The 72,089-nt window shown below is 37.6% G+C and overlaps 1 protein-coding gene across 1 annotated transcript; it reads left to right on the top strand.

Moving 5' to 3' along the window:
- Window positions 1-36,460: 36,460 nt before the first annotated feature.
- LOC131154337 (non-functional pseudokinase ZED1-like) lies at window positions 36,461-39,238 on the top strand. The gene is made up of 2 exons (XM_058107038.1): window positions 36,461-36,851; window positions 38,058-39,238. Exons 1-2 carry the CDS (start codon window positions 36,826-36,828, stop codon window positions 39,115-39,117), a joined length of 1,086 nt encoding a protein of 361 aa, XP_057963021.1. The 5' UTR covers window positions 36,461-36,825; the 3' UTR covers window positions 39,118-39,238.
- The last annotated feature ends 32,851 nt before the right edge of the window (window positions 39,239-72,089 follow it).

Below are 72,089 nucleotides of genomic sequence, written 5' to 3'. Positions count from 1 at the left end.
AAATGTTTATTAGGAATTTATGGGCTTAGGAAATGTTAAAATAGTATTTTATTTAGATTTGATTTAATGGAACTAGGATTTGTGATTCAGGGTTCAGGTACGCACCGTAGACATCGTTTTGCGGTCCCTGTTGGTGTAATTCAAGAAACCAAGTAAGGGGAAATATATATTAAACTAGAATTTTATGAGTTAAATAGATAAAAAAAAAATGGATAATTTATGTATACGTATATGTTTTCTTATGGGTTTAAAATGCTAACCATTTAAATTATGATTTCTAAGCCTAGGGCTGTTTTATTAGTTATGTATATGTGAAAATGTACTGATGAAAGTGAAAGACTTTTCAGGATAATTATGTAAGAAATTAAAGGTATATTTTCAGTATATGAATGTTAAATGTAGGTTGGCTTATTTTACAGGAAATGTATGAATTTTACTGCTAAATATAATTCTGTGTGGAATTATGTAATAAGTATGAGATGCATGCTATACAGGAAATCTGCTGAAATGAAAATGTTATATGAAATATGCTGCATGTGAGTATTAATGCAACCATGGAAACAAAAATAGTTGAAAGATGCTGGGACTAATATAAAAATAGCTTAAAGATGCTGAGGACTAACACAAAAACAACGAAAACATGCTGGGTAGCAGACTAGTGCATTTCTATGTAGACTAACACAAAAACCGTTAAAAGATGCTGGGACTAACACAAAAACAGCTAAAAGATGCTGGGTATGTTATGAAATGAAATGAAAATGAGAATGAAAGGGAAATGAATGAAATAGAAATGAATTGTGAAATGTGAACAATGTGAAATGGGAAAGAGGCACGTAAAGTGAAATGTTATAAAATGTCAAAGCTGAGAACATTAACAGATGAGAATTATAGAATCATGATAGACAAAATAATGTATTATGGTAGTATCATTATTTATGCTTGTAGAACATGTAACGCTTGGGCAGGACAAACTTTTCGCCTGAGGGCTTGCTGAGAAAGGCGAGTACCCTGGTTAGTATCAAGTGTAGCAGTTGGCTGCATAACGTAATAGGGTAGAGGGAAATTACTTGTATATGTGGGTAGATTTCCCTATTCTCAGGAGCCTTCGCTGGTAAACCTTTGGATGAACTATGTAAGTACGAGATTACTTCTTCACCTGAGGTCTTACTGAGTAAGGTGAGTGCCCTAGTATGCTTCAGTTGTGACCTTCGAGTTGCCTAAAGTATCAAAAAAGAGAGGTGCTACTTGTATGAGCGGGTAATCACCCCTATCCTTAGATTTTTCTCGTGGGTAAAATATCTTGCATATTATCGATTAGGTTCTGAAAATGATTTCATAAATTATGTTAAAGATCTACAAATGTTGAATATTATGTTGATTACAATCTCATGTTTGCCAAACATTGATTTAATATATTGTTTCTTTCCTTATTGAGATGTGTCTCACTCGAATACAAATTTATCTTTTTTAGGACCTCCACATGATCTAGTTTAGAGAGCTCAGGGCTGTTATAGTATTTTTGAGTTAGAAAGAAAGGGTATAAGCTTGATGATATTTTTTATCTGTATTAAGTTTTTATGTTTTATGTTTTAAGTTTTCTGAGTTATGGATGATTGTGAATACTGGATGTTGGAGATATGTATATATATATATATATATATATATATATATATATATATATATATATATATGTGGATACAGGTGGATGAATGGTTTATTTTGGAATGTAGATAGATGTAGAAAACTCTGGTATTAAATTATTGGAGGATTATATTTATGTTTTTTACTACGTAAATGATAATAGAATGTTAGGTATCAGGTAAATGAATGGATTACGTGGCACCGGGGTCCCACTAGGCGTGTTTGGGGTGCCACGAAGCACAAATTATTTAGGTATAACGCACCGGGGTAGGTTTTTGGGTTCAGGATGTTACATTTTGGTATCAGAGCATTAGGTTTTGGGTTCTGCAGACTCTAAAATGGATTAATAGCAAAGTATAGGATTGAGTTGCGATAAGGATAGGGATGGGTAGATTAAGAAACCGTTAGGAATTATGAGTTGTATTTTGTAAGCTTGAGAGCAGAAATCCTTTGATGGTCTTCTATGTTTTTTTGAAGAAGTGGCTAGCTTTAGAAAATCATGATAAATCCATCGATGCTGATGTTTCCGAGCAGAGAAATTAGAACTTGAGATTTGAACTCGAAGGTTAGGTTGGTTGATTTGTCGAGAAAAAAAAAATATTTGAATGAGAATAATTTAGGTGATGTGATTTAATGGTTTGTGGTCATGTTGGGTGTTTGATATTTAAATTGGAGTATATGGAAATGTGTGGTATGAGGCTAGTTAGTTGATTTTAGAGGTTATGGTATCGAGAGAACAGCAAGTACCACTATGAAGGGTGGGTCCAGCACGAGTGTACTCGTTGCTTCAGGCTGATGTAGATACTGCTAGAGGCGCAAGTACGAGATTATATATTTAAGATAATGATGGTTTAATTTAATTAGGGATGATTGAGTAGTTTATATAATGATCTTAATGTTTATGATGATGTTAGTTAATTGTGGAAAACGTAGGAATTCATTTGATAGATATTGGGATATTGTAGATGCATTGAGTTATGAATTCCTAAAATGTGGAAATGAATGGTTAATAGAAATTTCGATGACGAAATTTTCATAAGGAGAGGAGAATGTAAAGACCTGGAAAAAGAATTTATTAATCTTATTAACTAATTAATTATTATTATTAAATTGAATTAATGAAATAAATAATAGGACGAAATAAATACCCACATTACTTTATCCTATATATATATGTATGTATAATATTAATATAATGTTATAATGGTTAACGTAAGATAGTAAAGTAATAATATTAATATAATATAATTAAATATAAGTGAAATGCAATAAATGCATGAATGACATTTAAAATATTATTATAATATATATATATATATATATATATATATATATGTAAGTTTATTATATTGTATATATAGGTTAAAGTAGATATATTATGTATATAATGGTTAAAGTAAGATACATGCAATCTTGCCCACTATCTTACTCTAACCATTACTATAAAATTCAATTTTGAATCTTATCTACTAGATTCTCGGAGAGCTCACGCTCCCCTGCACCATTTTCATTTTCTCTCTCCACAGCCACCTCTCTTTCTTTAAAATTTCTCGATGAATATCCAATCAATCGAAAAATGGAAGGTATCGTTGGATTCCTATCTCCGTCACCGACATTTCTACCAGAGTGGATTTGTCGTGAGAGCAACATAGGCACCACTCTTGGGGAAAGGTAAACCCTCACTTTTTACTCAATTTCTCCTTAGATCTTCAGCTAAGTCGACGATCAAGCACCACCACGGAGTCCTAGTCTCGATCGTTGTCATTTTGACCAGAGTAAATTTTCAATTTGAGTATCCTAGGCACCACTCCAAAGTGAGAGTGTTATTTGGGGAATTATGTAAATTGGTTATATTTGGAAGTTTAAATGTTTATTGGGAATTTATAGGCATAGGAAATGTTAAAATAGTATTTTATGTAGGGTTGATTTAATGGAATTAGGATTTATAATTCAGGGTTCGGGTGAACACCGCAGGTATCGTTTTGGCGTCCCTATTGGCGTAATTCAAGAAATTAGGTAAGGGGGAATATATATTAAAACATAATTTTATGAATTAAATAGATAAAAAATGGATAATTGATGTATATGTTTATGTTTTCTTACGGGTTTAAAATGCCAACCATTTAAATTATGATTTCTGAGCTTAGGGTTGTTTTATTAGTTATGTATATATGAAAATGGACTGATGAAAGTGAAAAGCTTTTCAGGATAATTATGTAACAAATTAAAGGTATATTTTCAGTATATGAATGTTAAATGTAGGTTGACTTATTTTATAGGAAATGTATGAATCTTATTACTAAATAGAATTTTGTGTGGAATTATGTTATAAGTATGAGATGCATGTTATATAAGAAATGCGCTGAAAAGAAAATGTTATATGAAATATGCTGTATGTGAGTGTTAATGCAACCATGGAAACAAAAATAGCTGAAGGATGCTGGGACTAAAACAAAAACAGCTAAAAGAGGTTGGGACTAACACAAAAACAGCCGAAAGATGTTAGGTAGCAGACTAGCGCATTTCTATGTGGACTAATACAAAACAGCTCAAAGATATTATGAAATGAAATTAAAATGAGAATGAAATTGAAATGAAATGTGAAATGTGAACGATGGGAAAGAGGCACATAAAGTGAAATGTTATGAAATGTCAAAGCCGAGAACATGAACAGATGAGAATTGCAGACTAATGACAGACAAAATAATGTATTACGGTAGTATCACTATTTATGCTTGTAGAACATGTTACATTTGGGCGGGGCAAACTCTTCGCCCAAGAGCTTGCTGAGAATGACAAGTGCCCTGGTTAGTATCGAGTGTAGCAGTAGGCTGCATAACGTACTAAGGCAGAGGGAAATTACATGTATGGGTGGATAGATTTCCCTATTCTCAGGAGCCTTTGTTGGTAAACCTTTGGATGAACTGTGTGAGTGCAAGATTACTTCTTCATCGGAGTGCTTACTGAGTAAGATGAGTGCCTTGGTATGTTGACCTTCAGGTTGCCTAAAGTATCAAAGTAGAGAGGTGCTACCTGTATAAGCAGGTAATCACCCCTATCTTTAGGTTTTTCTCGTGAGTAAAATAGCTTGCATGTGATTGATTAGGTTCAGAAATGATTTCAGAAATTAAGTTAAAGATCTGCAAATGTTGAATATTATATTGATTATAATCTCATGTTGGCCACACGCTGATTTAATATATTGTTTCTTCCCTTACTGATATGTGTCTCACCCGAATACAAATTTATCTTTTTTAATACCTCCATATGATCGAGCTTAGAGATCTTGGGGCTGTTATAGTATTTTTGAGTTAGAAAGAAAGGGTTTGAGCTTGATGATATTTTTGAACTTTATTAAGTTTTTATGTTTTATATTTTAAGTTTTTTGAATTATGGATGGTTGTGAATACTGGATGTTGCTAATATGTATATATATATACGGATACAGGTGAATGAATGGTTTATTTTGGAATGTAGATAGATGTAGAAAACTCTGGTATTATATTGTTGGAGGATTATATTTATGTTTTCCACTGCGTAAATGATAATACAATGTCAGGTATCAAGTAAATGAATGGATTACGTGGTACCCGGGTCCCACTAGGCAGGTTCGGGGCACCATGAAAGATGAATTATTCAGGTATAACACTTTGAACCGGGTGAAGCGGGCCTTTCGTGCTACAGAGTTATTCACAGAGTTATTCACAAAGTTATGGCTATATAGTATTTTACAGAATTATAGCTTATACGTTTATACAGAATTATGATGTACAATTTGCACAGTACTATGATGTTCAGATTATAGAACCATGAATAAATAGTATTTTTATAGAATTATGAATATACAGTGATTTACATAGCCATGATTATATAGTTGTAATGACCCGAAATTTAAATAATTAGAAAATATGATAAATGAAATGGATTAATGGATAATGAAGGCAAAAAGGAAAGAAATTAGAAGGAAAAGCAGGCCTCATCGACGAGTGTCCTTCTAGGCTCGTTGACAAAGTCTGCTTCTTGTCTACGAAGAAATCCCGAGAGAGAATTTTGGAAACCCTGAATTTCATCGACGAAGGTATCTTCTCATCAACGAAGACTCTACAGTGCCTCATCGACGAATCGACGTGTCTCGTCGATGAAGCCCTGCCTCTAAATAGGTTGTTGTTCATTTTCAACGTGAAATCTCATGAACTCTCTCTCCTCTCTCTCTCTCTCTCTCTCTCTCTCTAAAATGATCCCCCAACCTTCTCTATTCTATTTCGAGCCAATTTTGACCCGGTTTGACGATCTGGAATTGCAAGGAGGTTCGTGGGATCATTCTCTTCAAGGTGTAGGAGCTGATCGTTGGGTTGTAAGGTTTGGGAAACATCCCAAAATCAGGGTAAGTTAGTTATTTTGGGATTGTCTTAAGGAATGTTGTTATTTGGAGCCTAGGAAGTAGTAAGTAAGTATTTTTCTTAAGATTTAAGTTAATTGGAATTTATTTTAATTGAGTTAGGATTTTTTGGATTCAGGGCCCAGGTGAACGCTACAGGTATCAGTTTGGGGATCCTACCAGCGTAGTTTAAAAGTCAGGTAAAGGGGAAGTTTATATATTAAATCAGGTTTTTCATGAATTAAAATGAATTATGTGTTATTTATGTATATATGTTTATATGTGGGTTTAAAATGCCAGCCATGAAATTTATGTTTTCTGAGCCTATGGATGTTTATATGGCTATGTATATATGAAAGTAAATGAATGAAAGTGAAAAGTATTTTATGAGAAATTAAGTAAGAAATGAAAACATATTTTCAGCATATAAATATTAATTATGGGTTGGCTTATTTTGTAAGTAATGTATATGAATTTTACTGCTAAAACTGTGTGGCATGAGATTCTGTGTGAATATATGTTAGATATACGAGATGCAGGTTAAGTAAGTAAAGCTTTATGAATAAAATATGATATGGACAATGTTGCTTGTGTATGTTAAATGCAACCATGTAAATGTAAGACAGCTGAAAAACAACCATGTTAGCAGATTCTAGTGCATTTATATGTAGAAACTAACTGTAGCAGATTCTAGCGCATTTCTATGTGGAAACTAACAAATGATGGCTAAAGACCAGTTGTAGTACGAAGTAATGAAATGAAATCTTATGCAATGAAATAACAATGGAATGATAATGTAATGAAATGAAATGTGAAACGCGAATGATACAAATGGGAAAGAGTCACTTAAAGTGAAACGAAATGTAAAGTTAAGTTATGAACATGAATGAATGTGTATGAACGTATAATGACAGAAAGGAATGATGTATTATGATATTAGAAGTATGTATGTACATAAAACATGTTATGATTGGGTAAGGCGAACTCTTCGCCTGAAGGCTTGCTGAGAAAGGCAAGTGCACTAGTAGCTTCAGATGTGGCAGTAGCTACATAACGTACTAGGGCAGAGGGAGCCTACTTGTATGGGCGGGTAGAACCTTAGGGCCTTTGCCAATAAACTATTGTTGAATGTGTGAGTACGAGATTAATCTATCACTTGAGGGCTTACTGAGTAAGGTGAGTGCACTGGTATGCTTTAGTTGTGACCTTAGGGTTACCTAAGTATTAAAGCAGAGGGGTGCTACTTGTATGGGCGGGTAATCACCCCTATCCTTGGATAATCTCATGGGTTAAATTTTTGCATGTGTTTGATTAGGTTCAGAAAATGATTTTAGAGTTATGTTAATGATTTGCAATTGTAATTAAAATGATATTTATATACCTCATGTTAGCCACACGCTGTTTTAATATGTATGTTTCTTCCCTTATGGAGATGTGTCTCACCCGAATATGAATGTTTCTTTTTCAGAACGTCCTCAAGATCGAGCTTAGGAGTTCGAGGGTATTTTAGAATTTTTGAGGAATATTAAGAAACATGGTATATGATAATGACAGTTTGGATTTAAATATTTATGTCTTTATGTTTTATGGATGTTAAGGGATGAATGATTGTGAACATACTAAAATGTTTTGGTGATGTAAGTAGTTATGGAAATGCAGGTGATGGATGGTTTTTATGAATTTATAGATAGAAAATAGAAAACTCTGGTATTACAGTATTATGGTATATGTTATATGAAGATAATGTTTACGTTTTCCGCTGCGTATGTTATGGATTATGATTTTATTAGGTATAACGCATCGGACCCGGGTTTAAGGGTACGAGGCGTTACAATAGTGTTTTACATAACTATAATTATTTAGAGCCATGATTATACAGTATTTTACAGAACTATAATTATACAGAGCCATGATTATACAGTATTTTATAAAACTATGATTATATAGAACTTTACAAAACAATGATTATACAGAGCTTTACCAAACTATGATATACAGAGTATAGAACCATGACATACATAATTACAGATGATACAGATATATAATTATTATAGCGTCATGGTTAACACAGTTGATACAAAATCATGGTTATATAGAAATAATATTATATAGTATTAGAGCCTGATGGAACAGAGCAGTTTATAGAGTACGGTACCGTAGCTATATCGTATAGACAGTACAACCATACGTCTCAGATAGAGTATGGTGTTGAATGCCAATTGTGCCACATGTAGAGTAGAGAGCTCACTGGCATTCGGACTAGGTGGAGTGGGCCTTCCTGCTATAGACATATATAGAAATATAGTTAGACTAGCACTGATAGGCCGACCAGTGTCTAGTCCCACCTACGGGCCGCACAACCCTGTCATGAGTGGTTAAATCATGACATACAACCATCTAGGGAAGCTTTTAGAATTACATATACAGTATACACAGAATACAGTGAATATATAGTATAGATAGAAGTATGTTTGAACAAATAACTCAGAATTACTATATTTTAAATGATATAGAGAGAAGTGAGAGAAGTCGAAAATCTAGTGAGAGAGAGAGAGAGAGAGAGAGAGAGAATCCAGTTGAATTTATGCCCAAAAATCCAATTTTGTGTATATATATATACTGCTGCCACATGGCTTCGTCGACGAGACATGTGGACTCGTTGACGAATCGAAGAAGGGAGTTCGTCGACAAGGATAATGAGTTCATCGATGAACCAAAGGACGTTTATGTCCCCCTCTCAATATCTCTTCATCGATGAGGCATTGAAACTCGTCGATGAACTGTATATAGGCGTTCGTCAATGAATCCCTGCTTTTATTTCTTTTGAATTTTCCTTTTATTTTCTAGGTCTCTACATAGAGCCTAAATAGTCTACCCTAATTTCTTAGGCACCGTGGCTCCTAACCCTAATCTCTTTCTCCTCTACACTCCTAACGGCACACAACCTCCACCAATATCCTATGCGCGTGCCTAGCTATCATCCATGTCCTTCTCTGTCTCTCTATCTGTCTGAATCTCTCTCTCTCTCTCTCTCTCTCTCTCTCTCTCTCTCTCTCTCTCTCTCTCTCTCTCTCTCTCTCTCTCTCTCTCTCTCTCTCTCTCTCGCAAGCAATCCCAAAGTAAATCCCTAACCACCAAATCCCTAATTTGCCATGCAATGTGAGCTGCGTCTCCTTCTCCAGCAATCCCTGCGTGTCGTCGCTTTCTCGGTGCAATACCTCGATCTGCAACCCGAACCTCTATTTCGCGTTATAATCCCTATTCGTGAACTTGATATACTACCCTTCCTTTTCCCCTTCCTTGAACCACTGCCCTATCGTCGCAACATCGTCCAAATCATAGCAGCCGAACCCCCTGTTCCTTGTTATCTTAGTTGTACACCCCTCTCTCTCGCTTGTCTGACTTCGCGCCCCCCTGAACCGTTGCTGGAGTTGAGCTCAGACTCAAAACCGAGCAGGACACCTTGTTTCCGAGTCCAATATAGAGTCACCCACTTGCAATGGCGAAGTACCATCCAATCTCTATCAGTTCTGTTCACTCCCATCCCTGGCAGCGACGACACTGAACCATCACTCATCCTTCAAACTCTACCACTTTCTCTCTAACTCTTGATGGTTCTTTTTGAAGCCATGGTGACTTCTTAGCCTATAGCAAACACTAGCACTTCCATCTTTGACCTGAACTCTTCCTAACCATTATCTTTACTCCCAAGCAGCACTGCTATCATCGACCACAACTCTCTCTCACCCATTCCCACTTCTATGAGCATTTAAACCAACCCTAGTCGCTTTCTTTCTAATCTTGATTTACACTCACATTACCCCACCCATGGCTGCCGTAATTTCCTCCACTCTTCTTCCTTTCAATACCCTTATCCACATGGTCACAATCAAACTCTTCTCATCCAACTATCTCCTATGGAAAAGTCAATTGCTTCCTTTCTTAGAGAGCCAAGAACTGATCGGCCATGTGGATGACACTCTTGATCCCCCACCCCGTTTTGACCCTGTGGATTCTTAGACACCAAACATCAAACATGTGGCATGGAAAAATATAGAAAAGCATCTCCTTAGCCTTCTCTTGTCCTCCCTCACTGAGGAGGCCATCGCTGAAGTCGTAGGTCTCTCCACTTCAGGTGAGGTCTGGGTTACCTTGGAGAACACCTTCAGCAATCGCTCCAAGGCCCATGAAATTCATCTAAAAGATGATTTGCAACTGATGAAATGTAGCACTAAGTCTGCTTCAGAGTACACCCAAGCCATCAAGGCTCTCTGTGCTTAACTTCATGCAACCGGTTGGCCTGTTAATGACAAAGACAAGGTACATTGGTTCCTCCGAGGTCTTGGCTCGAACTTCTTGAGTTTTTCCATGGCATATATGGCTCTCACTCCGTTACCCTATTTTTCTAACTTGGTGCCCAAAGCCAAAAGCTTTGAGCTCTTTCAAAAATCATTGGAACTTGCTGGCTCGACCACTGCGGCCTTCACTGCTACCCATCGCCATCCTGCGAAGCCGAACCCAAGGTCCAATTTCTCCTGCCCTAAGAAAGACCAAATTGGCGGCTATGGATAAGGATAGGGACACTTCTCCTCTAGATGATGTTCCCCGCGTTGCTAAATATGCCACATGGAGGGTCACTATGCGGATCGATGCAGCAAACGGTATGATCGACATGGTCATGCCTCTGAAGCTCAGATTGTCGAAGCTCTCACCTCCTTATTTTCCATCTCTGGATATGAGGCCTCAAATTTTTATTTAGATACAAGAGGTTCAGCCCATATGACTCCAGCTCAATCCAACTTGAATCAGTCTAGTTCTTATATAGGCAAGGATTGTGTTATTTGTTGTGCTAGAGCTGGAGATGCGTGAGGAGCTGGAGACACATTTTGCAAGCTGTGCCATTTATCTTGATGAATGAAACTTATCAATTTGGATTTATTGTAATTAATTGTAATTGATCATCAGCTACCTATAAATAGAGGAGCTGTGGAGAGTTGAAATATACAGAGAAGAAAAGAGAGGAAGAAGAGAGTGTGAGGAAGAGAGAAGCTGGGAGAGTTGTATTTTTTCCGGCAATTTTTTAGTGAATTATGGTGTGCTCTGTAAACATAGGTTGATATTGACTGAACCACATAAATTTCTGGTGTCCCAATTTTTCTGGTTGCTTACAGAGTCCTAACAAGTGCTATCAGAGCCCAGTTGGAGCAGAAAGACTAGATTGGAGTTGTTCACTGAATTCAGAGCTCTATCTAGTGGCTCGAAATTATTTTTTGAGGCCACCATCATGTTCACCTTGCCAAGATAAAGCCAACGATGCAAACCAGAGCTCGAAAGGAGTTCATATGGTCGTACATGCACCAACACGCACTTCATCGGAGCAATTCGCCTCGTCACGCGGCGATCACGCGCCGGTGACTTGCCGCCCATGCGTCCCATGCGTGCCACGTGTCTTCCTCTCCCGAACCAACTTGACCCAACCTAAAAACCTATGATTCGACTCTACAACCCCCAATCCACCCAACAACCCCCTATCCGACCCCGCCCGTCCACGTCAATGAGCCAGCGACACGTCAGCGCTGCTGCGTCAGTCGCCACAGCAACTCCTCGACATCCGCCACATCAATAGGTGGGCTCCATAATAAAATGTCAGCACCACGTACAGTGTCACATCAGCAGTGGGCCCAAAGTGCCGCACCCTGCCACGTCAACACACTACCACGTCAGCATTGTTGACCATGTTTGACCATGTTTTACTTGATCTTTGACCGGGCTTTTCGGAGTCATTTTGGGTCTGTTTTTCAAACAACTTGAACCATTTCTAAGGTTTTCGTCCATTCCAGATCCAACTGGGCTATCCATTTAAGCTATTTCCATCTCTAGATCAGCAAATCAAGATTTCAAATGAAAAAAGCTTAAAGATCGAAATGTTCAACGGCAACAATTTTGATTTTTAGAAGATGCAGATTGAAGATTATTTGTTAGGAAAGGAGTTTCACTTACCATTGAAGGGTAAGCAAGCATCCATGAACGAAGACGAGGGGGAGTTGCTTGATCGAAAAGCTTTTAGAGCCATCAGAGTGATGTTGTCAAAGTCTGTGGCATTAAATATCAAGCGTATATCATCCACCAAGTCTCTGATGGATATGCTTTCTAATATGTATGAGCAGCCGTCAACCGCTAGCAAGGTACATCTTATGAAAAAATTATTTACTATGACCATGTCTGCAAGTGAAAGTCTTAGTAGGAATTTGAATAATTTCAATGAGTTTTCGGATCAACTCGCGTCAGTCGGGATAATATTTGATAGTGAGATTCGTGCCCTACTGATTCTAAGTCAATTGCCTAAAAGTTGGAATGGTGTTGTTACTATAATTAGTAGCTCTGCAGGGAAATCAAAGCTTGTATATGATGAGGTCGTCAGCATAATTTTAATGGAAGAAATCAGAATGCAATCAAATAATGGCTCCACTTCGAGTTCAGCCTTGAACATGGAAATTCGAGGCAGAGGAAACATGTATGGATGATCAAACAACCGCGGCTAATCTAGGCCCAGGTAGTCTAAATCCAGAAATCGTAGAGGTTCTCAGGACACAGGTTCCTAGAGCACAAAAATTATTAAGTGCAAGAACTGTGTAAAAACTAGTCATTACAAGAACCAGTATAAAAGTCTGAAGAAAGAATATGAGACGAGGGCAAAGACAGAAGCCAATGTTGCTTCAGAAAATGATGATATGTTGATATGATCTTTGGAGAGCAAAAATGAGTCTTGGGTGTTAAACTCTGGAGCTTCATTCCATGCCACTTGTAGTAGAGATTGCCTAGAGGAGTACACATCAGGTAATTTTGGTAAAGTAAATTTTGGCAATAATCAACCTTGCGACACTGCCGGCAAGGGGACAATGAAGATTAAAATAAATGGGTTAGTATGGAAACTGAGAAATGTCAAATATATTCCAAACTTAAGGAAGAATTTGATCTCAATTGGTCAACTGGAAGATGAAGGATATAACAAAACTTTCATTGGTGATGAATGGAAGATTTTGAAGGGTGCATTGATGATTGCACGAAGTAAGAAAAGTGGTACTCTTTATGTAACTCCTAATGCATGCATGTCTATTACAGTTGCTACAGGGAATGATGAGAGTAACTTATGACATCAATGACACAGATACCTGAGCGAAAAGGGACTCAGGGTGATGCACTCAAAGGGTAAGTTGAGTGATTTACAGTCGGTAAAGATTATCATATATGAGGATTGCATATTTGAGAAACAGAAGAGAGTTAGTTTCCAGAAAAACATCAGTACCCCAAAGAAGGAGAGACTTGAGCTAGTTCATTCAGATGTATGGGGACCAACAACCATTTCGTCCATAGGTGGGAAGCATTACTTCGTCACATTTATCGATGATCATTCACGGAAGGTATGAGTTTACTTCCTGAAATATAAATCTGATGTTTTTGATGCTTTTAAAATTTGGAAATCAATGATAGAAAACAAAATTGGTTTGAAAATCAAGAAGCTGAGAACAAATAACAGTGGTGAGTATGTTGATACCGAGTTCAGGAAATTCTTCTATGAGCATATGTCAGGTACTCCTTAACACAAGGGCGTAGCCAAGCAGATGAATAGAATGTTGATAGAAAAAGCCAGAAGCATGTGTATGCAGTTAGGCTTGCCAAAGATGTTTTGGGTAGAACTAGTCAACACAACAACTTATTTGATTAACAGGAGTCTATCAGTACCATTGGACTATAATCTACCACAAGAAGTATGGAGTAAAAAAGAGGTAAGGTTTTCACATTTGAAAGTTTTTTGTTGTGTTGCATATGTACATATCAATGATTAGGTCAAGAATAAGCTAGATTTGAAATCCCGAAAATACACTTTTGTCGGTTATGGTGGAGATGAATATGGGTATCACATTTAGGATGATGAAAACAAAAAGGTGATCAAAAGTAGAGATGTGATTTTTGATAAAAAGATGATGTACAAAGATAGGCACACAACAAAATCTATAGAGTTTGAAACAACCTTTGTAGATGTGGATGATGTTTTAGAAGGTGTAAGGACACGTCAGCAGAACACCGATAATCCTTAGCAGAATACTGAGAATCTTCAGGTAAAGGAACATGTGGAGCAGATTGTTGCGCCACCACCTCCTACTCCAGCACCAGAGCTTAGGAGATCCTCTCGGCAGCATGTACCAAACAGGAGGTATGTGAATCATTTACTTATTATAGATGGAGGGGAACCTAAATGCTATGTTGAAGCATGTCAGGCAAGAGATTCGAGCAAGTGGGAGCTGCAATGAAAGACTAGATGAAGTCTCCTAACTCCAATAAAACATAGGAACTAGCTAATTTGCCCAATGGTAAGAAGGCTCTTCATAACAAATGGGTGTACAGGATTAAAGAAGAGCATGATGGATCCAAGAGGTACAAACCTTGGTTAGTAGTCAAAGGTTTCGAACAGAAGGAAGGAATTGACTACACTGATATTTTTGCACCAGTTGTCAAGCTGACAACCATCAGATCTGTTTTGAGTATTGTTGCCTCAGAGGGTTTACATCTTGAGCAATTGGACATGAAGACGACATTTCTTCACGGTGATCTTGATGAGGAAATTTATATGCAACAGCCAAAAGGTTTCTCAGTTAAAGGTAAAGAGAATCTTGTATGCAAATTGAAGAAGAGTTTGTATGGTCTCAAACAAGCTCCTAGGCAATGGTACAAGAAATTTGATAGTTGTATGTAGGGGAACAATTTTCAGAAGTGTAATGTCGACCATTATTGTTACTTTAAGAGGTATCATACTAGCTATATTATCCTACTATTATATGTTGATGATATACTAATTGTAGGATCAGATATAAAAGAGATCAGAAAATTGAAGCAGCAGTTGTCAGAGGAATTTGATATAAAAGACTTAGGTCTTACAAAGTAGATTCTTGGGATGTGAATCTCTAGAGATAAGCAACAAGGAACATTGTGGTTATCTCAGTTAGAGTACATCAGCCGTGTTTTACATAGGTTTAACATGAGCAGTGCCAAAGTTGTAAATACACCATTGGTAGGTCACTTCCGTCTCTCTAAGGATCAGTCTCCCCAGGAAGATGAAGAAAAAGACTTCATGGCTAAGGTATCATACGCCTCAGCCGTTGGAAGTCTAATGTGTGCTATGGTTGGTACCAAACCAGATATTGGCCAAGCAGTGTGAGCTATCAGCAGGTATACGTCAAATCCAAGGAAGACACACTAGGAAGCAGTTAAGTGGTCTTTGAGATATCTATGTCGCACTACTGATAAGTGCCTATGTTTCGGCAAAAGCTATTTGAAAATCCAAGGATTTGTAGATGCTAATTTTGCAGGTGAAATTGATCATCACAGAAGCACCACCGAATATATTGGCACAATAGCTGTTAGTTGGATGTTACAGACACAGAAGATTGTTGTTCTATCCACTACAGAAGCTGAGTATGTAGCAGTGACAAAAGCCAGTAAAGAGATGATTTGGCTTCAGGGTTTGTTAATGGATCTTGGATTAAAGCAGAAGAGGAATGTTTTGTATAGTGACAGTCAGAGTGCGATACATCTGGCAAAGAACTCCACATTTCATTCCAGAACTAAGCATATTGGAATGCGTTATCACTTCGTCAGATCTTTGATAGAGGACAACGTGTTGACACTTGAAAAAATCCAAGGTAGCAGAAATCCGGCAGATATGTTAACTAAGGTGGTGACTACAGAGAAGCCAAAGTTGTGTTCAACTTCAGTTGGTCTTCATGCCTAAAGACATGTTTTGAGCACATCATTTATTCATGATACTAGTTGAGGAGGCGTCTCTGTCTCCAAGTAAGAGATTGTTGTGCTGGAGTTAGAGACGCGTGAGGAGCTGGATACGCATTTTGCAAGCTGTGCCATTTATCTTGACAAATGAAACTTCTCAATTTGGATTTATTGTAATTAATTGTAATTGATCATCAGCTACCTATAAATAAAGGAGATGTGGAGAGTTGAAATATACAGAGAAGAAAAGAGAGGAAGAAGAGAGTGTGAGGAAAAGAGAAGCTGAGAGAGTTGTATTTTTTTCAGCGGTTTTTTAATGAATTGTGGTGTGCTCTGTGGACGTAGGTCGATCTTGATTGAACGACATAAATTTCTGGTGTCCCAATTTTTTTGGTTGCTCACTGGGTCCTAACATTATTTTCAGAAATGGTGCGTCCCTACCCATCACCTACACTGGTAAAATTTCCCCTTCCCTTGATTTTGAAATGTTAGATGTTTTGGTTGTCCCTCACCTCACTAAAAATATTTTGTCTATTAGTAAACTAACGTTTGCTTTTCCATTAATAGTTGCATTTACTAATTTTTTTTTTTACTATTCATAATCGTCAAATAGGAAGGGTAATGACAACCGATAAATGAGATGGCGGCTTATATGTGCTAGAATGCAAAAATTTTTCTTTTGTTTTTGTCCTCCAAAATAAATCTTTTTATGCTTCGTATGGTTTATGACATGCTCGCCTTGGACATGTGAATCATTTTGTTATTTATGTTCTAAATAAAAAAGGACATCCTTATCTTATCTCTTTATTGCCATCTCCTTCATTATGTACTACATGTAAAATTGCGAAGAATCACTGATTGCCTTATAATTGTAATGAACATCGATCATCCAAAGTGTTAGATCTTCTTCATTGTGATGTATTAGGTCCTTCTCTTGTAAAGTCGAACTTGGGGTTTGCACACTATGTCTTATTTGTTGATGATTTTTCCTATTTCACTTGACTTTACCCATTGAAATTAAAAATATGACTTCTATAATACCTTCAATTTCAAAAATTTTTGGAAGCCCGTATAAAAATATTTCAAAGTGATGGTGGTGCAAAATTCACTAGCAACAGCTTTAAAGCACACCTTCGTACCTCTGACATTCATTATCAACTCTCTTGCCCATATACACCCACCCAAAATGGTCATGCTAAAAGGAAACACCATCATGTGACTGAAACAAGCTTGACTCTCCTTTTTCATTTTCACACTCCTACTCACTTATGGGTTAATGCTTTTAGAACTACTACTTACATCATCAACCGTTTGCCCACACCACTTCTCGGAGGTAAGTCCCCTTTTAAGCTTCTGTATGGTTCCTCTCCTAATTATGAAAACTTTCATCCCTTTGATTATTGTTTTTATCCTTGCTTACGTGATTACATGACTAACAAATTTTCCCCTCGTAGTATCCTTTGCATTTTCATGGGTTACAGTTCCTCTTACATAGGTTTTCATTGTCTTGACCCCACCACCTCTAGACTTTATATCACCCGACATGGCCAATTTGATGAGAACCACTTTCCTTTCCAACATACTTCCTAAGCTCAACCCATATCCTCCCTTCACATCTCCAAATTTTTGGAACCGAGTCTTCCCTATATAGACATGCCCTTACCTTCTCTTGCACCACCTTCTTGACATATTCCTCAATCTGGATCCACCCAGTGTATTATTTGTCCTAATTCAGTGGATAAGTCTTTGCAGGCAACTAATTCTCATGCAGGTCTGTCTCTACCACACTCGAACCTCTAACTGGCTTCTCCTGAGCCCAATATTGCGTTGCCTATCATTGCTAGCACTCCTATTGCAACTGCCCCATTGGGCTCCCATCCTATGCTTATCTAAGTCAAAGTCGGCATTTTTAAGACTCATCACCCAGCGCATCTCGGCCATATGAAATCCTCTAGACTTCTTTATGCTCTTTTTGCATCCATTGAGCCAAAAGGCTTCAAATTCGTTGTTAAGAATCCTACTTGGCTTGCTGCCATGGATGAAGAAGTTAAAGCCTTGCAACATAATTGTACTTGGATTTTGGTCCTTGACTCGCCAACACCAATATTATGGGTTCCAAATGGGTATTTTGGACCAAATAATTACTCGATGGATCTACTGAGTGTCTTAAAGCCCATTTTGTTGCGAAGGGCTACACACAAGTATTTGGTATTGACTACACTAAAACCTTTAGTCCTGTCATCAAGGCTACAACTGTCCATGTTGTTCTCTCTCTTGCTGTGACAAACAAATTGCTTCTTCACCTACTTGATTTCAAAAATGCATTTCTCAATGGCCATCTCACTGAACATGTTTATATGGAACAACCTCCTGGGTATATTGACCCTCACTTCCCCAGCCATGTTTGTTAATTGAAGAAAGCTATCTATGGCCAAAAGCAAGCCCCTTGTTTCTAGTTTTAGCGTTTGAGCTTTTTCTCACTCAACTTGGTTTTTATTACAGTCGTGTAGACACATCACTCTTTGTCTTTCTATAAGTAGACTGACATAATTTATTTACTTCTTTATGTTGATGACATCAATATTACAGGCAACAACTCCTTTCTTCTTAACAGTTTTACTTACGAGTTCAATTCTAAGTTTGCTACTAAGGACTTGGGTTCTCTTAGTTACTTCCTTGGTCTTGAAGCTACATCCACCATTGATAGTCCTCTTATCAGTTAGATGAAATATGCACGGGACATTCTCATGCAAGCTTAGTTACTTGACAACAAACTAGTTCACACCCTAATGGTTGTTTCCTAGCACCTGTCTATTGATGGTCCTCCATTTTCAAATCCCATGCTCTACAAATCTCTTATTGGTGCTCTTCAATACCTAACTATCACATGCCTAGATATTGCTCCTACTGTCAATTTTATCAGTCAATTTCTACATTCTTCGACTGAAGACCATTTCTTCGCTGTCAAACGCATTCTTCACTATATTAAGGGTACACTGCATTTTAGCCTCACTTTTCATCCCTCTGTTACTCTTGGTACTTTAGTTGCTTACTCTGATGTAGACTGGGCAATGCCTTGACAATCGTCGCTCTACCTTTTGTTATTGTATTTATCTTGGAGACAATTTGGTGTCTTGGAGTGTAAGAAATAACCTACTGTTTCTCACTTTAGTTGTGAATTTGAGTATCGTGCCTTGACTCCCACTATTTCTGAAATCCTTTGGCTCACGCATCTCCTTTGTGATCTCAAAGTCCCTCTTTCGCAGTGGCCTCTTCTATTTTGTGACAAAAAGAGTGCAATCTTTTTTAGTTCCATTCCCATTTCTCACAAGCGGTCCAAGCATGTTGAGATCGACTATCACTTTCTTTGTGAACTTGTTCTCACTTTCAAACTTTGCACCTAGTATGTGCCTTCTCATTTGCAATTTGTCAATATCTTCACCAAAAGTGTGTCCAGACCTCTCTTTGACTTCTTCCAATCCAAGCTTCACGTTCGTTCCAATCTGACGCTCAGCTTGCCAGGGGGGGTGTTGAGGATATTGATGATTCTCTATCTTAATTTTAGGATTATATTATGTATATAATTTCCTTTTATCTATCCTCTAATTAATAGGGAATTAATATGTAATTATTCAATGTAATCTTTAATTTATTATAAATGCACAACACTCACCACTTCAAAAGTGTGGTGGTTTTCAAACCTTCTCATGTATAACTTAATGGAGTGATTTCACAAAAATTTTTAAAGTAGAAAAATAAAAAATAAACTTTTTTAAAAAAAAAAACAAAAAAAGGAAGAGGAGGAAATCAGGATGGGCCCATTGCAAGAGAAGTGACTGTCGCAGGATAAAATCAGCGGGACTGCTATTTCAACTTCCGTTGACTTGAAAAGGGAAAAGAAGAAAGGCTTGGAGGACTCGGGGTGTACTTCGGGGGATTACTCCAATGCCTAAGTAAGGGAAATGCTTTGAAGAGGCTAAATGCAACAGTAAGAATGGGTGATATGACTTACCTTGGCCTCTTCCCCGCGTCCCTTCTTATAGGGGTTGGAGTTTACCCTTGGGTTGATTCGTCTTTATGGCGCGGGGGCGTGAATCTCTCCTAGGTCATAAAGTATTTGTGTGCATCACTCTGATTATTTTAAGTTGCCAGCGTGGATCTCTCCTCCTCTTTATTGGTTCGGAGTTAATTACTCTCACCAGAAGGTTTAACTTGGAGGGTGAGAGATAGGTGTTGACCCCCTCTAAATGGCTGATATATTTTGGGTATATCAGTTGTCCCCCTCCCCCTTCAGTTTCAAATTTCTGGAAGGAATTTTGAAAGGTTACAGTATCCTCGCATTTTCTCCCTTATCTTCAAATATATATATCAGTTGTCCCCCACCCCCTTCAGTTTCAAATTTCTGGAAGGAATTTTGAAAGGTTACAGTGTCCTCGCATTTTCTCCCTTATCTTCAAATATATATATATATATATATATATATATATATTTGGCCGAGCTATTTTTTTGACCTGAGCTGCTACATGGAGTAAATTTACCGAGCAGGTTTTGCTAAGCTGCCCTCTGGAGCAATTTTTGTCGAGCTATTGCTCCGAGGCTCTTTCTGAGAAGATTTCTATTGAGTTGCTCTATGGAGCCCTTTTCTCCGAGCTATTGCTCCTAGGCATTTTGTCGAGCGACCCTCTGGGGTAGCTTTTGCCGAGCAGGTTCTACCGAGCTTCTCTTTAGAGCAATTTTTGCTGAGCAGGTTCTACAAAGATAATTTTTACCGAGCTGCTTTCTGGAACAACTTTTTTCGAACTACCCTCTGAAGCAACTTTTTCTGAGCTGCTCTTTAGAGCAATTTCTTCCAAGCTGCTCTCTTGAGCAATTTTGTCAAGCTGCTCTATAGAGCAATTTTGCCAAGCACGTTTTGCCAAGTTGCTCTCTGTAGCAATTTTTTGCCGAGCAGGTTCTATCAAGTTGCTTTGCGGAGCAATTTTACCGAGCAGCTACTTGGGCATTTTATTGTCGAGCTGCCTAATGAGTCATGCTCATTTATTGGGTTGTTAGTGACCTCATGAGTCGTGCTTGTCAATTGGCCCTATTTTGCCTATGAGTCATGCTCATTTGTTGGGCTGCTGGTGACCTCACAAGTCATGCTCATCAATTGGGCCTACCTTGCCTAATGAGTCGTGCTCATTTGTTGGACTGCTGGTGGCCTCACGAGTAGTGCTCGTCAGTTGGGCCTTGTATGCCTAACGAGGCGTGCTCATTTTTGGGCGTTTCGATGGCCTCATGAGCCATACTTGTCAGCTAGGCCTTGTATGCCTAATGAGATGTGCTCATTTATGATGTTGTCAACTGGCCTGTTTTTGAAGTGCCCTTGTAGTCTTTTTGTGATGTATGCCGTCCTACAAAAGTGCATAATATGCGTGTCAAATCTTCGAACCTCGGGAAGTCACGAACTCTTAGAATTAGCACCACTTTAGCGTGTGTACGAGGATTTTTCATATCTTTTCCTCGAGACGCACACCCTGCATCTGCATCCTCGCCCCCTAGAGATGTCAACTTCCTCGGGGATCCATATAGACTTTCCTCTATAAAGGCATGGGCTCCTTCATATGCTTCTCATTCTACCCAAAGGGTCCCCTTGTTCCACTAGGTACACTCTGCTTCTGCCTTCTCCTTGTTGTTTTTCTCCGCTTTCTCGTATATATTTGTCTTGTTCTTCATGTTCTTCACTATTCTTGTTAAAAATTTGTCTTTTTGATCTATTTTTACATAGTGTATGTCTTGTTTTTATGTGAAGTTTGACCATTTGATCGCTTTTGGCACAGTGTCTTTGTTGTTTTTGTGGGAAACTCGCTTGTTTGATCCGTTTGCATAAATTGTTTTCTCTTTTTGCTCCATCTTTTGATTTTGTCATGGAGTCCTCGGCGCATCCTGCCAGGGCTCCGATTACAATAAGGAATGCTCAATGTGATCTGTCCTCCTTTGACCTCCAAAACATTCGGTATTTTTTTGCTATCCCCATGAACATTGACGCTAGGTTGCCTAGAAGTTCAGAGTTTGCCCTTGATCCCGGCCTTAGTGAGCTCTATTTGTACACGGACTACCTGGACTTAGGTCTTAGACTCCCTTTTCCCTCTTGTATTTCTGATGCATTGCATTTTTATCACATAGCTCCCTCCTAGCTTGTTCCGAACTGCTACCTCTCCCTAGCCTGCTTTGCCATTCTCCTGCTCAGATAGGGCTATCAGCCTACGGTTCCCCTCTTTTGGAGTTGCTTCCAGATGAGGATGCACTCTGTGGAGAAGGAACTATAATATTTCAACTCTTTTCCCGACTACAAACTTTTTACTCCGGATAGTTCTTCCATACACAATTGGAAGTCCTATATTTTTTCGCATCTAGAGAGTTGAATTATAATGGCTCTTATGTATGGTCTGCTCCTCTTGATGGTGACATTCTCTCCCTTTCTTTTATTTGTTACATATGCATAGGCTGCACGTAGGGTACTTGTTTCTCACCTATTTTTCCTTTTTTTTTTTTTAGCTCGGGTGTGTCATATTTCTTCGACACTTTCTCCCAGCGAGCAGGCCATTTTGAAAGAGCTTTGAGCCCTTGGTCAGTAGGGTATCGTCCCTTATGAGGAGTTTCTCAAGGAGCAAGTCCTTGTGCAGTGGGGATCAACCTCGTTTCCCCAAGTCTTAAATTGCCTTTGAGCTCAATATAGATATATCCGAATATTTCCGCTACTCTTGGTGTTCTTACCTCCTCTTTTCCTTTTGTAGCTATGAATTTTAACAAATACGAATCTCTCATGGGGGAGGCCAAGAAGCAAAAAGTGAGTAGGAGTAGGAAGAAAAGAAGGGAGCTCGAAGGAGAATCGTCTTAGAGAGAGGCGACCGCTATAGGCAATAGTGATGCTCCCCCCCTTGGGAACGCTGCAGCCACGCATCCCCCTATCCCAATGGTTTTCAATGAGGCTATATTCCATGAGTTTACGCATTCTGCTTCCGCGCTACGCAGGGCGGTCCATGTGGAGGATTATGTACAAGCCTAATGCTCTATACCCGATGTCCTTTCGGTGAAAATTCGGCATACCTCGTACTAGGTATCGATTTAGTTTAAGCTTTTTGATTGTGTTTTCCTTCTTCTTAGATGGAGTTTGGTTAATCTGTTTTCCCCTTTGTTTCTTCTCAGCTAGCAATGATGGCCTTGGCTAGAGAAGAGAAGGTTGCTGAGATGTATTGACAGACCTTGGATGCCCGGGAAAAATATGTCGTCGCTCAGAATGAACTTCGTGATGCCGAGATCTGTGAGCGTGCCCTTCAAGCAGAAATTGAACGGATCTGTAGGGAGGAGGTATGTAGCATCCTGCTTAACTTATCATATAATAATATATATTTAATATTAAGGTCGACCCGAACCCATGGGTAACGGGGACAAATCTGACACGATGAAAACCTAAGCGGCAATAAATATAAATCATCATTCTTACAACCAAAAAATACATAATACCAGAGTCAATTATAACCCAAAACACTGTGTTTATAAACAATCTCCCAAAATACAAAAATACATACAAATTTAGGAACCCATAATGTAAATCTTCTATTCCTAGATCAAAACTTACCCTCATAGCAAGGTAGTAACACACTATCTCAACGGCGGCCTTGAACCACTGATCTTTCTGGGTTTCCTAAAAATTATTTAAGTTTGGGGGTGAGACATTTCTCAGTAAGGGGAAATAAACTAAATACAGTTACGTGGCAACATGAATATTTGATGTTATAATACATATATAGTACATTTCATATTCTAGAAAACATTGATAACATATCTGAATAATCATAAACTTTTCATAATTTCTAATAATTCATACTGATAATGAAGTATCTGATATATCTGATAATACTGAAATTTACACAGGATGTATAGCTAGCTGATGTCATGTATTATCCCTCATAACGGGTTGTGCAACCCAAAGGCAGGACCCAACAATGGCTGGCCGACCACTGCGGAGTCAAAAATATCTGTAAGTACGATGGGCCTACCACACCTTGGTCCGGACTGCCAGGTGGACGTCTACAACTATACACTAAAAGTCACATTGACTATCCATCTCCCACCCCCTCTACTAGCAGAGGCGATTAGCACAAGTCTGAACATAATAATTTGATCTATATAGCTACGGTACCGTGCTCCTGTAACTAAACTGAACTATCATCCGGGTTCTGATAATATATAATACATGATAATATACAGTTTAATATAAATATATTGATAGCATTTTCTGTAATAACATAATATATACGGCTTTGCGCCGATTGTTTTCATATATGTGGCTTTGCGCTAAAATCATACATATACATATAGCCTTGCGCCGAAATCATACATCATACACGGCCTTGCGCCGAACATTTCATAAATATCATTCTGAATAAGTAAATCATTTATCATGTATTTTGAAACCATAGTGTACTGCATTGTTTCATAATCTCTAAAAAACATACTTTACTCGTAAAACTACCATTACACAATACTTTCCTTGCCAAATGATATTCATGCCACACAAAGCTGAATAAAACCATACATTCTATTCTACAATCATATTTTTTTGGCATTTCATATGAATATATACATTTCAACATAAGAGCAGTATTTTCCCAAATTTGCATTTTCTCCATAATATACAATTATAATACATGCTTTCCTAAAAATTAAGTTACTCATAAATAATAATAATTTGAATGAAAAATAATTTCTTTAGTTTATTCTCTTACCTGATTACTAGAAAAAAACCCCCTAAATACACTGGTCCTGCACTTATAGGGTTTCCTGTTCAACACCCTGAAAATAACAACTCTCAGAACTAAACTTCAGTATTTTTCCATGTACAACATTTCCTATAACTATGGGAAGACCAAATTCTAAATTGAAAGCCTTGCCTCGACTCTGGGATGAATTTCAACTTGGTTCCACCATTGATCCGCTTTGGTAGATTTGAAGAGAACTTTCCCAAAAGCGTCGTGATGACCTCAGATTGTCGATCCGACGAACGTCGGAGCCGAAATCAAAGAGAGAGGAGAGAGAAATCATAGAGAGGAGAGAGAGTGAGGATTTTTATGATTTTTGCATAAAAATTCTAGGTTTGGGCTATTTATACTATAGGTTTCGTCGACGAGCCACGTCACCTCGTCGACAAGGTCAAAAGGAAATTTGTCGACGAGCTCTCCCCTTCGTTGACGAAATTCAAAGTCGCCCAAAACATCCTCTCGGTATCTTCTTGTCAACCAAGCACACCTTCATCAACGAGCCTATACTTCCATGTCACGTTCATCGATGAAGTCCGCTACTACCTTTTTCCTATTCCCGTTTTCCTCTCTCCTCATTATTTAAATATTATTATTTTTCAAGTCATTACAAGGTACCTTCCACTGTGGCTGTTGCTGCTGCTACTGATGCCGCCCAAGCTGCAGTAAGGGAGTATAAGGACTCTATGCGGTTCGTCATGGATATCGCCAAAACTTACCGAGTAGGGTTCAGCAGGTGTCGAGAACAGGTCAGGACTATGCACCCTAACCTTCCCCTAGACGGTGTGAGTTCACACGGCTATGGCAATGAGAGTCCCCAATCTGCGAAAGAGATGGACGAGGAGGATGAGGGGGAGGAAAAGAAGGCCGGAGAGGGGAGCCAAGCTAGCTGATGTGCTGAATACCTGTTATCTGTAGTTTTATTCCAAATGATGCAATGCATTTTGGTGTTTATTGGTAGTACAAATGTTGTATTGGGAACTTATTGATGCTTTTTTAAAACAACAAAATCAAGAGTAATATTTTTTTTAACATATCAGAGTTCCACGTATTTTTTATCTCCTTTCCCTCTACCTCTTCTAATTTGTATGTCTCTGGTTTTATCTCTGCTATAACTCGGTATGGGCCCTCCTAGTTCGGCTTTAGCTTATGCGACCCTGAATCTTGTGGGCTATTTCACATCTTCTTGAGGACTAAGTCTCCGAGCTGGAAGTTCCGCACTCTTACGTGAGTGTTGTAGTATTTCGTCACCCTTTGTTGGTATGCCATGATTTTTAGGTTGGGCTGATCCTGTCTCTCTTCCAGCAAGTCTATTTCTGCCCTGAGCTATTCATTGTTGTCTTGTTCATTAAAGTATTGCCTTCGCCAAGAGGGGATCCCTACTTCTACAGGGATGACCGCTTCTACACCAAAAGCGAGCATAAATGGGGTTTCCCCTGTCGTCTCTCGCTACGTAGTGTGGTATGCCCAAATGATGGAGGGAAGTTCCTCTATCCACCTGCCTTGCATAGATTCGAGCCGCGTCCTCAAGCTGTACAGTATCATTCAGTTCATGTTTTCTACCTAGCCATTACTTTGGGGGTGTGCCACTAGTGTTGTTTGATCCTTTACAATATTTATTCCGCTACGCATTGTTGGACCACATGTTATTTTTCGCAATAGTTCAAGAAGTCTTATCTGCTGCACTATTAAACTGCTAATTTTATGTAATTTATTTGGGTATGAGGTATGAATCAATCTCCTAATTATATTATTTTTGTTTTCCAGTCAGCACTTGCACCAATTGACATGTTATGCCTAAGGAAGTCAAAGCCATGTGGCTTTCACGAAGCTATTATGCTCTTTCCTGTTGTAGACTTAACATTGAGGGTGGAGTGTTTTCCTTTTTCTTTTCCTATATGTTTGATACGTAGAAATGGAATCAAATTTATAACTTAATTTTGTCATGCTTCCTATTTAAATTTTCATTCCATCCATTTCCTGCTCCCATTCCATTTGCAAACCAAATATGATTGGGTGAGTGTTTGCTGCGATTGTGTAACGACCTACTAAACTTATCAAATAATTAAACACCAATAATATAGTCAACCCAAACCCATGGTAACGGGGATGCACACCTAATATACAGAGCGGAAACCTAAGCAGTAATAAATACAAATTACATCCAACAATCCAGAAAATGCATAATACCGGAGTTGTCTACAATCCACCATAACACCGTATTTACATATAATTACCCAAAAACATCAAAAATATATCTAGGATCACACAACAAAAATATCCTGATCCTAATCCAAAAACTTACCCTCCTAGCGGGGTAGCAACAACTACTTCAATGGCGACCTCGGTCTACCGGTCTATCTAGGTTTTGTAAAAATTTATTTGAGATAGGGGTGAGACACCTTTTAGTAAAGGAAAATAAACTAAATACAATTATGTGGCAACATGAATATTTAATACTGTAGTAGATATACAGTACATTTCACGTACTAGAGAATATTGAACATAACATGGTTGAGTAAACATATAATTTCATAATTCTAATAAATCATATTATTCATGAAATGTCTGATATAACTGATAATACTGTAATTTACCCAGGATGTATAGCTAACTAATGTAATGTATTACCCCCCATGACGAGTTGTGCGACTCGAAGGTGGGACCTGACAATGGTTGGTCGACCACTGCCAAGTCAAAAATGTCTGTAAGTACGATGGGCCTGCCACACCCTGGTTCAGACTATCAGGTGGATGTCTACAACTCTACACTAAAAGTCACATTGACTATCCATCTCCCACCCCCTCTACTTGCAGGGACGATTAGTACAAGTCTGAACAGTATAATCTGATATGTATAGTTACGGTACCGTGCTCCTGAAACTGAACTGAACTATCATCCGGGTTCTAATAACATATAATACATGATAATATATTGTTTAATGTTATAGATCAATAACATTTTATATAATATCATAAATACATACGGCCTTGTGCCGTTTACTTTCATATCTGCGGCCTTTCGCCGAAATCATACATATATATGGCCTTGTGCCGAAATCATACATCATACACGACCTTGCGTTGGCTATCAATCATGGCCTTGTGCCGAACATTTCATACATATCAATCTGAATAAATAATTTGTTTATCATGTATTTTGAAATCATAATGTACTGTATTATTTCATAATCTCTGAAAATCACTGAAATATACTTTATTTGCAAAATTGCCTTGACATCGTATAATTTACATAAAAATAATATTCATGTCACACAATGCTAAATAAAACCATACAATCTATATTGAAATCATATTTTCTGGCATTTTACACTAAAAACATATATTCCAATGTAACATCAATATTTTCCCAAATATACATTTTCTCAGTAATACTCATATATAATACATGCTTTTTGAACATAAATCTACTAATAATTTCTTAATAATTTTCATGGAAAAATCATTGCTTTAGTTTATTCCCTTACCTGATTCCTGAAAAGAAACCCCCTAAAATATTCTGGTCCTGCATCAGCAAGGTTCCCCGTTCAGTACCCTGAAATCAACATTTCTTATAACTAAGTATCAGCATTTCTTCGTGTGCAACATTTCCTATACCTATGGAAAAATCAAATTTCGAATAAAAAGTCTTACCTTGAATTAGAGATGAATTCCAAACTAACTCCACTAACGATCCACTCCAGTGATTTGTAGAGAACTTTTCCTGGAGTGTCGTGGTGGCTTCAAATCGTCGAACCGGCAAGAATCCGACCTGAAATCTTAGAGAGAAGGGAGGAGGGTCTAATTAAGGAGAGAGAGAAAAGTTCTCACGTGATTTTCGGCCAAAAATAAGGGTTAGGCTTATTTATACACTGGACTTCATCGCCAAGCCACGCCATTTCGTCGACGAGGTCAAGAAGGCAATTCGTCGACGAATGCTTACTCCTCAACGATGAAGTTTAGAACTGTGATATATCCCCTCGGTATCTTCTCGTCGATGAGATGCGTCCCCGTCGAACTGTCCCTCATGTGTTCTCATCGATGAATCCTTTATGTTTGTTGACGAGACCCTGTTACCTTTCTTTCCCCCTTCTGTTATTAAATGATAATAATTATTTGTGTCTCTACATTCTCCCCTCCTTATGAAATTTTGTCCTCAAAATTTACTATCCATATAACTCATCATCCCTTAAAAGAAAAACGGTCTACTTATTTTATTACTTACCCTCACTTATGGCGGAGGAACACCGTGGTTACATTCCAAGCGCTGAGAGATTACATATATATAATAAAATTCCATCAAAACTAAAAGACTACTCATTGACTAAACTATTACATATTCCTACAAAAGAAATACTATATATTTACTTACATTTCCTTGGTTATGACTGAACTTCTTGGAACAATTGTGGGTATTTCCGTCTGATCTGTTCCTTGAGCTCCCAAGAAGTCTCTTCTATTGCATGATTCCTCTAGAGAACATTTACCAAAGGAATTTTCTTATTATGTAATTCCTATTCTCTTCTATCCATAATCTGCACTTGTACCTCCTCATAGACTAGTCAATCACTAAGCTTTAATTCAAATGAGAAGGGTCTGGGACATATTTTCTCAATATAGAAACATGGAATACGTCGTGCATCCTGGATAACACAGGTGGTAAAGCTAACATGTAGGTAACTGGACCCACTTTTTCTAGAATATCAAATGGACCAATAAACCTAGGGCTAAGTTTACCCTTCCTTCCAATCCTCATAACCCCTTTTAATGGAGCTATCTTCAAAAATGCATGATCACCAATATCAAATTCCAATTTCCTGCGACGATTATCGGCATAACTCTTATGTCGACTCTGAGCTACACTAATTCTATCTATAATGAGTCATACCTTATCGTACGCTTGCTGCACTAGATCAAGTCCCACAACTCGCCGCTTACCTATCTCGTCCCAATATAATGGGGAACAACATCTCCTACCACATAGAGCCTCAAACGGCATCATACCAATTCTGCCTGATAACTGTTATTATATGAAAACTTTACCAACAACATGAACTGAGTCCAACTACCGCCAAAGTTTAGCACGCATGCTCGAAGCAGATCTTCTAATATTTGTATCATCCTCTCAGTTTGCCCATCTGGCTGAGGATGGAATGTCGTGCTAAAAGATAATTGAGACCCTAAAGCTTCCTGCAAGCTTCTCTAGAAACGTGACGTGAACATGTGTCTCGATATGACACTATAGACACTGGCACTCCATGAGAACGGACTATCTTCAAAATGTAAATCGCTGCCAAACGGTTAAGAGAGTAGTTGATCTTGATAGGAAGGAAATGGGCGGTCTTAGTCAACCAATCTATAATCAACCAAATAGCATTCTGACCATGCAACACCGATGGTAGCCCTGAAACAAAGTCCATAGATATATGATCTACTTGCACTCTAGGATAAATAGTGGCTACAACCGACCTGCTGGCCTTTGGTGCTCAGCTTTTACCTACTGGCACGTCAGACATTGCGTTACATACTCGACAATCTTCTTCTTCATACCACTCCACCAGTAAAACTCTCGCAGATCCTTGTACATTTCCGTACTATTGGGATGAACTGTGTACAAAGATCTGTGAGCCTCCTCTAAAATGGTCTTCCTGATATCTGCATCGATAGGAACACATAACTTGGAACAGAACTGCAAAGCTCCGTCATTTGACAAACAGAATTCCTCCCCCTAATCTTTCTACACTCTGACCAATACCTCTGCTAATTCTGGGTCTTTCTTCTGAGCAGATTTAATTTTTTCCTGCAAAGTTGGTTGTACCACTAAACTGACAATACATACTAAAGGATCACTCTCCACCAACTCCATCCTGAGTCTCTCCAGATCCATCATGATTGGATACTGGATCTCCATAGCTGCCAATATTGGTCTCACAGAGTTCCTGCTCAACGCATCAGCTACCATATTTACTTTTCTTTGGTGGTAACTGATGGTATAATTGAAATATTTAATAAGCTCCAACTACCTTCTCTGCCTCATATTCAATTCCTTCTGAGTGAATAAATACTTCAAACTCTTATGGTCGAAGAAAATTTCACATTGCTCTCCGTATAGATAATGCCTCCAAAGCTTCAATGCATGTACCACTATAGCTAATTCAAGATCATGGGTAGGGTAGTTCTTTTCATATTCTTTCAACTACCTAGAAGCATACGCTACCACTCTACCATGCTACATTCGTACACAACCAAATCCCTTCAAGGATGCATCAGTATAGATAACATAACCCTCACCCCCTGATGGGATGATCAACACTGGTGCCGTGACAAGTCACTATTTAAATTCTTGAAAACTCTGCTCATAACTGTCATCCCATTCAACTATTTAGTCATGTCAGATGCCCTGATAATGCTGAGAATCTCTCAACAAAACGACAATAATAATAAGTTAACCCCAAGAAACTCCTAATCTCCTGGACGTTCCTTGGTCAAGCCTAATTCACTATCGCATCAATCTTACTAGGATCCAAAAGAATTCCATCCACTAAGATAACATGCCACAAAAGCACAACCTTCTCGAGTTAGACTTCACATTTACTAAATTTAACGTACAACTTCTTTTCCCTGAGTGTCTGCAAAACTTGCCTCAAATGCATCTCATGCTCCTTATAGCTCCTCAAATAAATCAGTACATCATCAATAAAAATAACAACAAACTGGTCTAAATATGGATGGAAGATCCTATTCATTAAATCCACGAATATCGCAAGAGCATTCGTCAGACCAAATGGCATAACAAGGAACTCGTAATGTCCATACCTAATCCTGAAGGCCATCTTCGATACATCTTCTTTCCTCACTTTCACCTGATGATAACCTGATTTGAGGTCAATCTTTGAATACACTCGTGTATCCCGGAGCTAGTCAAATAAATCATCTATACAGGGTAGAGAATACTTGTTCTTGATTGTCACTTTATTAATCTCCCTATAATCTATGCACAGCCTCATAGACCCATCCTTTTTTTTCACAAATAATATTGGAGCTCCCCACGGAGATACACTAGGTCGTATAAAACTCTTATCAAGTAAATCTTGCAATTGATCTTTTAAGTCTACCAACTCTGCTGGCGCCATTCGATAAGGTGCTTTAGAAATCGACGCTGTACCTAGAAGTAGATCAATGGGAAAATCTACCTCATAATCAGGTGGCAAGCCTGAACTCATCTGGAAATACATCTATAAACTCCTTTACTACTGGTGTACTAGGAAGCTTCACTTCATTCCCTATTGTTTCCTTCACGAAGGTCATTAATCCCTAACAACCACTCAGGAGCAGTCTCCTCGCCTGAATAGCTGAAACCAACTGAGGTAGAGATTGCACTCGTGACCCTATAAATCTAAATTCTGGTCTTCCTGAAGGTATGAATATCACTAAACTCGAACGACAATCTATACTAGCAAAGTTAGCTACTAGCCAATCCATGTTGAATATGACATCAAACCCATGCATGTACAGCACTATCAAATCAACAAATAAAATTCTTCCTTGGATATCAACTGGACAGCCACAAAGCACCCTACTACACCTCACTGTTGACCCAGTCGGTGTAGTCACTAACAGTTCAACATCTAATAATTGTGTGTCTACCCCACATAGTTTAATACATCCCAAAGACACAAATGAGTGTGTGGCACATGAATCAAATAATGCAATGACTTTAAATGAAAACATACTAACCATACCTGTCACCACATTGTCGGCTGCCTTAGCATCACCCAACGTCAAAGAAAAAACCCTGGCTGAAACCATATTCCTCTGTTGGCCTCCATGTGGCGCCTAATAGCCTGCTCGAGCAGGTCTAGGAGTGGGAGCAACACCTATCTGATCCTGACAATCTCTTATCACATGCCCTAGCTCCCCACATAGGTAGCAGATACCTCGCCTGGCATGGCACTCATCCGGGTGTTTCTTCCTACAAGTCAGGCAGGCTAGAAGTGGCTCCCTGTATCCTACGTCCAATCTCTGTAGTAGCCACCTCTCTTCCGTGAACCACGACCAACTCCCTAGTGGGAACCAAAAGGCGTGGATCTCTTCTTCTGTCTTTACTCCTCAGCCTCCAATCGCTCTCCAACTTCTGCTATAATGGCCCTATCAACCAGCTCAGCAAAATCTCGTAATTTCAGTATCGACACTTGCTTATATATTTCTCTCCTCAGACCTCTTTCAAACTGCCGTACCTTTTTTGCCTCATCTGGAATAATGTACGGGGCCAAACGAGATAGTTCAATGAACCTCGCTGCTTACTATTGTACTGTTTGCTGTCCCTACTTCAGATTTAGGAACTCTTTAATCTTAGCTTCCCTAGACGAGGCTGGAAAATACCTATCGAAGAATATCTCTTTAAATCACTCCCATGTCATCTCCATAGGTACTGTCCTCTGCTGCTCTAGGAGTTTCACTACCGTCCACCATCTCTCAGCCTCTCCAGTCAGTTTATATGTGGCAAACAGCACCCTCTGCTCCTCAGTACAGTGTAACACTGCAAACACCTTCTTGATCTCCTGCACCTAGTTTTCAGCAATAACAGGATCAGTTCCTCCTGAGAAAGTCGTAGGATTCATCTTAATGAATTTCTTAATCGAGCTATCGTGGCCTAGAGACGAACCGCCCAACTCCATGGAATTCCTGGCAATTACACCCATAACATACTCTGCCATATTGCGTAAAACTACATCTAAATCACCGCCCGCAGTGCCTGAGGGCCCAACTCCCTCATTTCCACTAGCATGGGCACTACTGCCTTCAGGGTCCATCCTGAAAAGATAATAAACTTAATTTAGGACCCTATCTCCATAACATATCATCTAACTAGTATAATATATCCTTAACTAATTCACCACTCATGATCTCAATTTAAGGTTCAATCCTGCAACCTAGATACCCAACTTGACGATAGTTTAACAAGACTTTCTTGAAATCGTCACTCTAGAAAAATCACACAAACCATCACGGAAGTCCTGCACCTAGACTATAAAACTAGACCTCAAATTCCTTTATCCTATACTCTGGTATTATTACTACTAAATTCTAAAGTCTACAGAACCTAGCATCCTAGTCTTTGATACCAAATTGTAACGACCTGCTGAACTTATCAAATAATTAAACACCTATAATATAGTCAACCCGAAGTCGTGGCTAACAGGTATAAAACTAGACCTCAAATTCCTTTATCCTATACTCTGGTATTATTACTACTAAATTCTAAAGTCTACAGAACCTAGCATCCTAGTCTTTGATACCAAATTGTAACGACCTGCTGAACTTATCAAATAATTAAACACCTATAATATAGTCAACCCGAAGTCGTGGCTAACAGGGACGCACACCTAATATACACAGCGGAAACTTAAGCAGCAGTAAATATAAATTATATCCAACAATCCATAAAATGCATAATACTAGAGTTGTCTACAATCCACCATGACACCATATTTACATATAATGCCCCAAAAAACATCAAAAATATATCTAGGATCACATAAAAAAAATCTCCTGATCCTAATCCAAAAACTTACCCTCCTAGTGAAGTAACAACAATTGCTTCAACAGCGACCTCAAACCGCCAATCTATCTGGGTTTCCTGAAAATTTATTTAAGCTGAGGATGAGACACCTCTCAGTAAGGAAAAATAAACTATACAGCTATGAGGCAACATGAATATTTAATACTATAGTAGATTTGCAGTACATTCACATACTAGAGAATACTGAACATAACATGGTTGAGTAAACATATAATTTCATAATTCTAATAAATCATATTGTTCATGAAATGTCTTATATAATTGATAATACTATAATTTACCTATGATGTATAGTTAACTGATGTCAAGTATTACCCCCCCACGACGGGTTGTGTGGCTCGAAGGCAGGACCAGATAATGGCTGGCCGACCACTACCGAGTCAAAAATGTCTGTAAGTAAGATGGGCCTACAACACCCTGGTCTAGACTGTCAGGTGAACATCTACAATTCTACACTAAAAGTCATATCGACTATCCATCTCCCACCCCCTCTACTTATAGAGGCAGTTACACAAGTCTGAACTGTATAATCTGATCTGTATAGTTACAGTACCATGCTCGAACAACTGAACTAAACTATCATCCAAGTTCTAATAACATATAATACATGATAATATACTGTTTAACGTAAATAGATTGATATTATTTTTTGTAATAATATAAAGACATACGGTTTTGCGTCGTTTACTTTCATATCTGCGGCCTTGCACCAAAATCATACATATATACGGCCTTGTGCCGAAATCATACATCATACACAACCTTGCGCTGGCTATCAATCACGGCCTTGCGCTGAACATTTCATACATATCAATTTGAATAAATAATTTGTTTATCATGTATTTTGAAATCATAATGTACTGTATTATTTCATAATCTCTGAAAAACATTGAAATATACTTTATTTGCAAAATTTCCTTAACATCATATAATTTATGTAAAAATAATATTCATGTCACACAATGCTGAATAAAACCATACATTCTATACTGAAATCATATTTTCTGGCATTTTATACTAAAAACATATATTCCAGTGTAATAACAGTATTTTCCCAAATATACATTTTCTCAGTAATACTCACATATAATACATGCTTTCTGAATATAAATCTACTAATAATTTCATAATAATTTTCATGAAAAAATCACTACTTTAGTTTATTCCCTTACTTGATTCCTGAAAAGAAACCCCTTAAAATATTCTGGTCCTGCACCAGCAGGGTTCCCTGTTCAATACCCTGAAATCAACATTTCTTAAAACTAAACTTCAGTATTTCTTCATGTACAACATTTCCTATAACTATGGAAAGACCAAATTTCGAATAAAAAGTCTTACATTGAATTAGAGATGAATTCCAGAGTAGTTCCACCGTCGATCCACTCCAGTAGATTTGTAGAGAATTTTCCCAGGAGTGTCGTGGTGGCTTCAGATCGTCAAACCGGCGAGAATCCGACTCGAAATCTTAGAGAGAAGGAAGGAGGGACGAATTGAGGAGAGAGAGAGAGAAGTTCTCGCATGATTTTTGGCCAAAAATGAAGGTTAGGCCTATTTATATACTGGCCTTCGTCGATGAGCTACGTCACTTCGTCGACAAGGTCAAGAAGGCAATTCATCAACGAATGCTTACTTCTCGTCGACGAAATTAAAAACTGCGATATATCCCCTCGGTATCTTCTTGTCAACAAGACGCGTCCCCGTCAACGAGTCCCTCATGTGTTCTCATCAACGAATCCTCTGTGTTCGTCGACGAGACCCTGCTACCTTTCTTTCCCCTTTCTGTTATTAAATGATGATAATTATTCGGGTCTCTACAGATTGGAACCCCAAATATATCTTCTAAATATTACGGGTTTCCTAGGATTCAGTTTTCTTTTGATCTCACTTTAACACATTATAGTGTTGAAACAAGATGGTACAAGAGAAATAATACCATACATTATGATGGAGCTAGAAGCATGTCTTTGGGAAGAAAAAATTATTTTACAGGGGCGTAAAAAAACTACGTGAGTGTTGATATGATCATGTAGATCTAGTTGTGAAAATTCTGATTACTTTAAGAAAATTTAAAGAAAATATAAGCGGTCTAAAGCAACAAGCTTATTTATGTGGAGGATGCGATTATGTAAATCTAGTAATGAAAATTCTGATTCAAAGAAAATTTTAAATCTCACTCTGGTCAGCCTAAGCAGTGTGAAATGGGAGTTGCTACTGTAGGAAGGGATCTCATTAGTCAATGTACTAATTAGAAGACGAGGCACACGAACCTTCCGGGAAGTCAATGAGAGGGTAGAAGGATGGTTGCATGGAAGACTGCAGGAACCTTCCGCTAAGTTAGGAAGAATGAATGGTTTTAGGACAAAATAATTTTCTTCTTCTTATTCTCTCTCTCTCTCTCTCAGATGAATGTGACTCAATTGATGTTGAATCAGAAACTGCAGGAATCTGATATTTCTGTATATTGATCTTCAAAGTGGGACTTTCTCTTCCTTCTTTAATCTCTCATATGAAGAAATTTGAATGGTTTTGTTACTAGCATGGTTCAGCGTCTTTTCAAATTTCAACTAGTGGATATGACTTGCGACTTGTTTTGGAAGCAATCTGCTCGAGTCTTCTATCTGTGCTGTTAAGAGTTAAATGAGTCAACTTACGACCGGGCTATGGTAATCCATGAACTTGATATTTTTAAACCCCCTGACTCTTGACTGGATTCATGTTCATACATATATATTTTACATGCTTTATCATCAAATAACACTTGTTTGGAATTATTTTGCGGTATCTAGCAACTGAAATCATTTAGGTATTTCTCAGCCTTTGCTGGGTTTACCTGATATGGTGAGCTCAACTCTATCTATATGCATATTGTACAGACTTTGCTGTGAGCTCCTTCATAAGATATGGTTAAATTCTTATTTGTATCTTTTTAAAAAGATCTCTGACTGCTGCAGTATTTTGTACATTTTTTTCTGAATTATTTGAGATTGTCAAATTAAATTCCTCATATCCATAATGTTAAATTTGGGGAAAGACATTTTTTTATATTATTATTCAACATTACAAGGGTGTATATATTGTTGGGGAATAAACTTGGAGCAACAATCACACACGAAAAAAAATAAAGTACATCCACACTGGAACACCGGATTTACGTGGTTCGGTCGAATCTGACTTACGTCCACGGGAGCACACACCACTACACTATACTGAAGAAAAAATATAAGGAGGAGTCACTGCTCAACTCTCACTACACACAACACACTCACACCTCTCTGCACACTGCACAACTCCACACGGCTACTGCAACCCTCACTACAACCCACACACACAGCTCTCACCACAACTCACAGCTCTCACACTTCTCTCTGCACACTGCACAGCTCACAGCTACAGCAACCCTCACTACAACCCACACACTGCCACACTTCTCACATACACACACACATATATATATACAGAAGGGGGGAGTAAAATCAAAGAAGGTGGCTGCAAATTTCAACAAAATCTGCAGAGGTTGGTGGCCGCCGTTCTTCAATGTCAAAGGTGATGGTTGGGCTGGTGCGGCTGTCAGTGACTCCACACCTGCAAACTCAACATATATATACGAGTCTAGAAATAAGATGTTAAATTACTCCTAAATATCTGCTTTATAATAATTATACAATAATTGAAAAACGGAAAGTGTAGATATTTCTGTAATACATAACAATTCTAACCAGATTCATTAGTCCAATGATTATCTGATGTCATGAACAAACATGAAGCATGTTGCTTCTGATTATGGTAGCTGGCATTTGCTCACCATTTGTTTGTTTTTTTGTGCACATGAATCTTCTGTTGTTTCTGTTGTTTAATGGTTCTATGAACAGGAGAAAGATGAGTGGGAGGTTGAGAATATGGAAGAAAAGGGAAACAAAAAGCGAGACATCATTTATGAAAAATGGTAGAATGTTACTAGAGGGGTGTGCTGCTTCTCGTAATGGAAAATGTAATCCCATTCGTATCTTCTCTATGGAGGAGCTCAAGAGAGCAACAGATAACTATAGCAGAAGTCACGTCTTTTATTGTGATGGTTATTTTAAATTATACAGAGGCATTCTCCAGGGCAGGGCAATTTGCGTTAAGAAGTTTGTCACTTCATCTTTGTGGACCAATTCCGCCATTGATGAGGTTGTAATTGCATCCCAAATGAGCATTCACAAGAATGTTTTGAAGCTTATAGGATGCTGTCTCGAGACCGAAACCCCAACTCTAGTGCATGAATTTCCCAAGAACGGAACTCTTAAGGATGGTCTCTGTGTTTCCCAGGGAGCATGCCGGCAGCCATTATCCTGGAAATGCAGGTTGAGGATCGCGGCAGACATAGCCAGTGCAGTGGCCTATCTTCACACTGCATTTCCCAGGCCCATTATCCATAGGAATATTAAACCTGCAAGTGTTCTATTGGCTGAAAACAATGTTGCAAAATTGTCTGATTTCTCATTTTGCATACCCATACCTGACGGCGAATCGCGCGTGCAAGAAGTTCCTTGGGGAACTTGGGGATTCATTGCACCAGAGTACCTAGCTACTGGTTCTTTGACAGAGAAAGCCGATGTTTATGCTTTGGGTATGCTTCTGTTTGTGCTTTTGACTGGACATCAGTTGATGTGCTACGATGGGCATTTGAACAGTGAACATTCCATTAGATCTGATGTTGTGAACTACTATGCTGAAAACAGAAGTAGGCTGATTGAGATTTTGGATCATAGTGTAGTGGAAGAGGCAAGATGCCCAGCGAAGGCTCAACAATTGCAGGACTTCATAGCACTTGCCTTCAGATGCATCAACAGAACAGAAGAAGATAGGCCAACAATGACTGATGTAGCAAAACAACTTCGGCAGATGGAGAGGTCTGCCCTTTGTTGCAATAATGCTTGTAATCACTAATTGGCTTTGCTGATACACATATATATTAGCAAAACAACTTCGGCAGAAGGACACTCTTAAGTTCAATTTCTTACTCTATTCAGAATCAAAAAATTAGATATATATTGTTGATACTTGACCATGCACGGTTTTTCAAGATATATTCATTGAATGTCTATTCATAAGAATATAATGTTATAGTAGAAGAATACGATACAAAACATTATCTTAAAACAAATAATTTAATATAAATTTTTTTTATGAGAAGGAATTTTAAATTTTAACTAGAGAATGTTTATTTCCTTTCAATCTCATAATGGATGAACGATTGTTAATTTTTTTTTCTTTTTTAAATTGTTTTGTTTTTATTACATTTTGTTACATTTTCAATGTTTTTATCTTATTCACAACCAACTGAAACCAAAATCTCCCATACTCTTTCCACATAACTATTTTATGTAGGAAAGTTACATGAATCTGCCTCTATCTACTTTTGTTGATGTTAACATCGAATAAGAAAGATTTGTTAAAATTAATCGACTTTTGAATAGATTCTAATGAATTATCGGATTTTATACAATTTGTGAAAATTTCTAGTGCTCATTCAACATTTATTTAAAATTTATTACTCCAACAAACAAAAAATTTTGATTTAATGGCATAACAGAAAATTAAGCATGTCTAGTGTCTATAGTGTTAGTGATAATAATTATTTGCATTATATAAGGGTAGAATAGTCTCTTTCCCTTTTATTCTTGTATGTTATATAAATCATCTTTATCTCTTGTAGAGTCCTAATGATTCAATGAAAGTCTTTTCTTTTCCCAATCTTTTGCTCCTCTTTGATTCTATCATGGTATGAGAGCTTTGCTCTATGGAATTATGCATCTCATCCATTGGCTTCATGGTAAGTTGGCTATTGGCGAATTTGGACGTGGTTTGCTTTTGGTTCAAGTTTGACTAGTGATTTGTTGGCTTCTCGCTTGACTTGGTTTTGGCCGGTTTGGTTTCGTTCTTGTCATTCTCAAATTAATTTGTTTCTTATATCTTGGGTGTATTTGTTGTTGCTTGTCATGGCTAGTGAACGGGATGATTCTCTACAATATATTAGTGTGCAGTTGGATGGTAAAAGTTATTCTTATTGGAATTATGTGATGAGAAATTTCTTAAAGGATAAGATGATGTGGAGTTATGTATTGAGTCTTCCTCATAAACTTGTGGAGGGGGTTGATAAATATGAGGACTTATAGAATACGTGGGATACTCATAACTCTATAGTTATTATTTGGATCAACAATTCTATTGATAGTCACATTGGGATTTAATTGGTGAAATATGAAATTGCTAAGGTTTGGGACCATTTGGTAAGATTGTATGTTCAATCTAACTTTACTATTCTATATCAATTGGATATGGATATTCAAGCACTTGAACAAAAGGATAGGAGTGTTCAGGAGCTTTGGTTGCCAACATCAAATATTCTTCCTTCTTTTAATATGGTATCATAGAAAGAGCTTTGAAACTCTTTGTTCTACCAATCCTAACATCCCATCTTTACCTCAAAAATTTCTTTCTTACCAACCCTCATTATGGCTGAACTTCACCAATCATGCGCGAAATGTGGGAGAACAAATCATACCATGGAAATTTGTTGGGAAATCTATGGATAACCTCCAAACCACACACTGTATAAGCCAAGAACTGGAGGTGGGAACCAGCATAAGGTGGCCAACAATTCATCCTCAGATGGAGGCTCGGGAATGACAAATATGAACATATCATCAAATCAGATACAATAGCTCATAGCCCTTTTGCAATGCCAAAATTCCACTCCATCTAGCAACAACTCAGAAAATCAAGGTAAAAATTCACCAAAACATAGCAATGAGCTTCTTGCTACTTCCCCTAATTCTTTGAGACATTCTTTAAGCTGCAAAAACAACATCACCAATAGAAGTGCATGGATCCTCGATAGTGTGGCAACTGATCACAACATAGGATCTCTTGATCTACTCACACATAAAAAAACCTTTAAAAAATGTCTCAGTCAACCTACCCAATGGCACCACAGTACCAATTTCACATATAGGGTCTGTCATCATTTTATTTGCTCTCATTGCTCTCATTATGAAAAATGTCATATACATACCTAATTTCCATTATAATCTCATTTCTACAAGTTAGATTAGCCGAGACCTAAATGCTTGCTTCATTTTCTTGGCTAAACAATGTTTTATTTAGGAGTTGGAAACTTGGAGGACATTTGGAATTGCTAAAGAAAAACAAGGGCTCTATCTCTTGGAGAAGAATTAGCTCGGGAACAAGTTGCCAACTCACCAACCTGTGGCCAACTCTTCATCTGTTTTGAAACAAAATTGTGGCATTCGCGTTTAGGACACCCCTCCGATCAACACCTCAATTTATTGCATGGTATAGAGCCTAATATCCCTTCTTTTATTGACAAACATCAATGTGAAACTTGTCACATGGCAAAACAAACCCGTTTGTCTTTTCCCAAGAGTAAAAAATTTGTTAATGCACCTTTTGATTTAATACACAAGGATATTTGGGGCCCCTTCTCTGTTAGTTCACTTAATGATACTCATTATTTTCTAACAATGTTGATGATCACAATAGAATGACATGGATTTACCTCATGCGTTCTAAAAGCCAAACAAGAGGTATCATACAAAATTTTATCAATCTTGTTGAAAATCAATTTCAATGTAAGATTAAAGGAATACGATCCAATCAAGGAAAAAAATTTCAAATGACCGAATTGTTTGCCTCAAAGGGGGTAGTTCACCAACAAAGTTGCATCTATACTCTCCCCACACCCCCCCCCCCCCCGGGTAAAAAAAAAAAAAAAAACCTCCATTGTTGAAAAAAAACACCTACACTTGTTGAATGTAGCCAGAGCTCTTACATTTCAAGCCAATTTACCCTTACAATTCTAGGGAGAATGTGTTGTCATAGCAGCATATTTGATAAATTGAATTTCTTCTCCAAACCTCCAAAACTAATCCTTATATCAAATCATTTTTTTTTTTCAAAAGTCCCTTCTTATTCTCACTTAAAGACTCTAGGATGTCTATGTTGTGCATCAAACCTCAATCCACATAGATCCAAGTTTGATCCAAGAGCACGTAAATGCTTGTTCATAGGATATCCAAATGGCATTAACAGTTACAAACTCTTTGACTTAAAGACTCAAGAAATATTCATTAGTCGTGATGTAATATTATATGTAAACACCTTTCCCTTCCTAAACACAAATCAGCTACCCTCACTCTTACAAACACCTCCTCTCCCCATACTTGATGACCTACCTGTAATACCTAACCCCATCACAGAATATTCTGAACCTACAACACCTACTCAAACCAGCCATGACACTACCATTGAAATTCACCCACCCATTTAACAATCCCATCCTAGTGACTCCACCCAGCCTGAGCTACACTTATCCGCACTGGCAAACACTAATCCTGAGCTGATAAGATCCACTGGATAGAGATAAAAACCTAGCTATCTCTAGGATTATCATTGCTAACTTGTTACCTCTCTAGTAGTGCCAAATGATTCCCCTATTGTGCAGCAAATGGATGAAGGTAAATCTCATTCCCTTTCCTCTATCCTCAATTATGATAACATGTCCCCAACTTACCGAAGTTTCAACTTAGCCATCACCATGTAACCCGAGCCCACCTCTTTTGCAGCAGCCAGCTAGCATCCTCATTGGCGAATGGCTATGTAGAAGGAGCTACTAGCCATTGAAGACAACATAACTTGGCAGTTGACTGCACTACCCAAAGGCAAAAAGGTCGTGGGATGCTAATGGGTGATTAAAACAAAATACAAAGTAGATGGTACCATTGAAAGACTCTAGGCATGCCTTGTAGCAAAGGGATATTCACAGAAGGAAGGGGAGGATTACTTCAAGACTTTTTCCCCAATTGCAAAAATGGCTACCATCCGCTGCCTATTAGCCACTGCTACCTTTAAAGGTTGGTCCCTCTACCATCTTGATGTCAATAATGCTTTCCTTTATGGTGATTTGGAAGAGGAGATTTACATGTCATTACCACCGGGATATAGCAGAGAGGGGGAGAATCATGTATGCAAACTGAAAAAGTCCCTCTATGGTTTGAAACAGGCTTCAAGGCAATGGAATCACAAGTTAACTTTGGTCATCGCCAAAATTGGGTTTGCACAATCCAAAGCTGACTATCCACTGTTCTTTAAAAGAACAACACTTCTTTCACTGTCATGGTTGTTTATGCTGATGACATGGTGATAGGAGGAGATAATGAGACTGAAATTCAACACTTGAAAGAGTATCTTGCAATACACTTCAAATTGAAATTCTCCAGCATGCATTCCCTTTGTTCCTGTCTAGAGATGGTACTTTATGCACCAATTGATATGTTATTCCAATGGCAAATCACTGAACTGCAATTGATTTGAAAATGCAAACTATGAACAAATTCAAGGAGGGTTTTGAAAATGCAATCGTTCTTGATTCTTCGACAAACCACTGAAGTCAATCAATCGATTTCAAGCATATGGATAAAGTATGGTTAGTCAAAGAGTGAAAAGTTGAGAGAGATTATGTACCACTTTAACTAATTCGAAGATCAATATATGGAGATGATTCCCCCCCCCCCCCCTCTTTAATGCTTGATTCGCCCAATACTGCTACTTGTGATAGTGAATTGGAAGATTATTATGTATGTAAACATGTATATATTGAAATTGAAAAGTTCATTTCTGGCCTTGAATTCCCAAAAGACCTTTGTACACACTTAATTTTCTAGGTTTTTAATAAATATTTTCAATGCAATTAACCCATCCTAATTCTACATTTGCCTTGTTTCATTGCCCCGCAAGATAGGATCTAGAAATGTAAAGCATTGAATGGATTAGGTCACAAGATCTTAGAAAGTGTGCAAATAAATACTAAAATGTATGTCAATATCATTGATTTTCAGTGGTTGAATGGGCACACAAATTTGATTCTCTTTGGAGGACTAGTCTCAAGAAACACAATATAGAATTAAGCTTAGTAGATGGTTCAGATGTGCTAAAAAATCAACCCAAAAAGGTACAATCATCGGTTTGTTACCTACTGTAATTTCTTGGAGACTAAGGCTCGGACGTTGTAAAGCCTGCATGGAAGATGAGTATGAGTCAGGGAATGCAGTTTGGTTATCGGTGAGGTTTTGACTAGCAAAAATTGCAGAAGGCATGAAGGGTTCCCTACCTACTATTGATAAGAATTTATTGGAAGAGTTTCAAGTGAAAATAATAACTCTGAAGGTTAGAACTCCTTGAAAAGTAGTTTGGGAAAAACCTCTTGTAAGTTGGTTGAACCTAAATATAGATGGCTCTTCTAGAGGAAATTCGGGTTCTTATGGTGGTGATGGTATCATCTGCGACTCATCAGGTAATATTAAGGTTGTTTTTTCTGAAATATTTGAGTCTGGTACTAATAATAGAGTAGAGTTGCAGACTCTTACTTGTGGTGCTCGGTTCTGTAAAGAGTTGGATATCAGAATATTTGTATTGAAAGCGACTTGAAATTGGTGGTGTGATGGATTACATCTGGAATTTGCTCTTCCTGGTACTTATGAGACTTTTGGGAAGTATTAGAGGAGGAGTTATAAGACCTTCAGTTCTCTATAAAGCACAAATTTAGAGAAGGTAATCAGGTGGCAGATTACTTGACTCGTCAAGGCGAGGGAGGCAACACAAGGTGATATTTTGTAGGTAATGAGATGCTAAGTAAAATGAGATGTCTATTTCGTATGGATAAGATGAGTATTCTAAGCCTTCATCTTTAATTGTCATCTTTTGGCTCTCCTATGTTTTCCTCGGGTTTTTGTTTTGCAGGTATTTGTCTTCAATTTGCAGGTAATTCGTTTTTGTTTGTGTTTATTTGTTTTGAATTCATTTGGGCATGTTTAGTTTGTTTTAGTTGGTTAATGATACGAGTTTTAATATACTTGTTTTGGTTTTGATGTCTGGGCTAGTTTTGATAATTATTTGTAAATCCCTTGTGATAAATTTGTAACCACGGTTTTCATCCGCCATAAGTGAGGGCTATCAATAAAGTTGGAATTTTCGTTAAAAAAATTAAGCTTAATGGGTTTTAGTTAATTATTAAGTATATATTTTTATTTATAAAACTGTCTTTTATAATGTTTTAATGTAGCGTTTGGGAGCATTAATTCCAAGCCTTGGATTTGTGTGAATATGGAAAAGGGAAAAAGTCACCGACAGACGATGAGAAGATTGCATTCAACACAGGTTGCCAGTGAGCCACCAGTCTATTAAATTCCGAACCATGCTAATAACAAAACGGATTTCTACATATTGGAGATGGAGGAAGATAAGGTACCAGTTTGAAGGCTAATATGAACCATGCTAGTAACAGGTTGTAAGTCATCCACCAGATTCCTGCAATTTCTGATTTGACATCAGTTAAGCCACATTCATCTCAGAGAGAGAGAGAGATAACAGGATAGCCATCCTCTAGCAGTTGGTCAAATTCCAACCAGGCAAAATCAAATAAGAGAACGTTCCTAATTAAGCAGCCTATACAATTTCAAGTCCGACGCTCACAATGGTGAATCTTAGTGTTAATTAAGCAATCAGTGTTTGTGGAAATTTCTGCAACTGACTGATTGGGTGGAGGTTGTGGCGCCAGAATTCAATTTCCCAGAAACGGATTCTTTTATTGGAGACATCAATGAAATTCAATGCGAATTTGGTTTTTGGGTGTTCGAGGAGGCCTGAAATAAGGCGGTTGGGTAAGCCGTCAATGGTGGTTGTTCTGATTTTTATTTTTTTATGTTCTATCTATTGTTGTTTGTGCGCAAGATAAATACAGAAGGCAGAGATTCAGACTATTTCAAGTTTTGTTGGGTTACTGTATTGTGGATCTCTGGCAGAGATTCAGACTATTTCAAGTTTTGTTGGTTTACTGTATTGTGGATCTCTTGGAGAAGGAGAAATTTTAAATTAAACATAACGAAAATAATTTTGGAAAATTTTACATATGTACTCTTGAGAATGAACATGAAAGAGTGAGAGGTGAGATGTCGTTGGTGAAAGTTTGTGAAGAACAAAAACTTGTCTAAATTCAATAAAAGTTCAAATCCATGCCTCTCCAAACATAGGTCAATTCATTCATATTCTCGTGCACCATTCTATTAATCTTGTGCAATGAATATTTTTTTTTTGACATATTTTTCTTTATTTTTTTTTTACATTTCACATTTTTAATCAAGCTACAAATCTCAAATCGAAAATTCATTTTAATTTCAACTTTCAAACTAGATTTGATTATATTCACATTTCAATCAACCAATGAATATCAAACAATTTTCTTTTAGGGTCAATTTTAGATCAATAATTTTGGTTGGGAAAAGGAAAGAAAAATAAGAAATAGACTTATTTGTCATTGTACTTTTTTCTCTATACCAAATACTATTAAAAAACTTATTTTATTGTGGTTAGAAATGAAGAACAATTAAATTAGCAGTGTGAAATGGGTGTTGCTACTGTGGGAGAGGATGTCAATTGTTAATATTGACTAATTAGAAGATGGGGCACATGAACCTTGTTAACAATGCATTAGAACTCGACGCTCAATGAGGGTAATACTGTCACTGGTTACATCAGCAGTTTCAAACAAAAAACAATTCCGAAGAAAAACAATCAGCAATTACACCAAATTGTCAACGGTTTGATGAAATCGTCGCCGGTCACATTTGTCTACTACAAATTTAAATGATGAAAATCTGAGAAAAATTTTCACAATAAAAGTTAAGGAGTGTCAAAAATCTAAAATCAATTGTCGAAAAATCATATATGCTATCAAATCAAAGCATATTGATTCAAAAAGACAATATATAACAACAAAATAGATCTTATCTTAAATCATGAGATTTATGATATATTATTATATATATCATGTAATAGTGTATGAATAGGCTTGCTTGTACCTTTTTTAAATTTCTTAGTGTTCACCTTATTTGAACAAAAATATCATTTTTCTTGGTGTTTCATTTTTCTTTAAACCTTCTTGCAAGTCAATGAGAGCGTAGAAGGATGGTTGCATGGAAGACTGCAGGAACCTTCCGCTAAGTTTCTTCTTCTTCTTCTTCCTCTCTCTCTCTCTCTCTCTCTCTCAAACGAATGCGACTCAACTGATGCTGAATCAGAAACTGCAGGAATCTGATATTTCAACTGGTGGATATGATTTGCGACTTGTTTTGAATGCAATCTGCTCCAGTCTTCTATCTGTGCTGTTTAGAGTTAAATGAGTCAACTTACGACCGGGCTATGGTAATCCATGAACTTGAAAATTTTAAACCCCCAACCTCTTGACTGGATTCATGTTCATACATATATATTTTACATGTTTTATCATCAAATAACTCTTGTTTGGAATTATTTTGCTGTATCTAGCGACTGAAATCATTTAGGTATTTCTCAGCCTTTGCTGGGTTTACTTGATATGATCAGCTCAACTCTATCTATATGCATATTATACAGACTTTGCTGTGAGCTCCTTCATAAAATACGGTTAAATTCTTGTTTGTATCTTTTTCAAAAGATCTCTGACTGCTACAGTATTTTGTACATTTTTCCTGAATTATTTGAGATTGTCAAATTAAATTCCCCATATCCATAACAATACAAACCAAATTCGTTAGTCCAATGAATATCCGATCTCATGAACAAACATGAAGCATGTTGCTTCTGATTATGGAAACTGTCATTTGCTCACCATCTGTGCACATGAATCTTTTGAAGTTTCTGTTGTTTAATGGTTCCATGACAGGAGAAAGATGAGTGGGAGGTTGAGAATATGGAAGAGGGCAGAAGAAATGTTTTATCGCAGAAGAGTTTTCTGCTCTCTCTCTCTCTGTGAGATGAATGTGACTCAACTGAGGTCAAAGGGTAATATTTTTGGAGTGTCTACCATGATTTTCACGTTGAACTAATCGCAAACATGGGCATCGTGGCACGCATCCCATTTCCAGGGTGGAAAAGCAAACTCCACCTAAGTGTTTATGTGTGCATAATGAGGATTTTTTTCCGGAATATAATTACCAAAAAATGCATATTGGAGAGAGAGAGAGAGAGAGAGAGAGAGAGAACCCCACAACAGGGTCCTTAAACTAAAATCAATTTATAAAATTAAAAAATTAAATAAATTACGTCTAAGGCCCCTAAATTAAAAACTCTTACTCTTCATTTGCAGTTATGAATTTGGAGTTCTGAATTTAGATTCGTGTGAATTCAAGAAAACATAGTTTAAAATTGTATTGATTTTTTTATATATATATTTACATAAATTTAAATTTAAGACTTGAAATTAATGTGCTTAAGTAGTGTATTAATGTTGAGTTTTATGAAAAGAAATGAAGACTGTATATAACTAATGGATATAAAATTATGAAGTATATGAGAATATAAGGAGAGGAGCAGTATATATTTTGTGGAAGATAAATGGTACTCTATATATTTTTTTCATACACAAGAAATGTGGGAGGAGTTCTTTTTATAGAGCTCTTTGCCCACTTACATTAATGCAGGCAGCTTCTACACACTTCTGCCAGCTGCAGTGGATTCCTTCTATATTTTATATTAATAAAATTACAAATTACTTTTTTTTTAACAAGTAAAACATTATAAAAGATAGTTCTGTAAATAAAAATATATAGTTAATAATTAACTAAAAGCCATTAAGCTTAATTCTATATTGTGTTTCTTGAGACTAGTCCTCCAAAGAGAATCAAATTTGTGTACCCATTCAACCACAGAAAAATCAATGATATTAACATACATTTTAGTATTTATTTGCACACTGTCTAAGATCTTTTTACATAATCCATTCAATGTTTTACATTTCCAGATCCTACCCTGTGGGGCAATGAAACGAGGCAGCTGCAGAATTAGGATGGGTTAATTGCATTGAAAATATTTGTTAAATTAAGTGTGTACAAAGGTCTTCTGGGAAGTCAAGGCCTGAAATCAAGCAGTGAAGGCGGGGAATCATCTCCGTATATTGATCTTCAAATTAGTTAAAGTGGTACATAATCTCTCTCAACTTTTCACTCTGTCCAAAACATACTTCATCCATATGCTTGAAATCGATTGATCAACTTCAGTGGTTTGTCGAAGAATCAAGAACGATTGCATTTTCAAAACCCTTTTTAATCCTTGAATTTGTTCATAGTTTGCATTTTCAAATCAATTGCAATCAGTGATTTGCCATTGGCATAACATATCAATTGGTGCATAAAGTACCATCTCTAGATAGCATCAGCAATACACAACCACCCTCAATTCAGGAATAACTTTCAGTTCAAACGAATATTTTTTATTATTGATATTCCATCTTTTTATTATATTTTTTGTTAAGTTTGCTACAGAGAATATTCTGGTTTTCTCCTCCTTGTGTATATATATACAGCACTGTGTTGAGTTTACGCATTGTAAACAAAAAAGGAGCATTCAGCGAGAATTCATTTTCATCTTTTATCCTTTGTTTATTTTTTTTAGTTTTCTTCTTTTCATCGCGGCATCAGAGCTCTTTTAGGACTCACATCCATTTTATCCAATTTCTCGTCTGCAGCATGGCTAAGTCTCCTGCTGCATCCTCTTCATACACGCAACCCCCTACTATTTCACTTCCTTCTCCCATCAATATAATTATAGTGAAGTTAACTCATGACAATTATTTACTATGGAAGGCACAACTCATACCTTATCTCAAAGGTCAGAACCTATTTGGATACATTGATGGCTCTACTATCCCTCCTCACTCGCTCGGCAAAAACAACAGCATCTCCTGAATTTTCTGCTAACTCCACTCAAACAAAATCTGCTTCCAGCTTCTCTCGCGGCTGTGGCTCCTCACACGTCAGGGGCAATTTTAGAGGTCTTGGTGGTCATGGCACGCATGGTGGTCATCATCCCTCCTCCTCCCCAGTTCCCTTTTCACCTAATCGACCTACCTGTCAGGTCTGTCATAAAAGAGGCCATACGGCCATCTCCTCTTACCACAGATTTGATTATAGCTACCAATCTCCTCCTCCACCTTCCCTCTCAGCACACCTTACTTCAGGCCCACAATTTCAGCAACCCTCTTCCACGTCTGCAAACCCCAACTAGTACCCCGATTCTATTGCTACCCACCACTTCAGCCATGATTTTTCTAATCTCTCTCTTAACCCATCTGAATACAAAGGTGATGAACAAGTTCGTGTTGGTGATGGCTCTTCTCTCCCAATACATCATGTTGGCAGCTCCACCATCTCGTCCTCCTATGGCAGTATTCTCCTCTCCAAACTCTATCATGTTCCATCAATTTCTAAAATTTTAATTTTTGTCCAAAAATTATGTGAGGATAATTCTGTATTTTTTTAGTTTCACTCTTCTTTTTTTTGTTTGAAGCATTCACAAACCCAACAGGTTCTCCTTCGTGGTTCTACTAAGGATGGCATGTACGTGTTTCCACCTTCATCTCCTTAAGCTCATGTTGGTGAGCGTGTCTCCTCTTTTCAGTGGCATACTCGTCTCGGTCATCCTTCCATGCAATTAGTACATAAACTCATCTCACAGATGTCTCTGCCCACCAAATCCTCTTCCTCTTTGGGTTTATACTCTTCGTGCTGCAAAGCTAAACTTCACCAGCTCCTATATGGTTGCTCACCTCATCTTTCATCTGCCCCACTTTATCTCATTTTCTCGGATGTTTGGGGCCCTCCACCATTGATCTCTCGTGGTGGTTTTCGCTATTATGTTTCCTTTGTTGATGACTACAGTCGGTTTACTTGGATTTTTTCGTTAAAATGTAAATCTAATGTAGCTTCTGTTTTTTTGTTTTTCAAACACCATGTAGAAACTCTCTTTAATACAAAAATCTATTCATTACAATCTGATTGGGGTGGTGAATTTCGAACTCTTAATAACGTGTTAAAGTCCTTTGGTATTTGTCATCACATTTCCTGTCCCCATGCTCATTTCCAAAATGGTTTGGTTGAAAGAAAACATAAGCACATTATGGAAACAGGTCTTGCCCTTCTTGCTCATTCCTCTTTGCCTCAATCTTACTAGTTCGATGCCTTTGTTAATGCCGCTTTCTAAATCAATCGTCTACCCTCCCCCTCCTTAAATAACAAATCACCATTTGAAGTTTTATTTCATCGCAAACCCGACTACATTTTTTTAAAAACCTTTGGTTGTCAATGTTGGCCTAATCTTAGGCCATATAATTAACACAAAATGGACTTCAGATCCCTTCCTTGTGTTTTTCTTGGATATAGTTCTTCTCATCATGGCTATTTGTGCTTTCATGTTCCTACTGGCCGTATGTACATCTCCCGGGATGTTTTATTTGATGAAAATGTTTTTCCATTTTTCGCTTCCAGTTTCAGCTCCCTTCAGCATCGTCTAACTCAGCCCACTCAGTCTCACACTTCACTACCTCCTTTCATTCGGCCCAATGGATCTTCCCCCACTACTACCTCCACAACTCGGCTTGGCCCATCATCTCCTCCCAGTAGTATTGGGCCTTCAACCCACTCTTCCATCCCTCGCTCCCAAACCCAGCTGCCGCTAGTCTCACCTGATCCTGCTTCTTCCTCTCGACAATCCACTCCTGCATTTAGGGCTTTCCTCGACTCATCATCATTGCCACACTCTCCTTCGCTTTCTTCTTCTCCTCCCTCCGCAATTCCTTCCACGTCCTTTCATCCCATGCAAACAAGAGCCCGAGCACAAAAATCTCGCCCTAAAATCCAAACTGATGGCACCATTCCTTGGCCTCCGCCTCGCGTCCATACCACTACCGTTTTTGTTCCAGAGGAGCCCACTTTTGTTACTCGGGCCTCCAAATTTCCTGAATGGAGGCATGCGATGCAAGTTAAGTTTGATGCCCTGATGTCCACCAATACATGGTCTCTTGTTCTTCCTGCCCCCAATCAAAATGTCATTGGCTGTCGCTGGATTTTTAAGACAAAGCATTTGTCTATTGGCTCCATTGAGAGACGAAAAGCCCAATTGGTTGCCAAAGGTTGTTGTCAACTTGAAGGTTTGGATTACAATGAAACTTTTAGCCCTGTGATCAAACCTACTACAGTCAGGTTAGTTCTCTCCATTGCAGTCTCGTCTTGCTGGCTAATTCATCAAGTGGATGTTCAGAATGCCTTTTTACATGGCAATTTAGATGAGCAGATTTTCATGACTCAACCTCCTGGGTTTATTCATCCACAATTTCCTCACTATGTTTGCAAACTCAATCGTGCTCTCCACGGCCTTAAACAGGCTCCTCGAGCCTGGTATGCTAGGCTCAGCTCTTGGCTGCTGGAACTAGGATTTGTTGTTTCAAAATCAGATACCTCTTTATTCATTTATCAGCATCAATCAGTAACAGTTTACTTCCTTGTCTATGTCGATGATATTGTGATTACAGGCTCCAGTTTGAGTGTTATCTCTTACTTCATATCTGTTCTGACCTCTGATTTTCCTATTAAGGATCTGGGGACTTTACTCTACTTCTTGGATGTTGAATGTCATCGTACTTTTGTTGGGCTCATGCTTTGTCAACGGAAATATATCTTAGATTCACTCAACAAGACAAACATGAACTGAAAGCATGAATGAAAGATTACTGTGTCCTTTATATTTTTCTGTTTTCTTCTTTTCATCAGATAGGAACAGCATGAATGCATGCTGGAGAATGATGAAGAAAAGAGAAGCAAAAGAACATAAATTATTCATTAAAAATGGAAGTGTGTTGGCAAAAGAGCTGATTGCCTTCGGCGGCAGAAACTATATACCTATTCGTAGCTTCACCGTCAAAGAGCTCAACAGGGCAACAAATTACTTTGGTTGCTGTTGCATGCAAGCTACATGTCATTATGTTTTTTACCAAGGTTCTCTCCATGATCGCCCAATCTTTGTTCAGAGGTTTGACAGTATGGGCATGCCGCTCCAATCGATTGTTAATAGTATTGTGATTGCTTCACATATGAGTGTGCACAAAAATGTTCTGAAGCTCATAGGATGCTGCTTAGAGTCCGAACTTCCCATTCCAGTGTATGAATTTGCAGAGAATGGAACTCTTGCACATTGTCTGTATCCTTCTTGTTCTTCGCCTTTACCCTGGAAATGCAGGTTAAGGATTGCGATGGATGTAGCTCATGCAGTCGCATATCTGCACACCGCTTTTTCCAGGCCCATAGTACACAGGGACATCAGACCTGCCGTGATTTTCTTGGATGAACATGATGTTGCCAAAATTTTTGATTTCTCACTATGCATTGCCATTCCTGTGTTGAATTCTGCAGGTATGGAGCCGCAGACAGCCGCAACAACCAGCCACCATCTTTGACACTGGAGATGGATGGCCACCTGCTCTGCAGGCTTTGTTGAATTTGCTAGCCACCATATTTGATTTTTACTCCCTCTCATGTATATATATATATATGTGCTGTGAGTTGTGAGATATGTGAATTTAGTGAGCTGCGTGAGTAGAGGTGTGCTGTGTACTGAGAGTGCAGAGAGAAGTGCAGAGAGCAGAGAGTTGTGGTGAGAGAGAGAGTTGAGCAGTGGCTCCTCTGTGTGTTATTTCTCCAAGATTATAGTGCAGTGGTGTGTGTTCCCGTGGATGTAGGTCAGTTTGGACCGAACCACGTAAATCCGGTGTTCCATTGAGTGTGTTTGAATTTTTCTTCGTGTGTGATTGTTGCTCCAGGTCTATTTATTCCCAATAACTGGTATCAGAGCTTTGGTCGGAGTAAAATCGCCAGATCGAGAAAAATTCTGGATTTTGAGCCTCTGTCCAGTAGCTCAAAATTTAATTTTGAGGCTACCATCGAACTCCTCTCGCCGAGACGAAGCCAACGGCAGTAACTGGAGCTCAAACAGAACTCAGACGAAGCCGCACGCGGCCACACGCGCCGCCAACATCCAAAGGATGTTCCCACGCGCCCCCCACGCGCCGGCAGCACGCCGGGAGTGGTCCTCACGCGCCCCCACGCGCCCCCACGCGCCGGAGAATGTCCGGCGACCAGCGGAAGGTTGAAGACGCTGACATCAGCGTCCACGTCAGCGCCGCGTCAGCCAGGGCCCACCACGTCAGCGCTGCTGCGTCAGCGCCACGTCAGCGCCAGTCAACGCCACGTCAGCTGCCACGTCCCACGCCACGTCAGCAGTGGGCCCCAGTGCCACGTCAGCAGTGGGCCCCACAGTGCCACGTCAGCAGTTGGTCCCACGTGCCACGTCATCAGGGTTGACCGAGTTGACCAGATTTGATCAAAAGTTTGACCGGGTTTTTTGAAGCCATTTCGGGTCCGTTTTTTTAGCAACTTAATCCATTTCTAGGGTTTTCGGCCGTTCTGGATCCAACCGTGCTGTCCAATTGAACTAATTCCATCTCTAGATTAGCGAATCGAGATGTCGAACCAGAAGAGCTCTCACATCGAGATGTTTGACGGCATGAACTTCGGTTTCTGGAAAATGCAGATCGAGGATTTCTTGTTTGGTAAGGAGTTGCACTTACCACTGATGGAGAAGCTAGATTCCATGAAGGAGAGCGAGTGGGAGTTGCTTGACCGAAAAGCCCTCGGAGTTGTGAGGATGACGTTGGCAAAGTCTGTTGCCTTCAACATCAAGCACTTGACAACCACCAAGTCCCTTATGGATGCGCTATCGAACATGTATGAGCAGCCATCAGCCGCAAACAAGGTACATCTCATGAAACGACTGTTTACAATGAGCATGTCTGTAGGTGAGAGTTTCAACAGACACTTGAATAATTTCAACGAGTTGTCGGATCAACTCGCCTCGGTCGGGATTACCTTTGACAGTGAGATCCATGCTCTATTAATTCTCAGCCAGCTGCCTGAGAGTTGGAAAGGTATTGTAACTGCGATCAGTAGCTCTGCAGGAAAATCGAAGCTGAAATACGACGAGGTTATCAGCATGATTTTGACAGAGGAGATCAGAATGCAATCGAACAATGCCTCCACTTCAAGTTCAGCTTTGAATGTGGAAAGCTGAGGAAAGGGAAGCGGGCATGGACGATCTAACAATCGTGGCAGATCCAGGACTAGGAGGTCCAAATCTAGAGATTCCAGAGGTACTCAGGACACAGGTTCTCAGAGCAGAAAAGTTATTGAGTGCTGGAACTGTGGAAAGACTGGTCATTACAAGAACCAGTGCAGAAGTCAGAAGAAAGATACGAGGGCAAAGATAGAAGCAAATATTGCTTCTGGAAACGATGATTTGTTGATCTGCTCTTTGGAGAGTAAAAAGGAGTCTTGGGTTTTAGACTCTGGAGCTTCATTCCATGCCACTTGCAGCAGAGATTGCCTGGAGGAGTATACATCAGGTAATTTCGGTAAAGTATATCTGGGCAATGATCATCCTTGCGACATTGCCGGTAAGGGGACAGTGAAGATCAAAATGAAAGGGTCAGTATGGAAGCTGAAGGATGTCAGACATATTCCAGACCTGAGGAAGAATTTGATCTCAGTCGGTCAATTGGCAGATGAAGGTTATAACACATCTTTCATTGATGATGAATGGAAGATTTCGAAGGGTGCATTGACAATTGCTCAAGGTAAGAAAAGTGGCACTCTTTATGTAACTCCTGATACATGTATGTCTATTACAGTTGCTACAGGAAATGATGATAGCAACCTATAGCATCAACGACTTGGACACCTGAGTGAGAAAGGACTCAGGATGATGCACTCAAAGGGTAAGTTGAGTGATTTACAGTCGGTGAAGATTGACACATGTGAGGACTGCATATTTGGGAAACAGAAAAGAGTTAGTTTCCAGACAAATATCAGTACCCCGAAGAAGGAGAAACTTGAGCTAGTCCATTCAGATGTATGGGGACCAACAACCATTTCGTCTACAGGAGGAAAGCATTACTTCGTCACGTTTATCGATGATCATTCACGGAAGGTATGGGTTTATTTCCTGAAGTATAAATCTGATATTTTCAATGCTTTTTAAAATTGGAAAGCGATGGTAGAAAACGAAACTGGTTTGAAAATCAAAAGGCTGAGAACTGATAACGGTGGAGAGTATGTTGACACCGAGTTCAAGAAATTCTGCTATGAGCACGGCATCAGAATGGAAAGGACTGTGCCAGGTACGCCTCAACACAACGGCGTAGCCGAGCGGATGAACAGAACGTTGACAGAAAAAGCCAGAAGCATGTGTATGCAGTCAGGCTTGCCAAAGATGTTTTGGGCACATACAGTCAACATAGCAGCTTATTTGATTAATAGAAGTCCTTCAGTACCATTGGACTATTGCCTACCAGAAGAAGTTTGGAGTAACAAAGAGGTAAGACTTTCACATTTGAAAGTTTTTGGTTGTGTTGCATACGTACATATCAATGATCATGTCAGGGATAAGCTGGATCAGAAATCCTGGAAATGCACTTTCATCGGTTATGGTGGAGATGAATTTGGTATCATTTGGGATGATGAAAACAAAAAGGTGATCAGAAGTAGAGATGTGATTTTTGATGAAAAAGTGATGTACAAAGATAGGCACACAGCTGAACCCACCGAACCAGTTCAAAGAGAACCAACCTGTGTAGATACGGATAATGTCCCAGAATGTGTGGGAACACAACAGCAGAATGCCGAGAATCCTTAGGCAGAGGAACTAGTGGAGCAATTCGTCACACCACCGCCTCCTACTCCAGCTCCGGAGCTTAGGAGATCTACTCGGCCTCATATACCAAACAGAAGGTATATAGATTATTTACTTCTTACAGATGGAGGAGAGCCCGAATGCTATGATGAAGCATGTCAGGCAGGAGATGCGAGCAAGTGGGAGCTTGCAATGAAGGATGAGATGAAGTCCCTCACCTCCAACAGAACGTGGGAACTAGCTGAGTTACCCAAAGGTAAGAAGGCCCTTCACAACAAGTGGGTGTACAGAATCAAAGAGGAGCATGATGGCTCCAGAAGATACAAGGCTCGGTTAGTAGTTAAAGGCTTCGAGCAGAAGGAAGGAATTGACTACACCGACATTTTTGCACCAGTTGTGAAGTTGACAACCATCAGATCTTTTCTGAGTATTGTTGCCTCGGAGGGCTTACATCTTGAGCAGTTAGATGTGAAGACGGCGTTTCTTCACGGTGATCTTGAAGAGGAAATCTACATGCATCAACCAGAAGGATTCTCAGAGAAAGGTAAAGAGAATTTGGTGTGCAGGTTGAAGAAGAGCTTGTACGGTCTCAAACAAGCTCCCAGACAATGGTACAGGAAATTTGACGGCTTTATGCACAAGATTGATTTTACAAAGTGTAACGCCGACCACTGCTGCTACTTCAAGAGGTATCAATCTAGCTATATCATTCTGTTGTTATATGTGGATGACATGTTGATCGCAGGACCAGATATAGAAGAGATCAGGAAATTGAAGCAGCAATTGTCAATGGAATTTGACATGAAAGACTTAGGCTCAGCGAAGCAGATACTTAGGATGCGAATCTCCAGAGATAAGCGACAGGGAACATTGCAGCTATCTTAGTCGGAGTACATTGGCCGTATTCTACAGAGGTTTAACATGAGTAACGCCAAAGCAGTAAATACACCTTTGGTAGGACACTTTCGCCTCTCCAAGGATCAGGTTCCCCAGACTGATGAAGAGAAGGACTTCATGGCTAAGGTACCTTATGCCTCAGCCATTGGAAGTCTCATGTACGCTATGGTTTGTAAGAGACCGAACATTGGCCAAGCAGTAGGAGCAGTCAGTAGATTCATGTCTAATCCAGGGAAGACTCATTGGGAAGCAGTGAAATGGATCTTCAGGTACCTCAAAGGCACTATTGATAAATGCTTATGTTTCGGCAAAGGAGACTTGAAAGTCAAAGGATATGTAGATGCCGATTTTGCTGGTGAAATTGATCACCGCAGGAGCACCACTGGATACATATTCACTGTTGGCACAACAGCTGTTAGTTGGATGTCGCAGATACAAAATATTGTTGCCCTATCCACTACAGAAGCTGAGTACGTAGCAGTGACAGAAGCTAGCAAAGAGATGATTTGGCTTCAGGGTTTGTTGACAGAACTTGGGTTGAAGCAAGAGAGGAATGTTTTGTACAGCGACAGTCAGAGTGCGATACATCTGGCAAAGAACTCAGCATTTCATTCCAGAACCAAACATATCGAATTGCGTTATCACTTCATCAGATCTCTATTAGAGGATGGAGTACTGGCACTTGAAAAGATTCAAGGCAGCAGAAATCCAGCTGACATGTTGACAAAGGTGGTAACTACAGAGAAACTGAAGTTATGCTCAACTTCAGTTGGTTTTCATGATTGAAGACATACATGAGCACAACATTTGCATATACACTGGTTGAGATGCTGTCTCCGCCTCCAAGTGGGAGATTGTTGAATTCTGCAGGTATGGAGCCGCAGACAACCGCAACAACCAGCCACCATCTTTGACACTGGAGATGGATGGCCACCTGCTCTGCAGGCTTTGTTGAATTTGCTAGCCACCATATTTGATTTTTACTCCCTCTCATGTATATATATATATATATATATATATATATATATATATATATATATATATATATATATATATGTGCTGTGAGTTGTGAGATACGTGAATTTAGTGAGCTGCGTGAGTAGAGGTGTGCTGTGTACTGAGAATGCAGAGAGAAGTGCAGAGAGCAGAGAGTTGTGGTGAGAGAGAGAGTTGAGCAGTGGCTCCTCCGTGTGTTATTTCTCCCAGATTATAGTGCAGTGGTGTGTGCTCCCGTGGACGTAGGTCAGTTTGGACCGAACCACGTAAATCCGGTGTTCCATTGAGTGTGTTTGAATTTTTCTTCGTGTGTGATTGTTGCTCCAGGTCTATTTATTCCCAACATCCTGAGGGTGAATCACATGTGGAAGATTCTGTGGTGGCGAGAATGGGAATGATTGCACCTGAGTATGTGTGCACGGGCTATGTGAATGAGAAGGTGGACATTTTTGCTTTTGGTTGGCTTCTGTTTATGCTTTTGGCTGGACAAAAAAGCACTCTCACGGAGGAGCCCCACGGTGAATGTTATATCCTTTTATCGGAACGTGTTGAGTATTGCATCCAAAACAATAAATTCAGTGAGGCTGTGGATCCCTCCGTTTTGGGAGAGGGTGGTTGGCTTGAGAAGGAGCAGCAGCTTAAAGACTTCGCAGCACTTGCTTTCAGATGCATCAATGAAACTGCAGAAGATAGGCCAACCATGGTCGAAGTCGCAAAACAACTCATGCAAATCCAGAGTTCCGCTCCTCTCTAATTTAGCTTTTACTTTGCGTGATTTTATGTTAGCTGCTAATTTTTTGCTATCTATTCTGGTGCTAGGCATGAGTAGATTTCCCTGCGGCATGCATGGAATTTAATTTGCTCTCTGGATCCCATGGATATTGAATCTTTCATTTTTCATGCAAGGGTCAGAGAGGAAGTCAAACTTGCAGATGAATTTTGTGCATATTTCTGCATTATTCAAAAATCAAATTGTAAGTGGAGGAGCTCGAGAGTGCAACATATATAACTATAGGAGAACTCACTTCTTCCATCGGCGTAACTATTTTGAATTTGTACTGGATGATTTTGGACCGGATTGAATTAAACATTATTAGGTTCTTTTATAGCAAAAGAAATTAATTAGATAAGAGTAAGAATGGACGATTGGGAGAATTAAACATTATTAGTAATAATTCATGAATTATATTGTATGACTTAATTTATATTAAAAAAATAAAACACAGCAGGTTTATAGTACGCAGTCTTACCTTGTATTTTTGTAAGAGACTTGTAAAAACACATCAATGTGATAACAGGATAGCCAATCTTTTAGCAATTAGTCAAATTCTAACCTAGGCAAAATTAAATAAGAGGTTCCTAAGCAGCCTATACAATTGCAAGTCCGACATTCACAATGGTACTGAATCTCAGTGTTAAATAAGCAATGTAAACATCTCCTGAAAATTTATGCAACTATAGGTGAATGAATGGGTGGAAGTTGTCGTGTCAAAATTCAATTTCCAGAAAGTAGATTTTTTTTTATTATTATTATTGGAAACATCAATGAAATTCAAAGCAAATTTGGTTTTTGGGTGTTCGAGAAGGGAGAGAAGAAATTGCAAAAAGGGTAAGGATAGTTATAGAATTGTAGAAATCATAAATTGAAGGAGAAAAGAGGGAAATGAAAAGATTTAGATTAGAAGAGATAGAAAGGGAAGAGATTATGGGAAGAAGAAAGTGAGAGAAAGAGATAAAAAGATTAGAGGAATAAAATGCATTCGGATTTGTTCGGTGCTAAGATATTGCATGATGTTTGTTAATTTGAGTTCAATATTCCTTACAATAACCATTACATGTATTTTGGGGTCAAATTTATGTCAATTCTACGATTACGAGCATAAATTCAAAATAATAAATCCTAATAACAGAGGAAGTTTATAAAAACATTTATAATCAAATCAACAATCATAAATTGGGATTGTTTCATAATATTAAATGTACATATTATAAGTGACATGTTTGTCCATTGCTTATATCTTCCTTATCGTTTAATGATGGTCGATCTTTGCATAATGAATTAACCATCATCGTCTAGTGACTTCGTTTTCTATATCGCCTAAGTGATAAGTGATTCTACCCCATATGCGATTTGTATCTTGCCTATGGTATTTGACTTATGTCTCTTTTAAACAATTCTCCACTTAGTCACTTTCTTGAATTGCCGGCACATGATTCACCTCCCCAAGTGAGGTCTTTTTTACGGTGACTATCTTAACTGAACAATCACCATCACATTCCAAAGAGTTGCACAATGATGATACAATCAAGATTTAAAAAGAAGAAAAAAGTTTGAAAAATTTTATTGACACTTATTGTTGCAAAGGATCCAAACAAATAAAAATAAAGGGAAAATTATAACATGCTCATGAATAATTAAACCCAACTAAACTGAATCAAATCAATTGAGTAACCCAATTGTAGTGTCAGGGCTAGTCAACCAACTCGAATGAAGGAAAAGAAGAGAGGTGGGCTTAGAGCTCGATAACTTGATGACCTATCAAAGTTCTAAATCAACACATCTCATTCTCTTCAACTTTGTGCATGAGGATTGTCATATATTTATGAAATGTGATACCATAGCCTCCAATGACACTATATGAAGCAAGAACCTAATTATAAATTTAAATACTTCTACCAAATATTTAAATATTAGCTCACCTGATTAACCAACTAACTAACACTTTCACCAAATAAGAAAGAATTTTTTTTTTCAAAGTATCCTCCGGACTATCATTGCAACGCTATAGGAGAGGTTCCACTCTTAGATTTATTATTGAGTCACTTAAATAGAAATTATATTGATGGAATCCACGCTCAAAGCAATTTGTTAATTTTTTTTTTTTTTTAACATTTTTTCTTGATCTTTATATAATTTTAGATTTTTGCGCTATTTTAACCTTTTTTTCAATCTTCGATCTTAGTTCTTGAATTTTATTTTCCCTAATTGTTTACTTATTTTTTTTTTCTTGAATTGATATGCAAATTTGAAATTCTAAGAATTGTTGTATGTGCTTTTTGGATTTTTAGGATTTCTTTTAAATGCTTATTTTTTCTTGAGATTAAATTTCAACTCCTCTTGCTTTTTGTTCTTCAAATCTTGATTGACACTTTTTCTTAATTTTTTAAATTTTATATTTTTAAAATTTGTTTTTATTTTGTCCATAATAATAATAATCAAAACAATAAATCTTTTACTAAAATCCGATTTTTTTTTATTTTTTGGTTTTCCTTTTTGGCCATTTTTATTTTTGCTTTTCTTGTTTTTTTTTTTAACAATATTGGTAAATTAATAATGCTAATAACAACAAAAATCCTCTTTCGCATATGATTTTTTACCTTCTCTATTTTATTTTTACATTTTTAGATTTTTTTTTTTTTATAATAATAATGTTATAATAACAATAAAAAATAAAAAATAAAAGACTGAAAAAGAGTAGACGGAGAAGTAACTGATTGTAGGGGTATTTTTGAAATTTAAAAAAAAGTCGTAGTATTTAAACACGTATAGCCGCAAACGATCATTTGCACTTCCATGTCAAGAAATCATTTTGATCCCACCAACTTCAGCTCATAAATATTTTTTGTTCTTGTTCGAGATTTCGTGACTTGAAGTGGATCGTCAGGTTTTATTTTCACAGGTACGTAACCATGCTTTTTTAATTATCAGTGTGTTATGACATTTTGAGGGAGCGGGATTTAGTTTTCAGATTTTGCAAATGAATCTTGATGCTTTCTTGTTGAGGGAAGACGATTTTCAGGTAATAAGGTTAGTCGAAGGTGGCGGAGCCGTCGGAGAGTACGGACTTCGCCTTCACCGGGTGATTACCTGACCGGAGATACTTCCAATTTCGTGACATGTACGGTCAGGATTACGTCGGCGACACTGAAATCGTGAAGCGATTTCACAATCGCTATCGCCGGGCGAGTACGCGATCGGAACCACGTCAGATGGTGGCGTTTACGATCAGGGGAGGTCGGCGTTGAGTGCAATCGCCCTTGGCTTGTGCCAAGTCCGTGGTGGTGGCTACGGCAGTTGCGACGCCGATCATGGCGGAGCTAAGGCTACAGCCTTCGCCGGAAATCACACACTGTTGATTGCACTGTACTCCACGCCCTCAGCGACAGCCTTGAGTAAAATCTTGAATTGACTTTACTGCCCTCCTGTGTATTCAATTTAGACTCCAATGGAAGTCAATTTTGGAAACTCAGAACACCAGAACTTCGTTGGCTGATGATTACTGTTGGCTCTTTTTCATTTTTATTTTTATTTTTATTTTTTTGCTTTTGGGGCGGGGCACATCTTTCTTGAATGCCAACTCAAAAATAAATAAATAAAAATAAAAAGAAAAGAGACAGCTCTCGTGGATTTAGGGCACAATATTGTTAAGTTAATAATCTTGCTCTTTCTTAATTGTTTTTACAGTTCATAAAAGTTTTTGGTTATTAATATTTACTTTGCAGTAAAAAGACATTTTCTTGCCTGAATTACAAATTTTTTAAAAAATTTTTGTTTTTTTTTATGATTAGGGTAGCATCACATCTGCGATTCTCTATCCATTTGTAAGAAGGAGAAAGAAAAAAAAAAATAAAAAGGAAAAAAGCGTAAATGAGTTCGAGGTGCAAAAATGGGAACTTGTGATTATGGCCAAAATATGGACGTAGATATCGCTCCCCACATCGTAAGATTTCAAATATTTCTATGCATATAAGCTTTGTTAAAATGATTTTATATGTTCATGCATAAATATTACTGTTCTATTTCTAAAATTATTACCATTTAAACTAAAGGTCAATTTTTTGCATGTGTTTGATATTGCAGTGTATCAATTAGTTCAAAGTATTATTCATTGAGTCAATTTTCAATCGTACGAACTACCTTTTGCCACAAAGTGCAAACTAGCAAGAGCTATTAGTACCTTTAATTTTTGGTATAGTTCTTTATAATTGTGATTTCTTTTGAAATCAAGGTCATAAACATTTGCATAAGAAAGAGATGAATTAATATTGAAAAGGACTTAATTAAAACATTTTACTTTGATATCTTGAACTCGAACCCGGCCTTTAACTATACCTTTGGTATAGTTCTTTATAATTGCGCTTTCTTTTGAAATCATGGTCATAAACATTTGCATTAGAAAGAGATGGATTGATATTGAAAAGGACTTAAAACATTATAATTTAATATCTTAAACTCGAACCCGACCTTGAGTCTTCATCGCCCTGTTCGCATATGGAGTGCTCGAGTTTGAAACCCCGATCGAGGGATTTCACAAGAGGCATTACAAGTAGAATAAGATGATTTACTCAACCAGTTTTTTGGAACACCTCTGATCTTTTTAGTATTGCACATTTGTTTGTCATATTGTATTCTTCCCATCCTCTCTGTTTTGATTATGTATTGTAAGTAACTAACTCGATTAAGCTTGATCGGTCAATAGGATGAGAGGATTGAGCAGGCATTAGAACATCACAGAAAATACTTTGAGGGTGATATTTCTTTGGAGAATTTAGGTGAGTGATGGCTAAAGGAACCAAGGATTTTTAGATCTCAATTAAGTTAATTCGTCTAAATTGATATTGATATTGTAGAACACTTATCTTGATAGGCCCCAGATTTGGACAGTACGGTACATTCTTGCCTGTTTATCTTCGAGGACCGTCGGTCCTATCGCATCTTATGACTCCCAAGAAAGCTCAAAGTGGGAAGATGCAAAGATCTATTCATGCATGATATGTTATTAGAGGTATTATAAGATTTCTTTTGCGGTGTAATCTCAATTTTGAATGTTCTTTGTTGAACAAAAATAATTTTATACTTATATTCCTTTGTAGGACAACCCACTAGCACTTGAAATTCCATTACATCAGGCTGTGAAGCACAAAAAAGCATTCAAGAAGAACATCCGACCAATGTCAATGCCAATGCCAGTGCTGGTGTGTTCTTTTGTTCATGGCTTAGTCAAGTCTCAAAGCTCGGGAGAGTGGAGAGGATACAACTACTGTCAAAAGAGCCACTGATCTCAACTTCCATGGTCTGCTGCATATTGTACTATTTGGTATGGATGCTCTTTTGAAGTCCAAGCTGCCAAAGATCGAAAAAATAGAATATTGCAAAAGTGAAAGACTTTCTTGCTTGTGATGAAAATAGTTGGTCAATGCCCCTAGTTTCGACTAGAGAAGACTTTGTAACTGTACTACTTTGACATAGTGGAAGATTCGATATGGACTTCGGTCCCGTGGTTTTTCCCTTCACATTGAAGGGTTTTCCACGTAAATTTTGGTGTCTTCTTTGTGTGTGTGTGTGTGTGTGGCTGCCCTATTTTGTGTTTTTTATTTGCTAATCAATTGTGAGATTTTGTCATTGTTGATTTCAATAAGCGTTGAAGTGAAAAAAAAAAAAAGATAAAAAAATAATAAAATAAAAATAAATAAATAAATAAAATAAAAAATAAAATAATAATTAATTAATGATAATTATTAATTAAATAATATAATATAATATATTAATATAATATTATAATATTATGATATATATATATATATATATATATATATATGTAAAGGAATTGAATCTTCCTGGAAAGAAGATTCAATTCCAAATTCCATTTATAGAGAACCCCCCCCCCCCACAGTCTCCTCTCTCTCCTCCGCCCCTCTCTCTCTCTAGATTTCGCGGCAGTCTCTCGGCCAAATTGAAAAAGGAATACCACCATGAGGTATCGGTTTCAATCCTTAGCAAGTTAATTTGAGCAAATTTTAGGTTTGGGCTTCCTAGGCACCAATCCAAGGCTAGGATAAGGAGAATAAATTATGTCAAATTTTTATTTTTAAAAAAATTAACCGATTAAATTTGAGTATATGATCTCATATATATTATATATAATTTTCTGTATGATTCAAGCATATGAAATGGGTATTTTTGATTATTATATGTATTCGGAAAAAACCTAAAATGTGTAGGTTGATTTTCATTGTTTCTGAAAAATATATTTGTGATTAAATAAATTTGTGATGATTTTTGTTAAAAATGTATTTTTTCTCGGGTAGTTTACAGTATTCTGAAATTATAATTTAAATCATGTGGCATGAGATTAAATTTTTTTTTAATAAACTGGTTATGATTGTTGTGGTGCATTTAACTGATATGTTATAGTTTTGTGTTGTTATACATGTAAATTACAATATAACGTTGGTTGGAGTGAGGAGTTCGTTATATTGTACCTGTTATAAATCGCAATATAACGTTGGCAGGATTTGAGGAGGTCGTTATATTATCATTTATATAGATGGGGTAAAACGTTGGCAGACATGAGGAGGTCGTCTTATTACGTAGGGGGAACGATAGGGAGGGATGCCCTAAGAACCACGGGTTGTGAAGTAAATGTGCATTTTCAATTATGGGTGTGAGTGCATAAATGTGGATTGAATATATGGTAAATGTAGTGGATGTGCTGTGGTGTATGTGTATGTAGATTCTATGGTATGATTGATGTTGAATGTGTGTGGGTATAGTTACAAGTGTCCTTACTTGTTAATTAATAAACGAGTATATTTTGTATATACTAAAACTCATGTTGTCATACACTGATAATAATTTATTTCATCCATACTGAAAAGTGTCTCACCCCAATAGTGTTTTTCTAATCAATTACAAATACCACAAATATTAAGATATGCAAATATTTAAATCATGCACAACAATCACAAGAAGTCAAATATAAATATACAAGTACGGAAAATAAATAGTTTAGGGAAAAGAAAGCAAAAGAAAGGATTTTTACAAGGTTCGGCAAACCCTGCCTACGTCCTTGCTTCAAGCCAACCCGCTTGAGGATTCCACAAACCAACTCCCTTAATCGGGCAGAGCAAAACTGTTTATAATACTCCTTACAGGGTGGAGCCCCCCCTTTACAACCATTCCTTATAGGATGGAGCCCTCCTCTTCGGATGATACCCCACACCTGGTCACGACTCACTACCCGAACTACAGGGATACAAAAGATATGAAATTTTGTGCATACAAAGATATGCTTCTTCAAAAGCTAAGATGTACAAAGTAAAAACCAATGCACTCTCACAAGATGATTTAACGCTTAATATCGTTTTAGGGTTTTTTCTTTCAAAAATATTTTGAAATAAATGAGAGCATATAAATTTTACTAATACCCTTATTTAAATTTTTTATATATTTTTTAAATAAAAACACTATTAGTAATAGTTTCAAAACTGTCACTAATACCCTATTATTAGTGACGGGTCTCTCAATCCGTCACTAATACCCTTATCTAAATTTTTTTTTTATTTTTTAAATAAAAACACTATTAGTGATGGTTTTAAAACTGTCACTAATAACCTATTATTAGTGACGGGTCTCCCAATCCATCACTAATACCCTTAACTAAATTTTTTTTATATATTCATAAATATTAGTAGTGACGGTTAATTAATCGTCACTAATAAGTGACTTTTAGTGACGAATATAATCTGTCACTAATACCTTAGAATCGTCGCTAATATTTTCCCAGAAAATTTTTTGCGCGAAAATTATTTACCGCACAGTTTTTAGTGACGAAAGTATTAGTGACGATTTTAAAACCAGCACTAATAGTGTTGTATTAGTGACGGCTGCTAAAACCGTCACTAATACCAACTTTTAGTGACGAAATAGAATTCGTCACTAATACTTTCGTCACTAAAAACCAGTTTTTTTGTATTGTGGATTGCTACGACATTTCACAACATTATGGATCCTTAGAATTGTTTCATCTAATAATTTTTTTTTACTTTTCTATTTTTTATTTTCTTGGATTTTCCGTACTATTATATCTTTGAATCTTTTTAATTTTTTATGATTTTCACCTATTTGTGTTAAAGCTTGATATGCATTGTTGGCCCACAACCTAATAGTTTAAGCTTTTAGGTCAAGTGGTAATCTAACATGGTATCAGAGTTCTGGTTACTAGGAGGTCTTGGGATTTAATCTTGTCGCCTGTATTTATTCTGTGACATTATTTGTCAACTGTTTATCTCTCCACGTGCTATCGGACTACACGTGCGGGGGAGTGTTAAAGCTTGATATACATTGTTGGCCCACAACCTAATAGTTTAAGCTTTTAAATAAAGTGGTAATCTAACAATTTGTAATCTCTTCCCATCCTATCTTTTATTATTATTATTATTATTATTTTGATGGTTTTCTAAACATTTTTTTCCAATTTTTTTCTTTTTTAAATCAATTTTGTATTTTTATGATATTTAAGGATTATAAATTAAATATATTTTAAGAAAATTGAATCAAGTCAATTGAGTAACCCAATCGTAGTGTCAGTGCTAGTCAACCAACTCAAATGAAGGAAAAGAAGAGAGGTGGGCTTAGAGCTCGATAACTTGATGACCTATCAAAGTTCTAAATCAACACATCTCATGCATTCTCTTCAACTTTGTGCATGAGGATTGTCATATATTTATAAAATGTGATACCATAGCCTCCAATAACACTATATGAAGCAAGAACCTAATTATAAATTTAAATACTTCTGCCAAATATTTAAATATTAGTTCACCTGATTAACCAATTAACTAACACTTTCACCAACTAACCTAATTATATAATTTTAGATTTTTGTGCTATTTTAACCTTTTTTTCAATCTTCAATCTTAGTTCTTGAATTTTATTTTCACTAATTGTTTACTTCTTCTTTTTTTTGGTTTCTTGAATTGATATGCAAATTTGAAATTCTAAGAATTGTTGTATGTGCTTTTTGGATTTTTGGGATTTCTTTCGAATGCTTTTTTTTTTCTTGAGATTAAATTTCAACTCCTCTTGCTTTTCTTTTCTTTTCTTTTTCAAATCTTGATTGACACTTTTTCTTAATTTTTTAAATTTTATATTTTTTTAAATTTGTTTTATTTTGTCCGTTGTAATAATAATAATAATAATAATAATAATAATAATAATAATAATAATCAAAACAATAAATCTTTTACGCAAATCCGATTTGTTTTTAAATATTTTGGTTTTCCTTTTTGGCCATTTTTATTTTTGCTTTTTTTGTTTTTGTTTTTAACCATAGTAGTAAATTAATAATGCTAATAACAACTAAAAATCCTCTTTCGTATATGATTTTTTACCTTCTCTATTTTATTTTTACATTTTTAGCTTCTTTTTTTTTTTTTTTTTTTTGCTAATAATAATGTTATAATAACAATAAAAATAAAATAAAATAAAAAAGACTGAATAAGAGTAGACGGAGAAGTAACTGATTGTAGGGGTATTTTTGAAATTAAAAAAAAATCAAAATTTTCAAATAGCATCCAGTTCAAATCGTAGTATTTAAACACGTATAGCCGCAAAGATCATTTGCACTTCCATGTCAAGAAATCATTTTGATCCCACCAACTTCAGCTCATAAATATTTTTTGTTCTTGTTCGAGATTTCGTGACTTGAGTGGATCGTCAGGTTTTGTTTTCACAGGTACGTAACCATGCTTTTTGTAATTATCAGTGTGTTTTGACATTTTGAGGGAGCGGATTTAAGTTTTTAGATTTTACTAATGAATCTTGATGTTTTCTTGTTGAGGGAAGACGATTTTCTGGTAATAAGGTTAGTCGGAAAGCGTATTCGAAGGTGGCGGAGCCGTCGGAGAGTACGGACATCGCCTTCACCGGGTGATTACCTGACCGGAAATACTTCCAATTTCGTGACATGTACGGTCAGGATTACGTCGGCGTCACTGAAATCGTGAAGCAATTTCACCATCGCTATCGCCGGGCGAGTACACGATCGGAACCACGTCGGATTGTGGCGTTTACGATCAGGGGAGGTCGGCGTTGAGTGCAATCGCCCTTGGCTCGTGCCAAGTACGCTCGTCGCCGTGGCGGTGGCTACGGCAGTTGCGACGCCGATCATGGCGAAGCTAAGGCTACGGCCTTCGCCGGAAATCACACACTGTTGATTGCACTGTACTCCACGCCCTCAGCGACAGCCTTGAGTAAAATCTTGAATTGACTTTACTGCCCTCCTGTGGATTCAATTTAAAGACTCCAATGGAGGTCAATTTTGGAAATTCAGAACACCAGAACTTCGTTGGCTGATGATTACTGTCGCCTCTTTTTCATTTTTATTTTTATTTTTTTGCTTTTGGGCGGGGCACATCTTTCTTGAATGCCAACTCAAAAATAAATAAATAAAAATAAAAAGAAAAAAGACCAAAGCTCTCATGCAGTGAGGGCACAATATTGTTAAGTTAATTTTTTTCAATACTTTATTTTATTTTATTTTATTAAAACGCTCTTTCTTAATTGTTTTTATAGTTCATAAAATTTTTTGGCTATTAATATTTACTTTGCAATAAAAAGACATTTTCTTGCATAAATTACAAATTTTTTAAAATATTTTTTGTGTTGTTTTTTTATGATTCAGGGTAGCATCTCATCTGCGATTCTCCGTCCATTTGTAAGAAGGAGAAAGGGAAAAATAAATTAAAAAGGAAAAAAGCGTAAACGAGTTCGAGGTGCAAAAATGGGAACTTGTGATTATGGTCAAAACATGGACGTAGATATCGCTCCCCACATCGTAAGATTTCAAATATTTCTATGCATATAAGCCTTGTTAAAATAATTTTATATGTTCTTGCATAAATATTACTGTTCTATTTCTGAAATTGTTACCATTTAAACTAAAGGTCAATTTTGTGCATGTGTTTGATATTGCAGTGTATCAATTAGTTCAAAATATTATTCATTGAGTCAATTTTCAATCGTACGAACTACATTTTGCCACAAAGTGCAAATTAGTACCTTTAATTTTTGGTATAGTTCTTTATAATTGTGATTTCTTTTGAAATCATGGTCATAACATTTGCATAAAAAAGAGATGAATTAATATTGAAAAGGACTTAATTAAAACATTATACTTTGAGTTCTTGAACTCGAACCCGGCGTTTAACTATACCTTTGGTATAGTTCTTTATAATTGCGTTTTCTTTTGAAATCATGATCATAAACATTTGCATTAGAAAGAGATAATTGATATTGAAAAGGATTTAAAACATTATACTTTGATATCTTGAATTCGAACCCGACCTTGAGTCTTCATCACCCCGTTCGTAGATGGAGTGCTCGGGTTTAAAACCCCAATCGGGGGAATTTCATGAGAGGCATTACAGGTAGAATGAGATGATTTACTCAACCATTTTTTTGGAACACTTGCGATTTTTTAATACTGCACATTGTTTGTCATATTGTATTCTTTCCATCATCACTGTTTTGATTATGTATTGTAAGCAACTGACTCAATTAAGCTTGATCGGTCAATAGGATGAGAGGATTGAGCAAGCATTAGGACATCACAGAAAATACTTTGAGGGTGATATTTCTTTGGAGAATTTAGGTGAGTGATGGCTAAAGGAACCATGGATTTTTAGATCCCAATTAAGTTAATTCTTATGAATTGATATTGATATTGTAGAACACTTATATTGACAGGCCCCAGATTTGGAGGGTACGGTACATTCTTGCCTGTTTATCTTCGAGAACCGTCGGTCCTATCGCATCTTATGACTCCGAAGAAAGCTCAAAGTGAGAGGATGCAAAGATCTATTCATGCATGATATGTTAGTAGAGGTATTATAAGAATTCTTTTGCAGTATAATCTCAATTATGAATGTTCTTTGCTGAACAAAAATAATTTTATACTTATATTACTTTGTAGGACAACCCACTAGCACCTGAAATTCCATGATGTCAAGCTGTGAAACACAAAAAAGCATTTAAGAGGAACATCCCACCAATGTCAATGCCAATGCCAGTGCTGGTATGTTCTTTTGTTCATGGCTTAGTCAAGTCTCAAAGTTTGGGAGAGTGGAGAGGATATAACTACTGTCAAAAGAGCCACTGATCTCAGCTTCCATGGTCTGCTGCAGATTGTACTACTTGGTATGGATGCTATTTTGAAGTCCAAGCTGCCAAAGATCGAAAAAATAGAGTATTGCAAAAGTAAAAGACTTTCTTGCTCGTGATGAAAATAGTTGGTCAATGCCCCTAGTTTCAACTTGAGAAGACTTTGTAACTGTACTACTTTGACATAGTGGAAGATTGGATATGGACTTTGGTCCCGTGGTTTTTCCCTTCACATTGAAGGGTTTTCCACGTAAATTTTGGTGTCTTCTTTGTGCGTGTATGTGGGTGTGTGTGTGTGTGTGTGTGTGGCTGCCCTATTGTGTGTTGTTTATTTGCTGATCAATTGTGATATTTGGTCATTGTTGATTTCGATAGGCGTTGATTTCAACAAAAGGAAGGATATCGTATGTGGACTATAGAGGTTTTGTAACGCCCCATAAAATAATATGCATGGAAG

This window comes from Malania oleifera, chromosome 4 (assembly GCF_029873635.1).
Source record: "Malania oleifera isolate guangnan ecotype guangnan chromosome 4, ASM2987363v1, whole genome shotgun sequence".
NCBI lineage: Eukaryota > Viridiplantae > Streptophyta > Magnoliopsida > Santalales > Ximeniaceae > Malania > Malania oleifera.
Note: the sequence above shows the minus strand (reverse complement) of the source record. Positions and strands in the feature narration are given on the sequence as shown.

Coding starts and splice junctions, on each gene's coding strand:
- LOC131154337 (XM_058107038.1), top strand. CDS start 36,826: ATGAGTCAACTTACGACCGGGCTATG. Junction 36,852..38,057: donor CAACTTACGACCGGGCTATG/GTAATCCATGAA, acceptor TTCTATGAACAG/GAGAAAGATGAGTGGGAGGT.